The sequence below is a fragment of the Aulonocara stuartgranti genome, assembly GCF_965226115.1.
Source record: "Aulonocara stuartgranti genome assembly, chromosome: 7".
Classification (NCBI taxonomy): Eukaryota; Metazoa; Chordata; class Actinopteri; order Cichliformes; family Cichlidae; genus Aulonocara; species Aulonocara stuartgranti.
Window position 1 is genome coordinate 42572393 of NC_138945.1, and position 72089 is coordinate 42644481.

The following is a 72089-nucleotide window of genomic DNA, read 5'->3' on the forward strand; positions in this document are numbered from 1 at the left end:
TTTCACAATGAGCTCACCCGAAACCCTGGCTGACTGGGACCCACACCCGTTTTCACACCTTGGCTCATGTAATTAGGTAGAGGATCATCAGGGGGTCCTTTGTCCCTCTTTGGGGGGACACTCCCACTGGGCTTAAATCTGGGACTCTCCACCATTTGACTCTTAGAACTGAAGAAGCTTCTCGGATGAGAGGTGAAACGTCTTCAAGCAACTTAAAGAAGTCCAGATGCTTTTCTCTCCAAGCTCCTTAGACTATGATGACCTGGATGACTGAGAACCTTCACAGACATATGGTGTACTACCAGTTAATGCAGTACACCATAGTGTTTGCATCTATCCAAAAGATCGACATAGCCAATGTGACATCAGTCACTGGTTGTTGCACGACTGGCCACTGGCGAAGTTTAGACTTCGATTACTAGGCTCACTTTTCCTCCAGCACCAGGTTTTTCTCTTTGTAGAACTGGTAGTTGCTGAGAAATTGCAGTCAGGACCGCAGTGGTGACTGACACTGCCCTGTCAAAAGCAAAACTATGATAAGATCAGGTATGACCTCACTGTGACCTTAGGAGCAATGCAACGGCTTAACAAAGAAATCGATAGTGACTTTATTAGAGATGGCAGATGGGAATTTCTCAACACTCAATTGTGATGGTTCAATGCTGTGAATAGATTCATGATAATGCGCTAGCTTAAAAAAACATGGACGTTCTTAACAAACATCTGTATGCTGTTTAAATTGAACAATGCCCCTTTGAAATTATTATACATTACTGTGGATCTGTACTGTAACACATTTTCTTTTTTCAACAGTCGACAGCACACAAAGGAACTTGTCTTATCAAAATAGTTTATTTAGAGGCTTTTCTCACAAAAGCAAGACATACGTTGTCTCTAAATGTTCCCATTCCACCTCAGACTCCTCCAACAAAAAATGTGACAGAAAACATTGTTTTATCACTTAAGAGCTAAGAAAACAAAACGTTGGAATTTTTTAAAAAGCAGTACTTCACATCAATGTGGTTTATAATGATATGCTTGAAAGGTTCTGAGCTGTGAAAATGACCACTATCCTAAAACACAGCAAGGAGGCGAGGCATTGGTTAAAGAGGGAGCTGGGCCGAGTATGGATGCTTGTGAACTTGGAGATTTGTACAAAGAAACGCTCTGAGGTCCTGTGGGCTGTTGGTACCCTGTAGAGCTGAGCCAACAGTCACACCACTGCACATACAGGAAAAAGGAGAAAAAAATGCAAGAACAAGACAGTAAAAGAGATAGAAACGGCTCAGTGTTCATAGATCTATTATTCACCACACCATGAGGAAAATGCTTCCATTCTAGTGAGGGAACAAAGTGAGCAGCAGGTAAACACAGTACCCCTTTACTATCCTGTCTCTGCATTATGAAGTCTAAACATATTGCACTCCATTCCTGAGACGTCCCTTTCCTTGCCAAATGCCCAGATGACCTCTTCTATTTGTGAGGTAATATGTGGCTGAGACATTAAAAGGATTTTAACGGGAGCAAACTCGGGAACATGGAAGTGATCAATGTTCGAAAAATGAAGCAGAGCCCATCAAGCCCAAGGTGGTTTTTGTGGCAATTACTTCCTGTTCACTCACACAACAGCCTTTATAACCAAACCATACAACATTTTTACATGTCCATTGGAGATTTGAGAAAAAACAAAACAAAAAACAGTCCACCCTGTGACCCTCATGGTTGCCCAGGCAGACTTTGCATGTGGATGAACAGGTTAGGGCTGTGCTGCCATTTATTTGGCAGGAATCTTTGCTCGTTTACGGGCGATGGCATCTTCCACAGCCTTCAGCTGTTTCAGAAGCTCCTCGCGCCGGGACAGCGTGTTGCTGGGTTTGCTAGAACCCGATCCGGCACCCGATGCTGGACTCGGTGTGACCAGCTTGGCCGATGGAGCTGCTGGGCTTTTCCCAGATGATTTGGGAGGTGGAGACAGAGGACGTTTTCTAAGAAGACAGACAGAGTTAAGCGTTATAATTACCAGCCAAGTGCAAATGAGAATACATGACTAAAAACAGGAAAAGAATGTCTGAGAGCCATTCCCTGCATTCACTACTTCCACTGCTGAATCAGCCTTTGTTTAACAACACTTAAGTTAGATGACAGCACACATCATATCTTCTGTTTTAAACGGGATGTTATGTTGATTCATCAACTATTATAAACCCATTCAGTGTTTATCTACATCTGGGTCTGTTTTAACTGTTAAACTCTTTAATCCTAGTTGTTAAAGCTAGTTATCCACTAACTTTAGTTATAACTAGATCCCTGCGAGTTTCAATAAGTTCAATATAAAACTTTGTCAGCTTTAAAGTAATTACATACAATTCTTAATATCACATATTTAATAGGTTAAATATAGAATCAACCAACCAAAATCAGCCATCTATGAATTAATCTTTTAACATTACAATGATTCAAATACTTTTTAGTCTTTAGACTGCTAACCAAAGTAAAGCAGTTTAAGCAGTAATTGTGAGCTAAAAAAAAGGAAAACGCAAACAAAAAAAAAACCTCTATTTGCATATCAGTCAATGACAAGCAGAAACAATTCTCAGTTTTCAGAAACTAGAAGCAGTTTTGTGGAAGCTTTTTTTCCATTTCTGGTTAACTGTGCAGATTGAAAACAGCACCTGCTGAGCATCTAATGAACTGTTGACACTGTCCCTGAACCATTTTAAAAATCTTTTGATCAAAAGCCTTTTGGTAAATTAGACTACTGAACAATGTTGATATTGTTTATGATACTGGCCTTTCAGTTAATTAAACAATTACTACTATTCAGGTATACAAAAGTTTAACAATGCCTATAGCATAGTACAGTATTTGATGCTTATTCACCACATAGTAAAAATGATTACCTTTTGCATTTGGGACTGTTGGTCAGACAAAACAAGGAAATGGAAATTGTCCCTTTGATCTCTCGATTTTCACAAGTCTGTTCAGAGTTTCACTAAGGCAATTCCCTGGCCCCAACATAACCCTCTCTGTTATTTCTAACTCATGTGTGTCTGCTGACATGCCTCAATTTTGCTCATCAGCTACTGCAGGCTAAAATAGTTAACTAGTGTATATGACCCAGGTTAACCTTGCTGTGTAGCTGGTAAAGTAAACATTACTATCTCTTCATGTTGGAAAAAAACAAACAAACTTGCCACTGTCTCTTCTTTTTGAACTTTCCTATTTCCAAAACCAGGAAACAACTTAACGGGAACATTTATACTGGATGTCCAAAGTGGTATGACATGAATCCATACATTATTCATAATGGAAGTCACAATGAGAGTTTCATGGTGGACAAAACAAATTGTTATTTCAATTCTCTCATTGGTTCTGCCTCTGTGTTCAGTACAGTTCAGTACAAAACAGGATGCTTGATAACACAACGGAATTATTTCATAGAGGGGATTTTGCACAAGAGACAATGCATTCTACAACACGTGCAGGGAAGGTTAACTATCTGTGGCCTGTTCCTCATTTTGGCTTATGAAGTTTGCCAGACCACATGACATGACAGACATGTGTTTGGCCTGAGTCACCATGATCACTGCTGCCTATACAGAGGCTGTACAACATAGAGAAAGGTGATTTAAGAAATTCCACAGTTCTAGCTGAATGTCTTTGTCTTCAGTGAAGGTTTAAAAACCACAGGCCTTCAGCAACAATAAGCCACCAACCTGTCTCCCTGTGGGGGCATGGGTCGCCCTCTGGGTCGATCTATTCGAGGAGAAAGTGGGAGTCGGCCAGGTATCCTCTTATCGCGGCCTAAAAAACACCAGATTAAGAGATAATGAGGCAGACGGACTAAACTACATTTAAGCTTTTCATATGAAAACAGTAGGGGTGCAACGATACACAAAATTGATGGTTCGGTTCGATACTTTGGTGTCACGGTTCGATATTTTTTCAATACAAAAAAAAATGTTCACGCCTTTTTAATTTGTCATTTATTAAAATTATAAATATATATTTTAACTCAAAAGTACAGTTTTTAAATTTAATGTTGCTGAAACAACAAAGTAATAAAAAAAATAAATCTGTCTGATGGAGAAATCACTCATCTTTGGAAAAGAGTTTATTACAGAGAAATGTCCCTTTCCAAAATAAAAGCTATACTATACGCTTCTTCTGGGCTGTATTCTCAGCAGCATATTAAACATATCAGGTCCCCATAAGGAGAATCATGTGCTAACGGCTGTCTAAATGACTCGGGTAAAGTTTGTAGCATGCATGCTTGTTGTTTTTGTCTGCTTCCACTTGTCTTTGCACTAGGGTGATGTCAGAGTAAATGTGCAGTCATATTCGTTGTGTTCTCACTAGTGCTGTCAGCGTTAATCTGAAATGACGTTAACGCCACAACACGGCAAATCTCCGTTAACGTGTTACCGCGAATCACCCCGTGCGTGGGGCTGGACGGCGTCAACACGTTAACGAGCTAACTGCGCTAACACACTAGTTCCCACCCATGTAATTGAGCATTGCGTGGCACATCCAACATACTGTTTTACTTTAGTCCATGAGCTTACCTTCAGGGTCATACGTCACATGAAGACCAAAACAGTTCCAAAGGCCAGATCTGAATGAGGGTGGGGGAGGTTCAATTTGCCATGTTGCAACGAGCTTAGCTACTGTCTTGCTAGCTTGTGCTGCGCTCAGTGGATCTGCGCTCGACAATGCAGCCTAGGCGGAGTAGTCGAACGCAGATCCACTGAGCGCTCAACACAGACAGCATCGACAGAAGAAAAGTTGCTAAAATAAATAAAAAATGTTGTATTGTTCATACATATGCGTACCGAACCGAAAGCACTGTATCGAACGGTTCAATATCGATACGAGTATCGTTGCACCCCTAGAAAACAGGTGCAATTTTCTGGAGCTAATAATGACTGGGCATTCGGGGGGATGTGCAACGATGTGTCTTGTCCTGACTGTTAGATGGTGAACCAGCCCGGCATTCCAAAAGCACCTTCATGCCCATTACTTCTAATGGAGGTCCCTTTTGAGTGTATGGACCTCATTGGGCCATTTCACCAGAGCGCACAAATCATGGACTTTAAAATCTTATTCGGTTGCTCCACCAACCCGTCAGTCTGAGGGTGATAGACGCTGGTCCAAAGAGATTTAATGCCCAATAATTCGTATTGTTCTTTTAGTGTGAGAGACATGAACAGTGTGCCCTGGTCAGTCAGTATGTCGGGGAGATGACCTGAAAACTGAGCTTGCACTACACTCTTTAAAGAAATGGTGCGCAGCGGCACTGCTTCGGGATATCACATTGCACCAAAACTAATACAACGCTAATACAAAGATTTTAAAGTCCATGATTCGTAATTTCATTCATGAAGGATGAACGCAATTGGAATCGCTGGTTAGACCCTCTGTTGTTTACAGGTTCCCCAGTTAATGTTTGGAGTTTTATACCAAATTGAAGAAAACTGGAAGGAAGGAATGAAATTCAGTATGTTCTGGACCTGAGAGCAAAGCTAGACACACTGAGTAGGTTTTCCTGGGAGAATTTGCTCCAGGCGCAGGAATGTTGGCAGCTCCTGTACAACAGAGGGGCTAGGCTCAGGCAAATTTCCCTGGGAGACAAAGTGCTTCTATTTAGTCAGTCATGTTTCTCACCTTTGTCTGGAGACATAGCCATTCTTTTGTTGAGGGGGGAACCTGGCCTGTCTTTGTCTCCAGGCAGGTACCGCTTCCTGTTGCCTTTGTCTCCCTGCTGCTGAAATTGAACAATTCAAACATTCAGGAAAAATTACAGAAACGCAAGAAATGGGTCCATACTGGAATGGAAATCAAGCTCAAGTAAAGAGTCAAGTTGTCTATTGTTTCATGCAAAAATGCAAATAAACTTGCTGAGATGACACTTGCTGGGAGCATAGATACTCTCTATCAGATACAAGAGGAGTGATTGAAGTTGATCAAATTTTTAGGTTAGTTCCTTATTAAGAATGAAATTTGTTTAAAATATTTTCATTAATTTATTCTAATTTTAGGATTTAAACCACAGGCCCAAAAGTGCCACTACTTACATTACGGTTGGAGAAAAATCAGTGTGTTCAAAATGTAAATTTTAGGGTAAATGTGGAGCTCTTCAGTGTGCAGGCTGCAGATCTTTGGCTTTTAAAGAGTTGTTTCAATTCTTCTGATGAGTTTCAGCCAGGATTTAATTCATCATAGCACAGAAACAGCACTAGTGAAGGTTACTAATCTTATGGCCTCTGACAATGGACCGGTCTGTGCTTGGTTTCACAGTACCACCTGACACCACTGAACATTATACTTTGGAGACTGTAACAGACAGTGAATTAATTCAATATTTATTTATTTTTGCGTATTTGTTAGAAACATTTTTTATTTTATTTTCCTTGAACTGCATACTGTGAAGATGAACGTACTTTCTTCTGTTTGGTTACAATTGGCAATGAGGTGCATTCAGTGTGTCTCTGTTAGTTTGAGTTTCCATGTAAAACGTGATAAAACAGGAATTTATGTATGTACACTCGTATTTGCTGCGTTAATCTTGGTAACAATGTTTTGTTTTTTTTAAACCATGTCTCACGTGATGGTGTAAATCATTTTATTTTCACTGAGTATGTGAGACAGGCTAAAAGAACATGATTGTTTTATGCTTAGGAAACTTGAGATTTCTAAATACAGTTGCTTTCATTTTTTTTGTCCTCACAATAACAATGCTGAGTGATCCTGTTGGTGAGCTTGGAATAACTGATCTGTAAACAAAGAACTTCTCCTTGTGGTAACTAATGGCAGTAACAGAGACTATAATACACCATTTGGTTTAATGGTAATGCATTCCACCAGCTTGAATCATCATTTTTTAGATAGATTCCAGTCTGTAAGCATACTGCTTTTTCTTAAACTCAAAAGCTAAGTGACAAGTTGGTCAAGATTCTTTTCACGCTGTACATACTTTCCTTATACATTTTTAATTAAAAATATTGTATACATTCCATTTATGATGGAGATGACACCCAGTTATGTTTATCAAGCCAGATGCCACACTGATAAAGGTTATAGTTGGGCCTGGATCAGGCGACCCTAAACCATCTATTAGTTATGCTGCAAAAGGTTTGTGTTGTTGGTGAATCTCCATGATTCACAGAGTCATGATGTCTATTGTGTTGATGCTAGTATGGATTGTCAGAGTGCGTCAATAGAGGCTAATTTTCACTTGTATAGATGTCAGAAAGTACATTTTCTTTAAGGACTTATTATTTTGAACATTAAAGGTTCACAAAAAGCCATTAGAAACAAAAAAGGTGAGGTTTTCTGATTGAGATAACCAGACTCCTTTAAATGTAAGAAAGCAGAATATTAACCTTGTTAAGCAGGGTGAGCTTGATGTCTCTGTGGGAACTTGAACTGCCATAGTTTCCAGGGGGGCCCATGGTGCCAGGTGGAGGATGTACTGGGTGCCCCCCCCTGTTACCAGGCCCTGCTCTGGGCAAGGGATTTCCTTCTCTGGGTGGGGGACCAGACTGGTCAATCTTTCTTCGATCTTCTCTGAAGGGTTCATCCTTTTTCGATGGTCTTTCTTTAATGATGAAAAAAGAAATATGAGAATGTCATGTGTGCAGACCCAATGTCTGATTGAAACACATGAGGACTTACACGTAAGCTCCCAGTTTATCAAACCCCACTGAGCAGTCCTTCCCATTAAATCTAACCTCTCTTCTGCCTCTCCTGCAATGTCTTTCTTATCTTTCTCCATCTCTGAGTGATTAGTGGAAGCTAGCTAGCTTTCTTTTCTCTCTCTGTGAAATATAGCAGCTAGACCTTTAGCTAGCAGTACACTGTGCGACAAACTGCACACAAACAGTTTGTGTGTTTGCTGATGTTTGTTGAGCTAATTGCTGCTCTTCAGTAGCACTAGCTAGATGCTGAAGTACCACAACCGCAATTTACGGAAAGAGCTGTCTCTATTATCTGAGGTGGCAGACGTCTTTTAACTCATTCACTGCAATTGACGTCTATAGCCGTCAATTGCAGTGAATGAGTCAATGGGTTTAACTCATTCACTGCCAATGGCTGGCAGTGAATGAGTTAATATCTGTCAGACAATGCTCAGGATTTTCCTACAACCTGTTGTGGCTAGTGCTATATCCTCTATGCCAGGGGTTGGCAACCCTGGGCATGTGTGCCACAGCTGGCATGCAAAGGGTTAACTGATGGCACGACCATAGCTGGACTGGCCATCAGGCATACCGGGCATTTACCCGGGGGGCCCATCGTGATTTTTTGTTTTTACGGGCCGATGTTTTTTGTTTTTTTTGTAACGTACAAACAATGAAAGATAACTCAGTTGTTTGGTGGTGGCTATGGTGGAGCTTTCACAGAGGCCAGCAGGTGGATGAGGGAAAGGGGAGGCAGGAGGAGAGCCCTGAGGCAGCCGCCGGTCCGAGTATCAGGTGAACTAAACTTCAGGTAAGAAGTTATGACCTGCAGTCTGTGTCAGATATAAACCAAGTTTAGCTGGAGTTTATTTTTGTTGTGCTGACTTTTTACAGTCAGTTACAATAACTCATATCGCGTACTAGCTAGCATGACAGAGTTTCTATACAGCTGGGTGGGTGCTATGATGTTACTGATGTTGAACTTTATTTTAGTCACAAGGTTAGTTATTAGAGTTGCCAACCTTTCTGTAAAAAACGGAATCGTCCTGTATTCAGAGAAAATATTACGCGTTTCGTATTGAGGTGAGAAGGAACACAGTTTGTCCCGGACTTCAAGACACAAAGCTGGAGTTATTCTGTGTCTTTGCTGCACAGCTGCCTCGTCTTCTCTCATCCTCTCCCCCTCTCTCTCCTGTTGCTACTTCAATCATGACACTGATCAGTGATCAGCTGATCGGCTTTTCTGTCTTGTTTTTTTTAATCACCCACTTTGCGCTAGAAAGAGGAAACTGCCGGATGTCGCGCTAAACAACAGCAGCACGTTTAAGCTTGATCAGTTGTTGTTAGAATTTATTTAATATTAATTTCTAGTATCAGCTGATGTTTGCTGGAGCCACAGCTGTAAAAGCTGCTGGTCATGATACCGGTTTGGTTATCTGGTGAGAGGGAAACATGAAGATGAAACCAGGAGATGTCCTTACTGAATCATCAGAGCTGTGATGGAGAAACAGGTTTACCTTTTAGGTGACATGAATGAGTTGAAGGGAAGTTATGAACTGTTTCTGAGAGACAAATAACACCAGGATCTGTTTCTAAGTAGCTGACAGCTGGTAACTGTGCAGGGGCGGGTCTAGCAAAGTTTTGCCAGGTAGGGCATTAACAGGGAAAGGGGGGCACAAAGAAATACGTTTCTTTCTTATTCTCATTTAAAATGTCTAGCTTTTAATAAATGATGATCAGAATCTTACAACCAAAGTTTTCGTGATGATGATGTAAAATGTATAGAAATCACACATATACCAACAAGACTACATCACTGTCACAACAGTGTTTGTTTTCATTCAAAGGCTTTATGGCTTTTCCTATAATACCTGGTGGGCCGGTCTCTAGTCAAAATGCCCGGGCCGATTTTTTGTCCCAGTCCTGGGAACGACACGCAGTGAATTAATCTGAGAGGGTGCATTAAAAAAAATAAATGGCGGTGCACATCGCAAATTAGCTCGCATAGACACATTAGTTGTGCTGCTTCTTAATGATGGTATCTTAGCTAACAACCCCAACTACCAGATTCAACTTGTAATTGGCTAAAAATAACTTAGCCTACCGGTGAGAGGGACGTTGCTAGCTGGCAGTTTTTTCAAGCGATGTTGAAATTTCCACATTCCGACACTTCAAATGCTTCAGGAGCTGTTTGCTCAGCGCAGCATCAGCACCACGGAAATACACGGATACAGCCAAAGACTTGAGACAGAATTCACAATGCGTTTTCAGGACTTTCAGGTGTATGGACCAATGTTTTCTTTTCTGATCAAACCAGAAAGCTTTAATGAGCAGCTGGATTTGACTCGCATTAACTGGCTGGACACAGAGGACATCAAAATGCAGCTGATTGAACTGAAAAGCTCGACTCTGTGGGTCAAGATTTGCAGAACTACGAACACAGCTGGAATCTACAGCTGTGCATGTTCATGGAGCTGCATTTTCACCTGCTGTGCATCACTACCTAACAAGTTTAACTGTCTTCAGAACATTGCAGAGGCCCTATTGACAGTATTTGGCTCTACATGTCTGTGTGAGCAGATTTTCTCTCACATGACTGTCCTCAGGTAGCCGTCTGAATGGTGGACACTCAGTGACCTATTTCTCTGAGTGGGAGACCAGAGATCACATTAACATGTGTATCCCTGTATTAACAAACATGCCATATTGGCCCAGTTTATTTTTCTTATCATTATTGTGAGGAGACCATAAATAGCATTTGCACTTTCTGTTGTATTTGCTGTTATGGAGTTCTTGTTATGGATAAAAATTGTCTTTTTGTGTTTCAAAATAGCTGATAACTATTCGATGATAGCTGCCAACATCTGCAAACAAATACATTTGTATAAAGTTGTTCTATATAGTGTGTAACTGTTAATATAGAGCATTATTAAATTTATTACTAATGCAATCATATTGACTTCTGAGGAAATTGTAGATGGCACTCATCATCAGAAAGGTTGCCGACCCCTGCTCTATGCTGTTGCAATGCTGGGAAAGCAGGTTGAGGGGTCACAGATGCCAACAGACTCATTAAACTGATCCACAAGGCCACTAGCATTGTGCGGATGGAGCTAGGGTTTCACAAGATGATGTCATAGAGGTGGATGTTGTACAAGATAAGGACAATGCTAGACAAAGAGACTAAGATGACCTAAATGTGCATCACAGCGTCATAGGAAATAATTTCTGCCTGTAGAAATACACGCCCATAATAGGTGAGTGTACTTCCTTTTTACCTTGACTGTGTTCAACTAAATCTTTTGTCTCCTTTCAACCATAGTGTTTGTTCTGGCCTCATCTCTCTGTGCTCTCCTTCTTTCCCTCACCCCCCAACTGGTTTCAGCAAATGGCTGCCCCTCCCCGAGCTTGTGTTCTGCTTGGGGATTGTGTCACTGGGGTTTTTCTGCCATTACAGGTCTTTGCATCAGACTGTTGTGAGGAACTGTCAGCTACATAAAAGTGAACTGAATTCATTAATTCCAGTTGTATTTAGTAGTAAACCATTTTTTAACGTTAAGACCAACCGTTTCAGATTTAATTTCGAGCTGTTAGATTAAATAAAATTATACTTAACAAACCTTGCTTAAAATTAGACGTATGAATATGGGCTACGTAAAACTGAGAAAGGTCAAACTTTGGGAAGAAATTGGGGTTGAAAAGAATCAATCTGTTATGTCCAGCAACACTACATTTATGTTTGCATGATAGGCTGTTGGGTCCTGTGTTCCAGTTGAATGGGTGTTAGGTGGCTTGTACTAACCCCTATTCTTGTCTCTTCCATGTGGGGACCGATCGCGTGGAGGCCCTCGCTCCTTGCGAGGGTGATTTGGTGTGGGTGAGCGTGAGCTGGCAGAGGATACTGGGCTGGCCAGGTCGGCATACATGTCATCTGAGTCTGCACTGCGTACAGAGCTGCTGCTGGATGACGCTGATGACACAGACGACACGCTGCTCACACTAAGTGATCTGCAACAAGAATTGACAGGTTGCCCCGTGAATACACAAAACACCATACCCAAACACAAAATACAAAGCTTGAACAACAACTGTCATACCTGGATTTTCTGTAGGATTTTCCAAGAGAGGCAGAGCATGAAAGCAAGAGAAGAGAAAATATAAATTACTGAAATATAAATTACTGATATTAGGTTGCATTGCGAGTAAATACAGATCAATAAGGGCCAAGGCAACAGATAAATAAGATATGATAGTAATAATAGTACTCAACTCTTAACTGGCAAAATGCAGTACTCAGGACAATGACTGTGAATAAGTACCTGGATTTCCTGGATCCAGAGTGTGATCTTGAGAGGGTGTTGGATGAGGATCTAGATCTGGAGCTGGAACCAGTATAACTGCTACCACTTTCACTAATACTCCCACTCATAGTTCTCCTGCAGCACATACAGAGACAGAGCTAAGAATGCAAAAAGGTTTTGTTTTTTTCTAAATAAACGAAAACCAGAGTAAGACAGGAATTTATTCAGTAGCTTTCACACAAGCAGATCATCACCAAAAAAAGAAACCTGAAGGAGAGTACATGCTAGTACATCTAATTTATTATTGACAAATGTTCTCTTGTTAATGTTCATTCTGGGAGACTTATCAAGTCACCACCCTCATTATCATCAAATAAATCATTGCTCATTGATGTATTTTTCTAACTAACATGCTGGATAATCATATTTGCAAATGATGTCAGTGTAGCTGCTGTCAATCGAAGCTCCCAAAATGAAGACCAAAAGTAATTTTTCAATGAGATTTTAAGGATTTCTGTGAGCAAGTTTTAACATTTTTGTGCGCAGAGTTAGGATGGAATGGCACAATGTACAGTGCGAGCTGAAATGATCAGAACTGATTATAATGCAGAAGTCTAAGCCCATTTTAAAGGAAAATAGCTTTTAGTGTGACTGTTTTTAATGTTGCTAATAAGGGTTATAGAAAGCAGACTAATCCTCTAGAACAGGGATGTCAAACTCATTTTACACCATGGGCCACTTACAACTCAGTTTGATCTCAACTGGGCTGGACCAGTGAAAACTTTTATGAAGAAGTTGAACTACACATATAATCCCTGAGATATCTAATATACGAAAAAGTGCAATTTCAACAGTACATCTCAGTTTTTCAACATGATAAAGAAATGCTGTTTTTTAAGATAAATGAAAGAAACCTGTCAGTGACTCTTTGGACTTAGATTGTAATAAATAAATGTGTAAAATTCCAGTGAAGGTTCTGGTAGTTTATTCTTGTAATGATAAAACAAAGGTTCTGTTAATTCACATAGAATTTCCTTGTGTTAATATTATTATTACTTTACAACAAACAAAAATGTATGAATGACCATTAACAAGGTCTTTATCAGTAGGAAAAGCTGTAAAACCTGTGAAAATGGAGTCAAGGTTATAATTGGCCATTTTTGACATTTATATTTCACCTTTAAAAACTGTTGCCTCGCCTTGTTTGCTGTCACTCTTTTCAGCACAACCTCATAGCTGACTTTTTAGGGGTTTTTTTCTTCTTCTTTCATTTTGACATACTGTTTTAGCACAATGGACATAACATCAACAAAAATGTATCAGTTGGAACATGAGTTCTTTCTGAGCTAAATAGGTGGACACAATTATCTTGCTACTATCTCCCTACTAAAAGTCAACACTGGACAATGTTTGGCTCTTAAACAGCAAATCTTATTCCTCTGCATCACTTTTTCCCTCGTCAAATAAAACCAAAATGCTGTAAAATGCAGTGCAAGTACGGCTGCAGTTACTGATTACGTTTTGTGAGCGTATTCTACTGATTATTCCATTGATTAATTGGATAAGAAATACTTCCTAAATAATAGTAATAACAATAAATAGTATTCATATAAATAATATATTCAATATTATTTAATATTCGATAATGAGCAATAATAGATATTCACCAGAGAAAAGTCATAGGTCTTTCAAAATGAACTGGTCATTGCTTTGTATTTTAGAAATTGAGTGAGCATTTTAGAAATTAAAAGATTTTAAAGACAAAGGCAAAAAAAAAGAAAAAGAAAAGCGCACATGCAATTTAAACTAACGCATTAAAAAAATTGCCTATGCTCTGTCTTTAATTGGAGGTAAAAAGAGTTTTGACAGTATCACATCTCCTAGATGAGGTGGATTTGGTGTATGCTTGGCACCACTTTACTTGTGTGGGTAAGGAGGCGACCACACGCCACATGACCGGAGAGCAGCAGCCGAGTCCTTCCCATACAGTAGGATACAATATGAGACCACCTTTAGCTTTTCTGTTCCATAAATACACTACTTAAAGCGTAGTCACTTACAAGTGATACAAGCAAAAATGAAGTGGTGGAGTCATAGCAAATGCTGTATGGTACAGTCTGTACAAGACGTCTTTGTGACAATTTTGGTAATTAGATTCTAGTAATGCCTTTTTAGTCCTGTACTGAGAACCAGTTAGTGAATATCTGTGAGTATAGCCCCTTTTCCATTAGTACGGATTGACTCGCCACAGTTTTCGGGGGTTTCCATTAGGTTATAGTACCAGGTTCTAAAATGGTGCGTGCTCGGCAGGGTTTCAAAGCGATCCAACAAAGTAAAACGTGACGTCGTCCTCCAATGTAGAGCACCCCTTGCTGCACTCCACAGCATACACCATGTTGATTACTTTATGTTTGGGAATTTTGTCCTTAGAATGAAGTGGTTTTTGTCTGAAGGTGTGGCTGGGTCTAAAGTACACTGGGACGTCGTGCTTGGAGAGGATTCTCCCGAGTTTCACTGATTAACCTGTTACATATAAGGGATGACAATGTTATTCTGTTTGTCATTCTTTTTCTCCCATTTGCCAATTTGATGAAAGCACAAGTGGGATAACCACATTTTTTAAAGACCTTTCTTCACATCTCTGTGTTCCTTTTTTTCCCCTTCTGCATTAGAGCAAATGTTTTCTGCCCGGTGTTGTAGGGACCTGATTACTCCAAGTTTGAGTTCCAGCAGGTGGTGGGAGTCAAAGAGTGGGCACTATTCTGTGTGTGTGTGTGTGTGTGTGTGTGTGTGCGCGTGTGTGTGTGTGTGTGGGGGGGGGGCGCGCGCGCGCTTTGTGTAAACTTCAATGTTGAGGCTTCCAATCTCCTCAATGTGCACAGCACAGTCCAGAAATGTCAAACTATTATCCTTTGTATCTTCCCTGGTGAACTTTATATTTCTATCCAATGAGTTGATGTGAGCAGCGAGGGTTTCTGCTTCTTGGGTTTTGATTATGACCCAGGTGTCATCCATGTGTCTGTACCGGTGACTAGCCTTATTCTGTATTTTACTCAGCCAACTTGATAGTCAAGCTTGCTAGCCTTAGCCAATACTGTAGAACGACACTAAATATAAAACGAAAAAGGTAAATAATAAAAATAAAAGATAAGATAATTCAGAACCCCTGAAACTAATCTTTTATATACAGTTTAATCTAAATTTAAACATCTAGGTGACCAGTCACGCCCATCTATACTCTTTTTAATACTGCAAGTTTAAGTTTAAACCATCGTGTTGAAGAGGCAGACAAAAAATTACACCCCTAGTTACATCATATATATATCGGTTCATCAGAGTGAAGTTAAAGGAAGGGAAGTAAACATAATAACAAGCGCCTGAACTGGTTTTCCTGGATTATTTCCACATGTAACTCAATCAGCCCACAAACTTGCACACACACACACACACACACACACACACACACACACACACACACACACACACACACACACACACGAAAACAGCCTTGCACACACAGACTGTTCTTCCCTGCCCTTTTACTCTTCTTCCGCTTTGGCTGATGTTGCTCTCTCACACACTCTCATAAACAAACACAAACATAAGCGTACAAAAGAGAGGTTTTTCCTCAAACTATGTACCCACTCACTCGCCCACGTGTGAGCTCTATGGTCTTCCCCCAAAGTGGAATACATCTGCATTATCACTTACATTACAAAAATATGCAAATAAGAACACAGTTCTCCTTACTGCAAATGAAACTTTTAAACAACGCCGTTCACTGTTTGTGCACTTCCTTGAAAACGTGAGCAAAATAGACATGGTGGGCCAACATGCTGCCATCCACCTACACACACATGGAGAACATCCAAAATGTTTTATGCTCACTTGAGAATTTGGCAGGAGCCACACATTTAAGTAAGTAACAGAATGACAAATCTAAGTACCATAAGAGTTCTGGAAGGGCCTGAGGATTAATAACTAAGACTAAGAACTAAGAGTTCTTTTTTGTTGAACTGTTGCAGTCAGACTTCACTTAACATACAATTTCTTCTTCTTTTGACTGACATCTTTAGGGGCTGTCACAGTACATCATCTGCTTCTGTCTCTCTCTTTGTTCTGTGTGAAATAAAGAATAATATGGGCTACTCTTGTTTATGTTTGTGCTTTTGCTGGTCATTTCCTTTTGCACCCCCAAAAAAGAAAAAAGAGAGTAAAACAACAGACTTCAGAAAAAAAAAATTGAAATACCTGGAACAGAGTATTAGCTCTTTGGTTTTTGTTTTTTCTTTGCCTTTCTTCCTTGTCATAGTGAACTCTGTCACATTTTTTCCTGTTCAAGCCAACTTTTCATCTAATCATCATTTAACCTAACACAACTGAGACTGCTCTGTTAGCTTCATGAAGGACATGTTATGTGTGTCACAACTGAACCATCCTTTCCCAATTCCCAAAGAAAAGTATAGCAACACAGATTCCAAGCTGTGTTTAAATTTTAACATCAACAGATTAATGCAGTCCTCTTATTTTATGCTGATTCATTGACATTGCATTGCCTCATAAATGTCTTGTATCTAGTTAAATGTCAAACCAAATTAGGTGTGCAGACAACTTTTCCTGATTCTTGAAATAGCTTAAATTCCTTTTTCAATGTCATCTTTTTTATTTATTTATTCATTCATTCTAAATAAGAAGCAAAATCCACAACAGGCCCTCCATGGGTTTGTATCCAGGAGCCTCTTGCTACAAAACAACACTAGTAACTTCTCCTAAAGCCAATAATCTTGTAATAGATCATGTCAAATGTATAAGTGTATAACCATTTTTGTGAATTTCTGTGTCCTGTAAAACAAAACAAGCTTTAAGATGAGATGCTTACCTTCGAGGAGGATGCTGCTGTCGCTCCTTCCGCCTGCCTTCCCTCAAGTTGACAGGTTTTCCAGGTTCCCTGGGTGGCAGGGGTTTGACTGCTCCACCAGCTCCTGCACCTCCAGCATCTCGTGGATTGTTAGGAGGCTTTCCTCCATCTGGCAAGGGTTTGGATGGTCTGGACTGCAGTCCCGAAGGCATAGAAGGGCTGGAAGCTTTTTTCATGGGAGGCCTGTCCCTGCGAGGAGGGGGCATGGCATCCTGCTTCAGTGGTATGCTAGGGAAGGAAAAGGGATCTTATAGGTATACAGACAGTAATGGCAGGCATGTGATAGTAGCTAGTAGTGGTGCAACGGATGAAAAATCTCACGGTTCGGATTGGATAACAGTTTTAAGTCACAGATCGGATCAATTTCGGATCAGCAAAAATAGAAAAAAAAGACAAAAATTCGACTTGCCATTTATTTATTTAAGTATTTTTTGCTTATTAAAAAACATTCAACTGAAGACTCATTCCACGCACTTATATAAAAACAAATTAAGGTGCAATATGGACATTATGGACCATGCTGGGCAGCCTCTGCATCCTCTGCACACAGCCATAAAGTCTGTTTAGGGAAAGGTTGCTTCTCCCAAAGTCAAGAACCAGCAGACTTAAAAAGTCCTTTGTCCCACAGGCCATCAAACTGTCTAACTCCTCGCTGGAGGGGAGAGGGAGGGGAAACGGGGACAAAGGAGGGGGGAAAAAGTAGCTGTAGTGCCTTTTCACTGTGCAATAGTTTTTGTTAATATCCAACGGTGTAATAGACTCACAATACTTGAAATGTGCCGTTCCCTTGTATTCTTATTCCTATTTATTGTATTTATGCCTTTTGTGTTCTCTGTATTTATATATGTGTATATATGGTATATTTCTGCTCACATTCTGCAACTTCTGTTGGTGCTGTGCTACTGGAAACTGAATTTCCCAGAGGAAACCACCCGAGGGATAAATAAAGTTTCATTTAATTTAATGTAATCTATAGGGCAGTACAGGGCTTGTACCTACCACTCCGCTGTGATATAACGAGCGGTCACGGTCACGTGGCTTTCCGTTGCCCTGGAGGTCCACCCATTTGTAGTTAGAGCAACAGAAGATGCCTGGGACAGTGCAGCCATAACTTTAAACTTCTCCTGCTCATACCTGCTTGGAACGATCTTGTCGCTGAAGTGGACGCGCAACGAGATATCATAGTGTGGCTCAAGCACGTTCATCACAGTTTAAACCCCTTGTTTTGCACAACGGAATACGGCCTCCCGTCTGCAGCTAAACACCCCAATAGCCCAGTCGGATTGGGCAGCAAAGGGCTGCTTAAATGCCGCAAACTCCTGTACTCCGCTACTTGGACCGCTGACCATAACTACCGCTTGACAGACTGACCACGCGCACCACACACATACTTTTTTTTTTCTTTTTCGAATCTTCGGATCACGTGCGTGCCGAACCGTGGACTGGGATCGGTTCGGAATTCGGATCAATCGTGATCCGTTGCACCACTAGTAGCTAGCATGCAACTATCCAACTATGGGTGGCTGTAGCTCAGGTGGCAGAGCAGGTCAGCCACTAATCAGAAGGTCGGTGGTTCGATCCCAGGCTGCATCCTGGCTGCATGCCAAATATCCTTGGGCAAGATACTAACCCCGTGTTTGCCTACTGGTGGTGGTCAGAGGGCCCGGTGGCGCCTGTGTCCGGCAGCCTCGCCTCTGTCAGCGCGCCCCAGGGCAGCTGTGGCTACAATGTAGCTTGCTATCGCCAGTGTGTGAATGTGTGTGTGAATGGGTGAATGACTGAATGTAGTGTAAAGCGCTTTGGGGTCCTATGGACTAGAAAAGCGCTATACAAATGCAGGCCATTTACCATTTACCAGGCCATCCAATCGAATCGAATCCAACTTTCTGTATAATCCACTTTAAAACAGCCAGCACAGGACCAAAGCTCTGTACAGTAAATAAGTTGAGAACAGTAGATAAAATGAAACAAAAAAACCCCAAAACTAAATAAAACAACTAAAAGAAAAATAAACTAAGAAAAACAACATCTCACAAGGTGTCAAAGGCCAGGGTGAAGAGACGGATTTTCAGAAGTGATTTTAAAAACAGGCAGAGAAGAGGCCTGTATAGAGGCAGTTTGGGAACTGCTACAGCAAAAGCAGAGTCTCTGAGTTTACGCTCAGTCCTGGGTACATTCAGGAACAGTTAATCAGCTAACCTGAGAGAGCGCGTGGGTGTATAAGTCAGTAGCAGCTCAGAGAGATAAGATGGGGCTAGGCCATGGAGGGCTTTAAAATAACTTTAAAATGAATCCTAAAAGGAATGGGCAGCCAGTGAAGTGAAGCTAAAATAGGGGAAATGTGCTCAGACTTTAAAGTGCCAGTTAAAAGACGAGCTGCAGCATTTTGCACCCTCCGTAGATGAGTAATGGATGAAGCACTGACCCCTATATAAAGTCTGTTACAGTAATCCAGCTGACTGGTAACAAAGTTGTGAATAACTGTCTCAAAGTGCTGCCGTGAAAGATTTGGTTTTATTTTAGCCAATTGCCTGAGCTGAAAGACGCACGATTTTATGACTGCCTTAATCTAACTGTTAAGCTTAAAGTTCAGAGTCCACTTTGACCCCGAGCTTTGTGACAGTTGGCTCATTATACTGGGCCAAGGAATCTAAAGACACATTGAAGGTCTCAGTGGGGCTACCAAAAAGCATAATCTTAGTGTTTTTGTCATTGAATTTTAAAGTTACAAGACACCCAAGCTTTAATGTCATCAAGACACTGAAGTCATGGCTGTATAGAATGTGTGCCTTTTTTCTTTACATAGATCTGACAGGCATCAGCATAAAAGTGAAAAGCAACGCTGTATTTGCTCAGTATAAAACCAAGACGGAGCACATACAAAGAAAAGAGGAGGGGGCCTAGAACTGAGCCCTGTGGGTCACCACAGAAGAGAGAAGCAGAGGAGGACACATGGTTACAGAGACTGACACAAAAAGTCTGCTCCAACAGTAGGACCTGAACCACTCCAGTGCTGTGCCTCTAATGCCCACTGCATTGCACAGCATAGGAATGCAACCTTGCAGCTACCGATCAACAAGAAGCCCTTCAAGTGCAAACCTCCGCCAAAGCAGCTCACTCTCTGCTCAGGATTTACATTGAAACTTTTAAAAATTTTAATATTTACCCTTTGGCTACAACAGGCTGAAGGTCTGCTTTGTTCTTAGCGTTCCTCAGTGCTGCTGGACTTGGTGAGGGAGATGTGGAGAAAGACTGAGACCTATAAATTAGATCAGATCAGATCACTCAAATGCACAAAACAATGCGATTCATAGTCAGTTGCTTGTTTTCAATTTTAGAAATTCTCGAGTGGCTTGACATATCTTAGCAGAATGTGTCAAAAAATGGTGTTGGAGAGCAGAAACACATTAAAAACACAAACACACTATAAGATTTATGTACCTAGAGTGGCTGCCGCTGAAGGAGCTGCGTTGGGACGAGTGGCTGGAGTAGGAGCTGAATGAGGAGGAACGGCTGCGGGAACGGGACGATCCGGAGCCTGTATAGGATGAAGAGCGGGACGAGGACCTGAAACGCACATGGAATAAACCCAATTAAAATTCTGAATGGGCTACTGAAGAATTATCAAGCAATTCCTTTCTACCTTCTACACTAAAACAAAAAGTAACCAGAACAGGACGAAGGTTGTTTTTGGCTCTCAGTGCACTCCATTTGTGTAACTTCCCCCCTGAGGGTACTGAGGGGTGAAAGTATGAGACGCAAATGACCATTCCTGCAGTTAATGGGTCGCTTCTCTGCAGCTGTGACCTCACTGAGGAGAGTGAACACAAGGAAAGCGGCGGGGCCAGACGGCATCACCGGCCGTCTGCTGCGCTGCTGTGCTGACCAGCTAGCAGGTGTGTTCACTTACATCTTCAACGAGTCCCTGGCGAAGTCTGTGGTCCCCACATGCTTCAAAAGATCCACCATCATCCCTGTGCCCAAGAACAGCAAACCCTCATCCCTGAACGATTACCGGCCAGTTGCACTGACCTCGGTAGTAATGAAGGTGTTTGAGAGGCTGCTGAAGAACATCATCTCCTCCTCCATCCCAGACACCACAGATCCGCTGCAGTTCGCCTACAGATCCAACAGATCCACAGAGGATGCCATCGCCCACGTCCTACACACCACTCTCAGCCACGTGGACAAAAAACAGGGTAACTATGTGCGAATGCTGTTTGTTGATTACAGTTCAGCGTTTAACACAATAGTGCCCTGCAGACTGTTCACAAAGCTGAGGGATCTGGGACTTAACAGCCGTCTGTGTGCATGGGTGTTGGACTTCCTCACCGGCAGAACTCAGGTGGTGAGGGTGGGCAGGTGCTTCTCCAACAGCATCACCATCAACACAGGAGCACCTCAGGGATGTGTCCTCTCGCCACTGCTCTACTCCCTCTACACTTCAGACTGTGTGGCCACCCATGGCTCCAACACCATTGTGAAGTTTGCTGACGACACAGTGGTGTTGGGTGCCATCTCCAACAACGATGAGGTGGCCTACATGGATGAAGTGAAGAATCTGGCATCGTGGTGCCAGGACAACCACCTCCAGCTGAACGTCAGCAAGACCAAGGAGCTGGTGGTGGACTTCAGAAGGGGTCAGCACAGAGACTACAAGCCCATTATCATCAATGGAGCTCCAGTGGAGAGGGTGCAGTCCTTCAAGTATCTTGGTGTCCACATCTCCTCAGACCTGACATGGGCTGCCCACATTCAGGTCCAGACCAAAAAGGCTAGGCAGCGCCTGTATCACCTACGACAACTGAGGAAGTTCAGGGTCTCTCCAAAGATCCTCAGGATTTTCTATACAGGCGCTGTGGAGAGCATCCTCACACAGAACATGACATCGTGGTTCGGGAACAGCTGTGTGAAGGACCAAAAAGCTCTCCAGAGAGTGATCCGTACAGCAGAACGCTGCTGCAGGATTGCTCTCCCCCCGCTTCAGGACACCTACACCAGGAGATGCCGGACTAGAGCAGCGCAGATACTGAAGGACCCGTCCCATCCTGGCAACAAACTGTTCCAACTTCTGCAATCTGGTAGAAGGTTCCGCATCTTCCGGGCAAGGACAGAGAGACTCAAGAGGAGCTTCTATCCCCAAGCCATCCGTGCCCTAAACACACACACCCGCCCTCTCACATCATCTATAATTGACTGAGACAGGACTCTCTTCCAGACACTCTAAACCAAGGCACAATGTACATTTCAATTCCTTTAATTTTAAATATGTTTATATTGTCTATCCTGTAAAATAGTCAGATGTCTATTCATATTAATGTACAGAATTCACCTGCTTGCTGCTACTACTGCACATTCACCCAGTGTATATACTATATGTATATATATATAATGTTCTTCCTCTACACCCCCCCCCCAATTTTTGCACATGTCGAGGAGCGTGTCAGGCTACATTTCACTGTGTGTTATACTTGTATAACTATGCATGTGACAAATAAAGAACCTTGAACTAGGGCTGGGCCATATTATACCGTTCACGGTAATACCGGTATAATGTTAGGCAACGATAGGAAAATGAAATATCGCGATAGAATATGAGTAAAACGCGCATGCGCAGTGCCTTTGTTTTCATACGCACATGGCCGATTGTTGAGTGAAACAGATGAACCAGAATTGGTTTGTAAAAATGGTGCAACTTCAGTGATGTGGAACTGGTTTGGTGTTTGTCCGTCAGATACACGACAAAGCACATTTTTTTGCAGAACATGCAAGCGGCCGTCGGACTAAGATGCCCTTAAATCTGGGAGTAATCTGGGTCCTAAACTCCGTATCTTTCAGGTGAAACAACACTGCAGCATCACTAAGAGTTAAAAACTGTCTAAATTCTTTCATCTTTAATAAAACGATCAGCATTGCTGCTTTACCAGGTGTAACTATGAAGTTTAACTTCCAGGCATCCATGAAAACAAAATGTATTACATTTAACGGAGTTAGAAGCTAGCAGGAAGCTAGCGGAAGTTAGCTCGCTAGTTTCGCTAGTTAGTTCTGACTGTTCTCTCAGTCAGAACATGCATGATATTGCATGTTCTGACTGAGAGATTTCTGAAAAAAATCAAACGTACAGCTCTGCTATCACTTCCAACATAAATGAAGACAGGAAACTAAACAGCAGTGACGTTTGTAGGGTTACTGAAGTTGGGCTAGCTGGTATATAATTATGTGCTACGTGATCGCTAGCGACACAGCTATGTTAGCATAACATAAACAGTGAAGCTGGAGGACAAACACTAACACTTTTCCACTTATAAAAGTTAACGCTAAGGTTCCTCATGGTTAGAGACAAATGCAATCGCATGGCAGGATGCTGTAAAAGGACCAATCTTCAGTCAGGAGAACAACTGAGATAATCCATCCACAATACGAGGTTAGTCATTAATATACTGCAACAACATGGGAATAGAGCCGCTGCCAGAGAATTCAACATTAATGAATCAAAGGTACAGAAGTGGAGGAAGCAAGAAGAATGAGTTTAATAAAGTTTGATTTATCTGACTGCTTTGTTTCGATTAATGTGCCTTATAATCCCGCGCACCTTATGGTCCGAAAAATGCGTACTGCACACTGCAGTTTAATGTTGCAAAGCACCTCTTTTTAACTTCAGTGGATATTATACATGGTTATGCTCAGGATATGTCAGCCCATTTCTACTGGAAATGCCTTTTGGTTAAACTTTCAGCAAGGAATTTGCATTTGCACTGTTACATTTTTATAAAGCTTTAATGTACATAAAAACCAGCTTCTTGTTTAAGTGAAAATAAATGGAAGGTTGTCTTTTTGCGCTAGTAATGTTGTGGAGTTGTATTTTGTCTCGCATCAATTATATCGTCAGTTATATCGTTATCGCAAATTTTCAAATATATATCGTGATAAATATTTTTGGCCATATCGCCCTGCTCTACCTTGAACCCTGACATCTCAGTCGTGGGGCTCTCCGGCCTTGGAGGAGCCCGACAACTCTCGCTGCAGGAGTACCTCTCGGGGCAGTATCATCCAGGGTGACACTGACCACAGATGCATCCCTGTCAGGTTGGGGTGCAACTATGATGGGCAGAGCAGTGAATGGCATTTGGTCACAGAGACTGGCTCTGAATCACATAAATGTGCTGGAGCTCCGCGCGGTGCTCCTAGCCTTACGGCATTTTCTGCCATATCTCAGGGGACGACATGTTTTTGTGAAAACAGACAACTCCACTGTAGTTGCTTATATCAACCGCCAGGGCGGTACCTGTTCCCGGCAGCTACACAGGTTAGCCAGGGAAATAATTGTGTGGAGCAGCACACGGCTCCTCTCCCTTCGAGCAACTCACGTGTCAGGAATTCTGAATGGGGGGGCGGACCTCCTGTCCAGAGGGAATCCACTGTTCGGAGAATGGAAGCTTCACCCACAGGTGGTGGAGCAGATTTGGCAGAGATATGGCCGGACTGCCGTAGATCTCTTCGCCTCGCAAGAAAACACTCAGTGCCCTCTGTTTTTCTCGCTGTCAGACGTAGATGCGTCACTGGGCATGGATGTGCTGGCCCATCCATGGCCAAACACACTGCTGTATGCTTCTCCTCCCTTCAGCCTGATCTTCCCAACACTGATCAGAGTGAGTGATCAGGGGCTGTCACTGATTTTAATAGCTCCACGGTGGCCATTCAAACAGGTGCATGGGGAGATATACGATCCCCATCCAGACCAGGAGGCTCTCTGGGCCTGGCCTGTGAAAGGTGGAATTTGAAGGCAGCAGGCATGCCTCCGAAGGTTATTGAAACCATTCCGAATGCCAGAGCCTCCTCCACTCGTTCCATTTAAAACAGTAAATGGCGGGTTTTTGAAGAGTGGTGCCATGAAAAGCAGATAATCCCTTTCCAGCGTTCAGTGGTGGAGCTGTTGTGTTTTCTTCAGGACTTGCTGGACAAAAGGAGAGCTTTTTCTACCATAAAGGTCTATTTGGCAGCTATTTCAGCCTGCCACGTGGGGTTTGGTGATAAACCTGCTGGTCAGCACCCTCTTATATGTTGCTTCATGAGGGAGGCACGTCAAACGCTCCAAGTCACTAGACCACTGGTCCCTTTATGGGATCTGTCAGTCGTTTTAGATGCCCTCTTTAGATGCCCTCTTCCACCACCCCTTTGAGCCTATCGGGGCAGTGGGGTTGAAGTTTCTCTCTCTTAAAACCGCTCTGCTGTTGGCTGTAACCACAGCCAAGCGAGTTAGTGAATTAAAGGCTCTGTCTATTCACCCCTCTTGTCTACAGCTGACCCCGTGACTCACTAAAGCGTGTCTAAGGCCTAACCCAGCCTTTGTCCCTAAGGTGTTGGAAACTGGATAACACCTTTCATTATTAGGCTCCATGTTAAGCCTAATATGGAGAAGTCCCTACCTTGAGGAGTTGGACACAGAGATTGAAGAGCCTGATGGTCGATGACGCCGGCGGCCCCGTGGGGGCGAGCCCGGTGCTGGACGTCTCCTGGGGGATTTGGACCGTCGCCATGGGTCCTTCCACTCATCTGGTCGTCTCATGATTGGAACAACCTCCTTCTTTGATGGGGGCTCAATCGGCCTGCTGACAAAATTGAAAAGTTGAAATCCAATTGAATTTTTTATATATATACACCTTATATAACTATAATCTTAATGAAAAAGAAAAGTTTTAAGCCAAATCTTGCAAGTAGGGACTGTGTCTGTCTCCAAAATCCAAAATGAAGGTCTTTCTACAGAAGAGCTGCCCTGAAAGCTAAGGGCTCTGTCTTAGGAACTACAAGTAAGCCTGCAGTCTGACAGTGAAGTGCTCTGGTTGGGGTGAGGTATTTAAAATAAGATGCGGCCTGATTATTCAAAACCTTGTATGTGAGGAGAAGAATTTTAAAAAAGATTCTGGAATTAACAGAAAACCAACGAATAAAAGCAAGTATGCGAGAAATAGGATCTCTCTTTCTAGTCCCTGCAGCATTTTGGATCAACTAAAGGCTTTCAAAGAGCCGAAAATTAATAAATTACAATAGTTGAGCATGGAAGTAATACATGCATGAAGGCATTCAGGGGGTCACGTGACCAAGACGACAGCTTAATAGAGAAGCTCTGGGAACCATGGTCTACATTTTTAAAAACAACCCTTACAAACTGTCAATCTCTCTGTATAAGGACACAGTATGTCAAAAACCTACAGCAGCTAGGCATCCCACAAAGGGAAATGCCAGTGTTCAAAACAGGTTCTGTGTTCAGTGTGTGCGAGTGCTTGAATGTATAATGTATGTGTAAATTTGTGGTTTTTGTTTGTTTTGTTGGGGGGTTTTTTGTGCACAATCTAAAAGACACCAGGATAATATAATAACAACATATAGCGAGGACCAAACAGGAAAGTTTCATTGTTAATATAATGAGCTGGAATGTCAGCGCAAAGAGAAAACTAAATGAAACAAGTATTCAATAGAATACAAGACTTTAAATCTAAGATGATCTTAAATGCGATAAATGCATCTGACCACATCAGACATAAAATTGCTGACTAAATGTTTATTTCACATTTGTCTTAACAGTTAGGCAAGAGGGGTTGCCATCCCTATACACTAGTCAATGTAACTCCGCATGGGAGTTACATTGTCATTCAAGTTAATATCCTCTCACAAAAATAAATTATATGTCTATCTGTGTGTAGCCCATTGATGACAACCCGTTTTTTTGAGAGAATATTTTTAACTGTCTGCTTTAGAAGGAATCTACACTGTAGGAAGGGACTTTAACTTTACTCAGTAATGGACAGATCCACCCGGACTGACAAAACATGCAAAAAGAAAGAAAGAAAGTGCCATTCATGCGCTATTTTTTTTTTAAATATCCAAAGAGTTACAATCCCAAGTCAAAAAATGCTTCTATATTAGATGTAGTATTGTGATTAGTGATCATGCTGCAATCTCTATGCAAGTTCAATGAGATGGAGACTGCAAACAATTTTGTTAACGGATCAAATTTTTGGTGAATTTGTAGAAAGATGCATAGACAAATACTATGAAAGAAATGAATCTGAAAACAAAGCAAGTATTATGTGGAAGGCTTTTAAAGCCCATTCTTATCCTTAGTCAGCTGTCAATGTTGCCCACTCTGGTTCCTGGAAGACAATAAACATTGGTTGCTGTTTCTTTCTATCTACTTTATTTTTATTTTTTGAGAGAAACCATTCATAAAAGCCAGACTAAACAAATCCTTTTTTCGCTTCTTATCTGCTAACCTGTTGTGCATCAGACATGTAATAATGGCTGAATAAAGCGTAAAATATACCCTGTTACTGTTTTGACAAGTCATTAATGTGACCTGCACATTATTGTGTGTATGCTGTATTTATTCAAAGCATGAGATGTAGAGGTTTAATCTAAACGTTCCAATTAGTAGGGAACATGCTCTAACTCCTCAGTCACAGCTCTTATGAAAACATTTAGTCAAGAAATTGATATGGACATGAGAATTATATTAGGAATTAAAAAGCTAATAATTATAAAAAAAATAGTGAAAAGAATAACATGTCATAATTTCAATATTTATCATCTCCCATTATGTTCTTGTTAAAACGCACATTTGTGTTTTTGTTTAGCTTATCTGTGTACGCAATTGAGTTAAAAATTGTATACATAACGTCTTATTTTATAGTGTAACCTTCATGTGTTTTATCTAAAGCACACTCTGTGGATTTACATGCTAATTATATTGACAGGATTCTTTCACTGTCTTTTTAAAGATTCACTAGCTTAGCTTGTAGCCAACTCGCAAGCAGCATGGCCTCTTCACCTGTCCTTGCTGCACTTTCCTGCTCAGTGTGCCAAATATCCTGAGCAGCCAGAAAAACTGGAGAGCTGGGTGACGGTAGGGATGAAGTACCGTCCTAAACAGAAGCCTACAGTACACCACCAACCTCTTCATGTGTCTGAGGGAAATTGAAAACAGCTGGCTAAGGGGCAAATGTAAAATCTGTAAAATTATAATTCACATTGACAATAATGACACCCGGTAATTTGAATCGGACACCAAAATTGATATTGAATGGCTGAGTAACTATATCAGTTAAAGTCTAACGAGCTTGGAAAGAAAAAGCGTCTGGACGTCTGTTTCTTGAAGATGCCTCACCTCTCATCCAAGAAGCTTCTTCAGTTCTAAGAGCAACTGGTGGAGAGTCCCAGATTTTTAAGCCCTATTGAGAGTGTCCTGGACCCCCTATTGATCCTCTGCCTAATTCCACTTAGCCAAGGTCCGAAAACGGATGCCTTGATGATGACATTTTATTACAGCAATTCGAGGATGCTGAAGGTATTACAGGTACTGCACTGCTGTGGTTTGTATCATATCTATCTAATAGACTCCAATGGGTTCATGTAAATAGAGAGTCCTCTTCACAAACTAAGGTTAATTATTGAGTTCCACAGGGTTCTGTGGTAGGAACAATTCTATTTACATTATACATGCTTCCCATAAGCCCCTTTTCGGTTTTCCCTGATGATGATGAAAAAGAAACATTTTGATCCAACACCTTCAAAGCCCTTTGGACCTCCATGTCATCCAGAGAAGAAAAGCTGAAGGGTTAAACCGCAGATTCAGTTTAAATGGCTGCAGAGAGAGCATGCTGCTCATTAAGCGTTATAAATCTAAAAGAAAAATTCAAATAGATACCCTGAAGAAAGAAAATGTTCATTACAGCAGTTAATACAGCTAACATTAAAATGTTCGTGGCAGTTTAACATTTCGATAACTGTTCAATACTGACATGTGAAGTTATTTCAGTGGAAACACAAAGACACCGCAGATGATACTTATTTGCAACAGTATCAGTAGCTAGTCAAGTTAATTTTTAATATTAATTAGTGTCTGAGAATTTAGTTTTTCACGGCCCTAGTTTAGCAGAGAGTTATCTGTTTCACGTTCACTTTTTAATTATCATTTTAAATTGTTTTACTCTGACTCTGAAATATTTATTATTACCAGATTTATTAACTGATTTGTTGACTAAGCATTGGGAATGATAACTGGTACACTTATACTTACTGCAACTTAAATTTATTAACTAATTTTTTTTCTTCTCTTCAGTTTTACTACTGTAATTTGAATACTGTGATAAAGCAACAGTTAGGATATGAGCATGCTTTCCTACATTAGTCACTGAGGTCATAAAACAAGCTCTGCTAGAGTGAGATAAAAAGCTGCTAAATGCGTTCAGACATTCAGGTGCAATGAGCTAACTTCCTCCTCATAAATGACCGAAAGAAAGTGGAAAAATGTCACTGGTACATCATAAAGTATTTTTAAAAATGTACAAAAGGTCACGCTTGATGAATGACGGATGAACAATGTCCTAGAATAACAATTTTGTCCTTGTATTTTTAGAACTAGTACTTATTACCTAAGAACATTGTCAAAGCTGATTGATTAAGTTGAAAGAGCAGAACTAAAAATCAAAATCGGCTTATTAACAGCAAAGAGCACAACTCAAAATCATTTCCCAAAACAGACCTGGGAATTTTTTCCCTTCTTTAGATTAAAACGGGTATGATGCAAACAACACTTCAATCATCACTCGATGGAGCTCAAAAATTTCTCCATTATGACATAAAGATGATCATTTTTCCACCAAACAAAACAGAGGAACCCAGTGTTTTCACACAACAATATTGATGTATGATATTAGTATTTATTATTCCCTAGCTTACATATCCCTATTTCCCACATTGTTTTGGACAAAGGTATTAAAAAGGTAAAATGACTAACTGTTATCGTTTGTGTAGCCCATTTTACTATTATGTCAGAATCAGAAAAATATTTGCCAATAAACCAAACTTTGTATCAAATGAAAATTTTTACTCTAAAAAATTTATATCAATCCATAAGTAAATAAGTCAAGTATCAACTGTCAAAATATGTCATTTAATTTTGTTTTATATTATGTGTCTCTTAAATAGAGTTAAACACCTCTAATATATTTATATTTACATATATAAGTTTTCATGCGTCGATAAAAAAGATCTTCCATGATGACATCCCTTGACTAGCACAAGACAGCTACAATATTTAAATACATAAGGGATTTTCCCTATGTTAGTTTAGTTTTGTTTAAACACTGCGAAGGTTCCAGTGATCTTCTTCAAGTGTGTATCGTGTAAATATTTGTTGGAGGAAATGAATACTAGTGGATATTCCCACTAAAGGGTAAACAGTATGTTGGCATATAGAACTCCTTAAAAATGCTCACAGGAAACCTTTTGTGATTTATTATTATACTATATGTGTACCCTGCAAACAGTTTGAAGCAGTTACCTAAAATTACATAGGATAAAAAAAAAAAAATAATGACTGCAGGTTCTTTGCACTTGCAAGTAAACAAAAGGTACACATCGCCTAGGGAACGAGAAATTCCACTGTGATGTGATGCAAGAGCAATGAAGTCATGTTACGAGATTACAACTCACAAATCTAAAAATAGAACTACAACAAAACACAAGTTATTTTTATCTCAAAATTCTTATCGACTTAATGTTTCCCGTGAGAAAGGATCAAAAAAAGGAAGTTGGGCAATTAAAGCCAGGAAGCCCATGGTGTACACCAAAGGTTATGGGATATTTCCAGAACTTTATAAGTGTAATTAATCAGATCTAAAAAGTCTTCTGGAAAGCACAAGCCAGATTAGATTTCCAGTTTCATTAATTAATTTGATTCTACGGCTATTTACTTACATATTACTTATTGCTTATTACTACTCCCAAATTTCCCTTTGTGGGACAATTAAAGGATTATTCTAATTACTTGTACATCTGTGATCTTTTTAAATTTGTACTTGTAATTTGTACTACTCTTTTGTAATTTTCATGTTTGCATGTTAAAAAGGCAGAAGGCAATAATCTCACTGAAAGTCATGGCATTAAGAATGGGAGTTGTAGAACACGTTTTTGTCTATTGTTTTTACAAGAATGGTTTGCCTTTATCCGGTTTATCCAGATGAGTAACCTCAGACTTAAGAATTAAGATGGTTAACAAAAAGAGAAGGCAACTAGACATGCCTTTTTATTAAAACAGTTGCTGTTACAGAATAGATAGTACAAATATGCTTGGCAAAAGAGCTAAAAGGCTAGTTCTGTGGTTTTATTTATGGTATGGTTTGTCTGTTAACTTATTATTAACTGTCTTTATATGCGAGGAATAGTTTTGCGTTAAATCTATGGTCTGGCAACCCTAAGTTGAATTAGTGAAGGAGATACAAGAAAAGAAAGAAGGAAATAAAAGTCCCATGATTTACTCGTTTTCTCAACCATGATAAAGTGAAAGCAGCTCTTTGAACATGTTGATGTTGTTGAGATTCCAGGACACAGAAAGGTCATCATTATTGCTTTTGAGGCTTATGAGGAGACTTCCATAATTTCAAAACTAGAGACTATGAGTGGGGAAAAACAACACACACACACACACACACACACACACACACACACACACACACACACAAAATAGTAATTTCATAATAACAAAGTAGTCTTTGTAATTTTTCTTCCTTCTGTCACCTCTGCCTTAGCTGATGTAACAAAAACAAACAAACAAATAAAACAAAAACAAAACAAAAAAACCCAAGATGAACTGGGAGTTGCTAGTACAATAATTTTCCATTGGTAACATCTCTCCACTGTGACTTACAAATAAAAATAATCTTACCAATCATTCTTTAATGAGTCATTACGATGATCATTGTGAGGAGTCCCCTTACTAAATGTTTTGGATGTTTTAATGTGCTGTGTGCACATTGTTGATATTATTACAGTGTCATGTTTACTTTAACAACGCACAACATTGTATACTTTTAGACAATATTTCCAGGGAAACACCAACAGTGCTACGAAATCATGTACTCATTAATTAAAAGTGTCCCAAATGAGGAGCAGAAAAGAAAAAAAAGACAACATAAACTACTACTACTAATAATAATAATATTGGGATATTAAAGAGATGTAGAAAAAAGATCAAGTTGCAGTTGAAATATATGAATTCATTATTAAAATAAACTTTCTATGGAACATTATTTTTTGTATTATTATACATTTCAATTTCAATGTGCCACGCAGGGTTTGACTGACAGATGGTTTTCTGGGGAACTTAATGGTCATAGTAATCGCTAACACAATGCTTACTAAATATATTAGTATAACTATCATCTAATACAAGGTTTATGGCACAGCTGCACTAAATTAACAGTATTAACAATTCCCCAAATAATTCTTTATGTTTCTCTAATAGTCAATTCACCAGTATGTGCCCTTTAATCAAAATTTTTATTTTAATGCTAAAATAAAGTAATTTTTAATTGAAACATTTAACAAATTAAAAATATATAAATAAACAAAATAGTCAAGCACATTGTAATGTTATGCTGTAATAATGAAATTATTGTATTTTGATTAAGATTGCAAATGACGCACACACACACTGACACACTCACTCACTCTCCTCCCACCTCTGTGTAACTATGTTGGTCCGCAATCATTTTCACATTGCTAAACAAGAGAACAAATATAAGGTTTCGCTGTGACCATGGCCAAACACTCCAGTTTAAATGTGGGGGGCAGAGCCTTGTCACATGTGAGAAGTTTGGTCCAAGTTGGACAAGTTACATGTGAATAAGAGCAATATAAAATTTCATGGTGAATAATCGAAGTTCGCCATGGCGTTACATGCACTCAAAAGTTCTGCAATTTAATATGGCCTAGGTCATAACTTTAGACTGACCAAATGTAAAGTTGATGAAATAAAATCCCTAAGAAAAGTTCACAAACGTGTAACGAAATTGCCAAAATGGCACAGTAAAATTAAAACGGCCCACTTCCTGTTGGGGTTGGGTCACAGGTCCCATGGGCTTTTTTCTGCATTGTGGGATGTTACATTTGTGTACCAAATTTCAATCATGTAGCTCAATCTATGTGCTGGCAATACTTTCATAGGTGGCGCCATAGAGCCATTTTGCAACACCCATGCTGGAAAACAATAAAATGCATACATTTCAACCAGTTTGCCTGAAATATGTTACTCACTTCGGAGGAAGGCTGATTGGAGAGCGTGGTTTCAGTTTGTCCTCATCTTTCTTCTCCCTGGTGTCTCGAGGAGGACGCATCCTTGGCCTTTCCTTCTCATCTCGCTTCATCCGGTCCCGCTCCCATTCTTCTTTCCGCCGCATCCTCTCCTTCTCGCGCTCCCTTTCTCTCTCCCGCTCCCTTTCTCGCTGGCGCCTCTCCCTCTCGCGATGGTCTCGTTCCCTCTCTCGATCACGGTTCCGCTCCCGAGGGTCGCGATCGCGTTCACGCTCCTGCTGAGATGGGAGTTTTAAAAAACAAAAAGTGGTCCTTAACAATGCATATGTTCTGATAGAACACACACACACATTCAAATATAATTATTCTACATTATTTTTGTTGTACTTCATCTTTCTTATCGTGTCTCTGAAGAATATACAATTAATGTTTTGCAGTAATTGCATACCATTTCCAATTATAGTGTAAAGTAACAGTATGATAACAGATCACACTTGACAGTATGAATGATTCCTTTTTACTATAGGGAGGCTACTGACCTCACTGTGGCCCTTCAAACAAAAAAAGTTTGAGATTACTTTAGTCGCAGCAAAGCTGTGACCAAAGAGACGTTTGCATGATCCGATACAAAATTCAGGCCATTGCCAATGGTAACATTTTGCGCAGCCCTCCATGGAAAGAAATGTCTAATAAGGCAGCAAAAAACAAAACGGTCTATGAAAGAGATATACTTTGACACACTCTTAGCTGGCCTCATAGGCCACATAACAAACTAGGAAGGACCACCAATGGCACAGCAACCACACCTGAGGTAAACTGTTATGTTACAGTGCTCCAGAAGACCAAACTACAAGTGTCTGGCTCTGCTTGTATCGTGGGGTGGATACTCACACTGTAGTGATAAGGAAGAGGAGCTTCAGTGTACTGCACTCTAAAATTTTCATATTGACCACCTCGCCACAGGGCTTCCATTTCATAGTCATAGTATGGGTCAGCATATGGATCTCTGCAGGAGGAAGAAAGAAAGTTAAAAAACTTTACAGAATTTAATATGCCAAACTTTTATGAATGATTTTGCTTCCATGAGCAATAATTTCATCTGCTACTACTTCTTTCCACTGGTCCCTTTTGGGGGTAGCAGATCAGCTACGTTGAGCTCACCCTATCCTAATTCAATTCAATTTTAATAACATAGCACCAAGAGGATGCTATACATTTTGGTCTATACATTGATTCCATGATTTCTTTTTTAACTCCAATTGCTTATTTGTACTATGCTTTCATTTCAGACTGAAATCAAACTGCATAATTTTCAATAAAAAACACTGGAAAAAATTGGGGTGTCCTAAAACTTTTGACCGATAGTTCACTCTCAGACTGGTGACTTGTAGTTCCTATTTTTTTTTAAACTGGAATGGGAGGCAGAGCCTTCAGCTTTCAGGGCCCCTGTTCTGTGAAACTAGGTCCCATTTGGGTTAAAGACACCCTCCCTACTGTCAAGAACTTCCTTATGTATAAAGCTTATAGTTGGGGCTGAATCAGGTGACCCTGAATCCTCTTTTAGTAATGCTGCAATAGTCTTAGGCTGCTGGGGGATTCCCATGATACACTAAGTATTCCTCCTTCATTCACCCTTTTACTCACATTGTATTTCATCATCATCATCACCTTTATTTATAAAGCACTTTAAAACAACCACAGCTAATACAAAGCGCTGTACATTGGAACTATATAATAAAATTACATAAGATATAAATAAAAGCCAAATAAAGGAAAAAGTAAAATAATTAATTAAATAACTATTTAATTATAAGAGGAACTCAGTCTCACTGAGGTTAAAAGCCAAAGAATAAAAGTGGGTTTTAAGACGTGATTTAAAAGTGGACAGTGAAGGGCCCTCTCTAACGTGCAAGGGCAAACTATTCCATTTAGGACCCACGATAGGAAAGCTTCTGTCCCCTTTGAGCTTGAGCTGGTCAGCTGACCTGAGAGACCGACAGGGTGTGTGGGGATGAAGAAGCTCAGACAGGTTAGGTGGGGCAAGATTGTGAACAAACATAAGAATTTTAAAATGAACTCTAAAAGACACAGGCAGCCAGTGCAGAGAGGGGTTATATGCTCTCTTTTACGAGTTCCTGTTAGGAGTAATGCAGCAGCATTTTGAACCAGCTGCAGACGTGAGAGCAACGACTGATCGCTCCCCACATAAAGTGAGTTACAGTAGTCCAGACGGGAAGAAATAAAAGCATGGATCACTGTTTCAATGTGCTGCCTAGAAAGAAAAGATTTCACTCTTGCCAGTTGCCTTACATGATAAAAACTGGACTTTTTATACACAACCCTGCATTTAATGAACAGCCCTGGAACTTTCTTCCTGCTAAAAGTGAGTTTTTCCTTCTCACTGTCACCAAAGGCTTGCCTTTTCTCTACTATTGTAGGGCCTTGACATTGCAAAATAAAGCGCACTAAGGTGACTGTTGTTGTGATTTGACGCTATTGACGTGAATACTGTTTCTACCCAAGTATTCAAAGAAGGCATGACCTACTGTGACAAATTCATTAAAACCATTACAAATCTGCTCAGTTGACTAGTGATAATATAGATTCTGAAACATATTCAAACTGAAACTGGTTTGAAAGCTCTGTGTTATGAGTTTTATTAAACTTACCCATATATGGGATCTCTGAAGTCCATTTCACTAAAAAGGAGAAGCAGATCAGCATCAACAGAAAATATTATGATGTGTGTACTAGGAAATAATGGTGTTTATAGTTAACGGTAAACTGGTACGAGTTTTGCTGTCTTGACAGCTACACTATATTACCAAAAGCGTTCCCTCGTCTGTCTTCAGACATATGAACTTGAGCAGCATCCCATTCCTAATTCACAGGGTTTAATATCATGTAGCCCCTCCTTTTGCATCTACAACAGCTTTAGCTCTTCTGGGAAGGCTTTCACAAGGTTTAGTAATGTGTTTATTCTTTCAGAAGTGAATTTGTGAGGTCAGAGACTGATGGTGGATGAGAAGGTCTGGCTCACAGTATCTGCTCCAATTCATTCCAATAAGGTTGAATTAGAGCGGATAGGTTCAAGTCAGGACTCTGTGCAGGACAGTCAATTTCTTCCATGCCAAACTCACCTATCTAGGTCTTTATGGACCTTGCTTTGTGCACTAGTGTGCAGTCATGTTGGAATAGGATGGGACCTTCCCTTTGGGAGCATGAATTTATCAAATTGACTACCACTTCGTAGCTGACTTGCTTTTCTTTCCAATCACCTCCACTTTGTTATCATACCACTTGTAGTTCACTGTGGAATATTCAGTAGCAATGAAATTTCACAATTGGACTTGTTGCACAAGTAGCATCCTATTACGGTACCATGTGTGAATTCACTGAGTTAAGATGAACCATTGTTTCACAAATGTTTGTAGAAGCAGCCTGCATGACTGGGTGCTTGTTTTTATATACCTCTGGCCATGAAATTGATTGGAACACCTGAATTCAACAATTTGGATGGTTGAATAAATACCTTTGGCAATATAGAGTATATTATGAGCACAAGATAAGAAAAAACAGCCAGTAGTCAGGGTTTCAGGATAACTTTAGGAACTTTCTGAAAAAAAAAAAATGAGTATAATCAAATACACCAATATCTAAAATCCCTGTTGGGATGGGACTTGTGGCCTATGGAGGTGGGCTCAGGTGTAATCAGAGCAACACTTGACTTTCTGTTTATCACCTGTTTTTCTATCGACATCAACAAGCCTAACATTCCAGCTAAACTTCAGGGGGGTTCTATTTGAGACTTATGCTTTGTGTGAATGTTACTGTCATGTGGGCTACTTTTAGGTGTTGACAGAAACTACATGAAGTGAAGTAAGTCATACTCTCTGATAACACGGTAGCTGCGTTCTCTGAAGAAATCATTTTCTTTGTCAAACTCTCTCTCATCCTCTCCAATCGTCACATTAAACCGTTTCTCCTCAAAGTCAGGCTCCTGCTCCTTACGAATGGTGGCCTTCTTCAGCACCTGTGAGATCCAAACACATACAGAACAATCTGAAATACTGACAATCTGTGACTGATGTCATCAATTAGCCCACATTAACACACAAAGTTTTATCATGACAGGAATATCGGTGAGACTACGTTCCAAGTTCAGTATGTCTAATACTATGAATGGCTTGCTGAAACTGGTCAGTTCAGAAGTTAGGTACCCCCTTGTAAGTAAAATAATTACTGTCAAAAGTGTCTGTGAAGGTTCTCAGTCATCCAGGTCATTGTAGTCAAAGGAGCTTGCAAAGAAAAGTATCTGGACTTCTTTAAGTTGCTTGAAGACATTTCACCTCTCATCCGAGAACCTTCTTCAGTTCTAAGGTCAAATGGTGGAGAGTCCCAGATTTAAACCTAGTGGGAGTTTCCCCCCACAGAGGGACAAAAGGACCCCTGATGATCCTCTAATCGCCTGAGCCAAGGTGTGAAACTGGGTGTGGGTCACAATCAGCCAGGGTTTCGGGTGAGCTCATTGAGAAACCTGGCCCCACCCTATCATGTGATTTCCTGAGGTCAGATGGCCCAGGATGTGAGTGGGCGTTAAGGCGTCTGGGGAGGGAACTCAAAACTGGATTATAGATGGCAGACAGTTGGTGTCGTAAACCACCGCCTCTGTTCAAAGATGGTCGCTCACAGTGGACATAGATGGCTTTTTTCACTCCTCTTTCAAACCATCTGTCCAAAATGTGAACATTGGCATCCTCGAAAGAGTGTCCTTTATCCTTAAGATGCAGATGGACAGCTGAGTCTTGTCCTGTGGAGGATTGCCCAGACCTCTACATTGGAGAGACCAAACAGCCACTTCACAAGCGCATGGCACAACATAGAAGAGCCACCTCCACAGGACAAGACTGCCAATGTTCACATTTTGGATAGAGAGGACAGATGGTTTGAAAGAGGAGTGAAAGAAGCGTGAGCGACCATCTTTGAACAGAGGCGGTGGTTTACGACACCAACTGTCTGCCATCTATAATCCAGTTTTGAGATCCCTTCCCAGACGCCTTAACGCCCACTCACATCCTGGGCGATTACAGGATCATCAGGGGGTCCTTTTGTCCCTCTGTGGGGGGAAACCCACTAGGTTTCAATCTGGGACTCTCCACCATTTGACCTTAGAACTGAAGAAGCTTCTCGGATGAGAGGTGAAACATCTTCAAGCAACTTAAAGAAGTCCAGAGGCTTTTCTTTGCAAGCTCCTTTGACTACTGTCAAAAATCTGTTGATGTTCTTCCAGAAACAAAAAGAGCTTGTTTCAACAGGACTGTTTATATAGTGCACCTATTTTTGTCCAAAATGATGTTAACATCTATGCAAACTAATTTCCAATACTTGACCCCGCAAGTGATTTTCCCTTTTAACTTCACTCTCTCATGCTCAGCGGGATACGTGGTAAAAAACCTTACATTTCATTTACAGTAATGTTGTCATAAACTTGATTATTATTCATTATTAATTGCACCCATCTTGTTAATTTCACTCTACATGAAAATGTGAAATCATTAGCAGTAAAGACTCTCACTATGCAAGAATTTTATTCACACATTTAAGTTCAGTGTGAGTGTCTTCACTTTCACGCTTGTAACTCAAAACTGGCACCTGAGCAGATTATCATTTTATTTTTTTTTGCTTAAGCTTCAACTTTTAACAAACACCTTGTTGGCAAAATGCAAGACATCAAAACACATTTGGTTAACAAATTAGGCTTTATAAATGTTTACCAGGCTAAAGGGTAAGGCTTTCCAAGCTGCCTACAGGAAAATACAATAAATTCTATTTGTAAGCATTTGCTTGGAATGCCGTTAAACAGACTATAATGGCAGGTAGTTAACACACACACACACGCACACACACCGCAGTGTGATTGGCTTTCCATTTGGCGGAAGCTCAATTTAGTTTTCAGTGACAAGCAGTGGAACTGTTTACCTCTTTAGCATGGCGCAGTCCTCTCTCCCAGGCACTCTCCACAGGAGGTTCCACTGGAGGTGGTGGTGGAGGCAGTTCCTCCACAGCAGGAGCAGCCTGAAACAGCGAAGAATAATTAATTTATCTTACTTGCAGAGAGATACAGAAGAAGCCTGATGAGATTCTCAGCAGAATTCAAGCTAGCGCAGAATTCACAACATTGATTCACGTCCTACAATACAAAAAAAAACAAAAAAAGCATGATAGATGGGTCTTAGCAGTACTAAGTACAGTCACTGTAACAGAGGCACACATACCCAAGGATTATTGGGTATGAGTGGGTGTGGTCCTCCAGGAGGTGCCCCATTAGGTGAGAAGAGATCTGGCTTACTGATGAGGGAATAGTTTCCTTTGTCATTGACTCCAGGGTGGATAAAGCGACAATTCATTCCCCAGGTACAATTTCCTGAAGAAGGCACAACAATATTTATTATTTATTACTGTAACTTTGCTTGGGGTTTACAGAAATTTTTTTAAGTATTATATGTCAACATTGATACTCTTGAATTCAGGCACCAATATGAGAGAAAGATTCTTGAAGAAGTACTTCCGATAGTATTCCATTTTCTTAATCTGACCAGTATTCTGTTATTTATGTTAGGAAGCATGTTGTGGGAAGGGCTACTGTTCAGTTCAAAAGATAAATTACAAATCTTTATTATCATCTTGCAGCAAATTAAGGTGATACTCAATCTATGTGAAACTTTAAAAATTTGCAGTAAAAGATATAATGGATCAACAGTTTCACTTAAAAGTTTCTTGTTTTCAAAGTTTCTTATTAAGTGTCTAAAAGCAGAGGGGAAAACTTAAAGCTGAATAAAGTTTAAAGTTCAATAGCTCCCTCTACTGTAGATAAACTGAAATAATCAGACAGATATTCTTAACCCTTTAAGACCTACCATAGAACCAAGTCCGCCAGAGCTTATATTATATTTTTACATGCTGTGGAGCCATTTTTGGGAGCATTTCAAGTTGCTATACATCAATACAACCATTATAGCCCAGATTTTAATAATATGTATTCATTAAGTGCATAGTAATTACATAAATTGCAAAAAAGTGCAATAAACTACAAAAAAATTGAAAATCGTTTTTGATTTTTTAACATATATTTGTAGTTAGAGAAATTTAAGAGGCTTATCCCTCAAAACTGTAAATACAAAAAAGTTGCACAAAATAGTTTCCCACCACAGGAAATTTATTTTGAGTGTCTTCATAGTTTTATTTTTGAAATACACCAATTTTTATACACTGCAGGAAAAACGAAAATAAATATTATACTGCAAATTTGCAAAAAAGCAGCATATGCATCAAAATAAACTATTTCCAGCAGTGCAATATGAGTCCTAAGCATCCCAGAAACGACACAGAAAGTCATAAAGTCAAAGATAACTTTTAAAAAGAGCAGTATAGGCCCTGATCGCAAAAAAGACTACATTTCCGCGAAAATGACGTCACTTCCGGTTTCGGCCAGGTAATGGCGGAAATGCAAAAGTTCGCGCTGACGTCTATTCCAACGTAGGAAGTGTTTTGAACAGCTGATCGGACCGGCAAAGCGTGTTTCTGGAATATTATGTTTTTGTTCCTGCAAGCGCTTTTTATGCAGTTTTTGCAAAGCTTTATGTGGAAGGAAACCGTGACCTAGGACAAGCTGATGGCACAATATGTAAGTACAACTCCTCCGGTTTCATATGCAAAAAAAATTTTTGCGCTAGCTTACGTGGTTGCAGTGCTACCGGGATTTAAAAATAGTTACGCATAACAGAGCGTTCCCGCTCCGATCGGCTCTAGAGGGTTAATACATTAAAAAGGCTTAAAAAGTTTGTGGGAGTTGACAATTTCTCACAGCTGGTACTGTCACATGGCAACAGCCATCATTCTTTTGGAGACTGTCACTGTCACTAAAGATGTCACTTTAAAAACTCATCTGTGTAGACTATGCCAGAGGAAAAACAGAGTTTAGGGTGTTTTCTTGAAGTTTAAAACAATGATTTACTATGATCAGATGTAGGAATACTTTGTTACGGTTCTTAACTAGAATTTTCTGGTATGTGTACTTCAAGTACTGTATTTTCGCGACTATAAGGCGCACATAAAAGTCTTGGATTTTCTTCAAAAAGTGCGGCGCGCCCTATAGAGATTGAAAATGTGACGTCACTCGGGGGTAAAACCGCAAAGAATTCTGGGAACTCGTGGCAAGAGGTACTAGCGCACGCAGGCTTTCAATTGAAATCAGTCACACAGCGATAAAAAGAAACAAAAAATGCCAAGAAGCTGTTGTATTATTAACTGCAATAGCCGGTCGCATGACAGCTACGGGAAGCCGACGGGTAAAGAGATCGGTTGTTATCGGATTACGTCGTTGAAGAGAAATTGTTCGAGCCATGTTTCCGAAGTAACAAAGAGGCGACTGGATTGCAGCCATTCAAAGATCAAATATAACGTCCCAGAACACTCCAGCTCAGGTTAGTCTGCTCCAAGCATTCCCACAAAGGTCAGTCTGCTGTTGTAGTTAATGCGTCATTTTTCTTAACATAACTGGTGATACAGGTTACAAGCAAGTCTGGCGCTGAACAGAAATGGTCGCGCTATGCTCCTTTATTTATTGTGCATAAATAGTGAATTGTCCTGACACAATATTGTGTTTCGCTTCTGTTATTACCATGGTACATTGACAAAAACATACTTTTATTCACAGGATAAAACAGTTGTTTTGTATCACTAATTGCCCAGTACGATTACAGCATACAATATTATTGTCACTGCTACATTTCTGTGATACGTACCAGAAATTATTTCCACTACTAATTAATTACCATTGAGCTCAAAGGTCCTATTAATAAACGGTTAACGAATGTGTATTTATGACGACGATTTGTCAGACTGGTAAACTTATGATACGTACGATGGTCTTTACTTTCTACACGATGCATTTCAAGGTCCTGTACCCATCCGTCGGTAAACTGTACCTGGGCTTGTTGCAGTGACCTGAAGTTACTAAACTTCATGAGTGTATGCACTCACTCCAAGAACCGTATAATTATAAACATGAGCGTGGTGAAAGTTGGGCAGCACGCTAACGTATTTTGTCACTCTGTTTGCTCGTAAGGGTCTAACCCTTTCACTGGTTTGATTTTTTTCCTCGTATCTTTTCTTTGACTTTTCATCAAGTCTGTCTTTGTTCGGACCGGCATTGTTCTCCTTCATTTTGTACATACCTTTTTGGGGGGCAAAGAAAAAGCAAGAATTTATTGGAACCGAAGAATGAACGTTTTGCGGTGCTGCAAATGCTTGCATTTGATGCAGGTACTTGGATTGTTTTGCCACGAGTTCCCGGCATGCAATGCGCGAAAGTCACGTGGTCTGTCAATCTCTATAGTGCAGTGCGCCCTGTGTGTGTTGTAAGGAGCACGTAGTAGAGAACACCATGAGAACGCTGAAGGGTGGGCGTTGATTGTATATACCGGTACAATCGCACATACCTGTATAAAAGGACAGGTATGTGCATTATGTGGAACATCGTTGTTTTAACAACCCTGAAAATGGCAAAGAGACACGCTTATGAAGCACAGTTTAAACTGAAGGCCATCAGCTACGCAGAGGAACATGGAAATCGAGCAGCCGCGAAAGAATTTAAGATTAATGAATCGATGGTTCGCAAGTGGAGGAAGCTGGAAAACAAGCTCCGACAAGTCAAGAAGATGCAGGTGAGTTTCCGCGGACATAAGGCAAGGTGGCCCGAGTTGGAGAAAAGACTCGAGCAGTGGATCATCGAGCAAAGAGCGAGCGGGAGAAGCGTTTCGACGGTTACCATTCGACTAAAAGCAGTTTTGCTAGCAGAAGAAATGAAAATTGAACATTTCCAAGGAGGTCCGTCTTGGTGCTTTCGTTTTATGAAACGGTGCCATTTTTCCATCCGGACCAGGACTACGGTAGTGCAGCAACTTCCAGCGGATTATAAGGAAAAGCTGGCCATCTTCCGCTCCTACTGCAGCAAACGCATCGCCGACAAACACATCCAGCCCAGCCACATCACTAACATGGACGAGGTCCCGCTCATTTTCGACATCCCAGTGAGTCACACTGTGGAGAAGAAGGGGACCAGCACGGTAGTGATATGCACAACGGGGTATGAAAAGTCTTCTTTTACTGTTGTGCTTGGCTGCCATGCTAATGGACAGAAACTGCCGCCTATGGTGATTTTTAAGCGAAAGACTTTGCCTAAAGAGAAGTTTCCAGCAGGAATCATCATTAAGGCAAATGAAAAGGGCTGGATGGATGAGGAAATGATGAAAGAGTGGCTGAGGGAGGTGTATGTAAGGAGACCAAGTGGTTTTTTTCCACGCATCACTATCGCTGTTGATCTGTGACTCTATGCGTGCCCATCTCACAGCCGATGTGAAAAAACAAGTGAAGCAAATTAACTGTGAGCTTGCTGTCATTCCGGGAGGCCTGACAAAGGAACTCCAACCGCTGGACATCGGTGTGAACCGGCCGTTCAAAGTAAGGCTGCGAATGGCGTGGGAGCGATGGATGACCGATGGAGACCACAGGTTCACTAAGAGTGGAAGGCAGCGCCGGGCGAGTTACGCCACAATTTGCGAATGGATTGTAGATGCTTGGGCTAACATCTCTGCTGGCACTGTTGTTCGAGCTTTCGCAAAAGCCGGCATCATTTCCGAGGAGCCGCACGGCACAGAAAGTGACTCTGACGGTGAAGAAAGTGAACCTGGAATGTTTGATGGAGATTTAGCGCAGCTGTTCAATTCAGACACAGAGGATGAGGACTTTGATGGGTTTGATTTATGATGATTACCGGTAATAAAAATGTGAGTAACCAATCTGAGTCTGAATGAAGGGAAGAGCAAAACATTAAAAGAAAATTCTGATAAATCCAGGATATATCCTGCCTTGAGTTGATCCCCGGTTAGGCCCTCCTGACTCGATTTCCTGAATGCTGCAGTTTTATCGTGGGGGATGTTGATTCCTGTGCATGAGAGTTTCTATAGATAGGTGTAAATATGGGCTGTCTGGATACACGAATGTGATGAGGTTGAGAGCCATACAGGGGTAAAGGGGTGGGGGGATGGTGGGAGGGGTTCACATGATGTGTTTTCTGTCTTGCTCACTTTTTTTTCCTTTTTTTTTTTGAGTTCTTTGTTTTGTTTTGTTTTTGTTTGCTTTTAAAAAAAATTCTGTAATTATCAATTATCAATGTTGTTATGCTGTTATTATTATTATTATTATTATTATTATTATTATGCTGCTTGTATTTTCTGTGTTTGGTTTTCGGATGTCTGAGGTTATCCTTGAAAGGCATAGATACAAGTTGTGAGTTTTCAGTTTGTTTTTTTTGCTTTGTTTGTTTGTTGTTATTTGTTTTCCAATTTAAAAATGAAAATAAAGCTTGGGGGAAAAAATCCAGGATATATCACACACGATGACATGAAAGATTCAAAAAGATATAGTTTATACATAATTTATAGAGCTATAATCAGGGGTCAAAGTGGGTTGCAATGGCGTTTGTGGTCACGCAGCTTCAGCAAGTCTGCTAGCTAAAAGGTACAGTTGCTGTATTTATGGAGAGAAAGTGTGTGAAATAACTTCTCACCCTGGTAAAGAGATGGGGTTTTTTTTAGTTTAGTGCTGGAAAAACACGTGATCTTAAGAAAGCTCATGAAATATTTTCACATGATGAATTCAGTTGTATAAATCCACAAAGAACAATGAACATCAGAGCAGCAGTAAGCACTAAGAAAATTTCTTTCAACTCACAAAAGAAATTATGATGAGTTGCGGCAGAGTCACCCTTTACAATGTCGGCAATAGCAAATAGCAGTTTTTGAGAAGCTAATAATATTTCATTGTTACATCAATATAGCACAAAGTAGAGATAGCTTAGCAGAAAAATAGTTAGTGTAAATGTCCTCCAAATAACCATTTTACTTTCTTACTTTGAGTAGATTTAACTGAACTTTTTCACTTTTACTTAAGTTAAAAAAAAAAAAAAAAAAAAAAAGTATAGTATAGTATAGTATAGTAGTAGTATAGTATTATTTTTTAGAAATAGGATATGGCATTGCTCAGAGAAAGGATTACAAAATGTACATCTTGACCATAGCTACTAGGGGTGCAACGTTAGTCGTATCGATATTGAACCGTTCGATACAGTGCTTTCGGTTCGGTACGCATGTGTATCGAACAATACAAAATTTTTTATTTATTTTATCAACTTTCCTTCTGACGATGCTGTCTGTGTTGAGCGCTCAGTGGATCTGCGCTCGACAGTGCAGCCTAGGCGGAGCAGTCGAGTGCAGATTCACTGAGCGCAGGCCAAGCTAGCGAGACAGAAGTTAAGCTCGTTGCAACATGGCAAATTGAACCTCCCCCACCCTCATTCAGATGTGGCGTTTGGAACTATTTTGGTTTTCATGTGACGTATGACCCTGATGGTAAGCGCGTCATGGATAAAATGCTCAATTACATTGATGGGAACTAGTGCGTTAGCGCAGTTTGCTCGCTAACGTGTTGGCTGTCCAGCCCCACGCACGGGGCGATCCGCGGTAACTCGTTAACGGAGATTTGCCGTGTTGTGGCGTTAACGTAATTTCAACGAGATTAACCTGAAAGCACTAGTGGGAACACAACGAATATGGCTGCACATTTACTCTGACATCACCCTAGTGCAAAGACAAGTAGAAGCAGACAAAAACAACAAGCATGCTACAAACTTTACCCGAGTCATTTAGACAGTCGTTAGCACATGATTCTCCTTATGGGGACCTGATATGTTTAATATGCTGCTGAGAATATAGCCCAGACGAAGCGTATAGTATTGCTTTTATTTTGGAAAGAGACATTTCTCTGTAATAAACTCTCTTTTCCAAAGATGAGTGATTTCTCGATCAGATATTTAATTTTTATTACTTTGTTGTTTCAGCAACATTGAATTTAAAAACTGTACTTTTGAGTTAAAATATATATTTATAATTTTAATAAATGACAAATTAAAAAGGCATGAACATTTTTTTTTGTATTGAAAAAGTATCGAACCGAACCGAACCGAACCGTGAATTTTGTGTATCGTTGCACCCCAAATACCTACATATGAAGGTTTTTCACAGGTCATTAAATAGGAACAGTCACTGAGTGAATCCGTGTACCGTATTTTCCGCACTATAAGGCGCACTTAAAATCCTTTCTCCTTTTCTCAAAAATCGACAGTGCGCCTTATGTATGAATTCTGGTTGTGCTTACTGACCTCAAACAGATTTTATATGGTACACGGCGCTCAAAAATCTGTCAAGAAAATGTTTTATTACGACTTTTGTAAGCTACGAAGCCGCACCACTTGATTGATCAGGAGTCTCGCGGAGTAATCTGGATCCAAAACTCTGTCCGCTTCAGGTCCCAAAGTCAAACGAACACTGCGGCATCACTGAGACTTAAAAACTGTCTAAATTCTTTCATCTTTAATAAAATGATCGGGTTGCTGCTTTACTATGTGTAACAATTAAGTTTAACATCCGGGCATCCATGAAAACAGAATTTATTAAATTTAACAGAGTTAGAAGTTAGCAGGAAGTCAGTGCACTAGTTTCCACCTAAACATGATATAGCATGTTCTGACTGAGAGATTTCTGAAAAAATTAAAACGCACGGCTCTGCTGTCACTTCCAACATAAACGAAGACAGAAAACTAAACAGCAGTGATGTTTGTAGGGTTACTGGAGATGGACTAGCTAGTACATAATGATTTGCTATGTGATGGATAGCCACACATCTATGTTAGCATAACATAAACACATAGACTAACTTTTTTCCACTCCATAAAAGTTAACATCAGGTTTCCTTATTGTTAGGGACAAATTCAATCGCATGGCAGGATGCTGTAAACGTACCAAACTTCAGTCAGGAGAACAACTGAGATAATCCATCCACAATGTGAAGTTAGTAATTAATATACTGAAACAACATGAGAATAGAGCAGCTGCGAGAGAATTCAACATTAATGAATGAATGGTAAGGAAGTGGAGGAAGCAAGAAGAATCAGTTGAGTAAATTTTGAATTATCTGACTGTTTTGTTTCGCTTAATGCACCTTATAATCCTGTGCGCCTTATGTATGAAAACAGACGCGTTCATCGACAGTGCACCATATGAGGTGAGGTGACGCAAAAATTTCCCCGTTGTGGGATCAATAAAGTCTTATCTTATCTTATATAATCCAGTGCACATATGGTCCAAAAAATACGGTACACCAAAAATCAGGACAAATGTTGAATAATCTATACCCGGGGTGTCCAACTCCAGGCCTCGAGGGCCAGTGTCCTGCAGGTTTTAGATGTGTCCTTGATCCAACGAAGCTGATTTAAATGGCTAAATTACCTCCTCAACATGTCTTGACGTTTTCCATAGGCCTGGTAATGACTGAATCATTGTAATGGTAATAATCATTTGAGTGAGGTGTGTTGATCCAGGGTGATGTCTAAAACCTGGAGGACACTGGCCTTTGAGGCCTGGATTTGGACCAATGATAAATGCTTTATCATTTGATATAACTGATCATTACATGGATGAAGAAAACTGTTCAGACATTATGTAAGTTGTGTTCAATTAAAGCACACTGATAAGCTAGGTTCTAATTAAAATACTTTTTTAAAATACATGCCAACAAGGTATACAACAAGAGACTATTTAGTCTAGTTAGTCCAAATATTTTTCCTCATTTAGTCAACTAAGAAATTAGTCTCCAGGAACATCTCTAATGGGAAAAGAAAAGTATGAGGAAGAAGAGAAAGAGCCCATACCACATTACCTTATCACGGTGGACGCAGCCTTATGGTACGGGTATGTATGGGCTACTGTTCAATTCTATTTATAAAGTGTCAAATCACAAAAACAGTTGACTCAAGGTTCATTATATCGTAAGGTAAAGGACTTTACAATAATATAGAGAAAACCGCAACAAATGGCCCCTTATGAGCGAGCAGTTGGCAACAGTGGGAAAGAAAAAAAACTCCCTTTTAATAGGAAGAAACATCAGACAGAACTACAATGCAACTGGCTGGGGTTGATGGGAGGAAGATTTAAAAAAAAAAAAAAAAAACTATGGAAGAGAGTCAGAGATTATGATAATGATCAGTGTATAAACACATCACAAATGAAAAAGGTGAGTGACAAAGAAATACTTACAGGGAGTGCAGAATTATTAGGCAAGTTGTATTTTTGAGGAATAATGTTATTATTGAACAACAACCATGTTCTCAATGAACCCAAAAAACTCATTAATATCAAAGCTGAATGTTTTTGGAAGTAGTTTTTAGTTTGTTTTTAGTTTTAGCTATTTTAGGGGGATATCTGTGTGTGCAGGTGACTATTACTGTGCATAATTATTAGGCAACTTAACAAAAAACAAATATATACCCATTTCAATTATTTATTTTTACCAGTGAAACCAATATAACATCTCCACATTCACAAATATACATTTCTGACATTCAAAAACAAAACAAAAACAAATCAGCGACCAATATAGCCACCTTTCTTTGCAAGGACACTCAAAAGCCTGCCATCCATGGATTCTGTCAGTGTTTTGATCTGTTCACCATCAACATTGCGTGCAGCAGCAACCACAGCCTCCCAGACACTGTTCAGAGAGGTGTACTGTTTTCCCTCCTTGTAAATCTCACATTTGATGATGGCCCACAGGTTCTCAATGGGGTTCAGATCAGGTGAACAAGGTGGCCATGTCATTAGTTTTTCTTCTTTTATACCCTTTCTTGCCAGCCACGCTGTGGAGTACTTGGACGCGTGTGATGGAGCATTGTCCTGCATGAAAATCATGTTTTTCTTGAAGGATGCAGACTTCTTCCTGTACCACTGCTTGAAGAAGGTGTCTTCCAGAAACTGGCAGTAGGACTGGGAGTTGAGCTTGACTCCATCCTCAACCCGAAAAGGCCCCACAAGCTCATCTTTGATGATACCAGCCCAAACCAGTACTCCACCTCCACCTTGCTGGCGTCTGAGTCGGACTGGAGCTCTCTGCCCTTTACCAATCCAGCCACGGGCCCATCCATCTGGCCCATCAAGACTCACTCTCATTTCATCAGTCCATAAAACCTTAGAAAAACCAGTCTTGAGATATTTCTTGGCCCAGTCTTGACGTTTCAGCTTGTGTGTCTTGTTCAGTGGTGGTCGTCTTTCAGCCTTTCTTACCTTGGCCATGTCTCTGAGTATTGCACAAATCATACAGGTAGGGCTGGATCAGATGACCCTGAATCCACCTTTAGTTATGCTGCTGCTGCTGGGGGCTTCCCATGATGCATTGAGCTTTTCTCCTTTTCTCACCCCTTTTCACATAACGTGTTTAGACTCTGTATTTTCACTTTTTTCCACAGCATGTCTTTAGTCTCATCTTCCTCCCGTCACCCCCAACCTATCGCGGCAGATGGCTGCACCTCCCTGAGCCTGGTTTTTCAGTGGTTTCTTCTTGTTAAAACAGAGTTTTTCCTTTCCACTGCTACTAAAGTACTCAGTCATAGAGTCTGATTAAAGTGGTGGGTGGGCTCTCTAACATTTTGAAAGAAGCCAATTTAGCCTAGCGTTAGCCTCAACGTGCTTTGAGTCACAGTGGCTATATACAGTGCCTTGAAAAAATATTTGCCCTTTTGAAATTTCTTAGATTTTTTTTTTCTTTGCATATTCTTCACACAGAAATGTTTCCGATCAAACAAATTTTGATATTAGAAAATTATTCCAAATAAATACAATCCAAGTAAATAGAAAAAATTTAATTATTAAAACATTATTTATTAGAGGAAAAAAAGCTATCAAATACAGTGGTCCCTCGTTTATCGTGGGACTTACATTCTAAAAATAAGCCGCGATAGGTGAAATCTGTGAAGTAGCCAACTTTATTTTTTACAATTATTATAGATGTTTTAAGGCTATCAAACCCCTCACTACACACTTTAATAATAATAATAATAATAATAATAATAATGGATACTTTATTGATCCCCATGGGGAAATTACTTGTTTTTCTCTGCATTTGACCCATTCACTCAGTGAAGCAGTGGGCAGCCCACTAAGCAGGCGCCCGGGGAGCAGTGTGTAGGGACGGTACCTTGCTCAGGGGTACCTCAGGGTAGCCGTTAAGTGGATTCGAACCGCCGACCTTCCGATCATGGGGTGACCACTTTACCTACTGAGCTATCCCTGCCCTATATCCCTTTATACAGTTTTCTCAGACAGGCATGAACATTTTCTCGCTTTTCTCTCTTGTTTAAACACTCTCAAAGTTCAAACCTTCGTAGAAAAATAAGTCCAGTATTATAGAATGAAACCAAAGACGCCTGCGGTTGCCTTTGACGATGCAAAATGTTTTGTCGACATTGTTGTGTTTGTTGGGGAGAAAACTTACTAACATACACAGTACAGCACTTCAGAGTCACACTGCTAGCGATCGAAGATTTATGTAAACAAGATTGATTGACAATGGTCTACAGCCAATCAGGACGCAGAACACAATGTGCTGTAAAAATATTTTTAAAAAGCATGCAAAATTGCACCCAAAAAAAATCCGCAAACCAGCAAAAGGTGAACTGCGTTATAGCAGGGGACCACTGTATAACACTGTATATGCCCCATGTGAAAAAGTAAAAAGGATGAAGGTAAATACTTTACTACGACACTTCATCTGCTGTTCACCACCTACCTTTAATGAAAAACCTGCAGATGGGACGTGGTCGGATCTTCCTGTCTGAAGGATCTTTGACCTCCCCCTCCTCCAGATCATCATCCTGCATACACATACACAAGCCAAATCATGACACTTCACAACACATCACTGTATCCAGACTATTGTTGTGAAGTGTGTGCTATTTGTATTTCAAGTGCAAAGTAGAAATTATTTTAAATGTCTAATGAGGAACAATCATTGGGGATGGGTTAAAAAAAAAGATTTCCTAATTCAAATCAATTTTAATTTGAATAATCCGATATCGATCAAATCCTGCAATCATTTTTTTAAATTAATGTATTTTTCCAGAAATATCAGAATCTCAGCTAAAAGCTCACAAAACTATTTCAACAACCACCAAAGAGACAAAATAGAAAAAATTAAAGAGCAGATAGACAGATTCTACACAAAGATGTAAACACACGGCTTGTTCACTCGATGGCACGGGTGCTGAAAGCCAACATCTCATCACAGAATCCAAAAATGCAGGTTTCGTCACTGCGAACTCTGAATTTTGCAGCATATTTTCAAGAGGGTTATGTGCTATAAAAGATCAGGCCAGTAAAAACTCCTTTATATTTTTCTGGGTTTTAGCCTCAGTTACTTTGACACAAAGGCATCTGCTGTGATGCTTACACCTCTGATGAAGCCTCACGAGTGTCTGCATTGTTTTTATACCTAGATGGTTTACACCAAGTTTGTAATTGCAGAGAAATAGTCCGTTCACTTTGGGCATGTCATTTTCCAGCAGGAACCTCAGAAAAACCCCTGAGGCTTTACGGATTAAATAATAAGTCCAAGACTGTAACTGCTTTAGGATCCGTTTTCCTAATTTGGAAATAAATATATTTTATTTACAAGGTTTAGAGGGTTCTTTCAAAAGTACATATCCAAGATAAATTATCCTAATTATAATATTTCTGACTGAGTCAAAAACGGAATTGAATCGAACCGGGGCCTTGTGAATCAGAATTGAATCAGTTAAAAAAATCAGTGAAAATACCCAGCCCTAACAATCACTAGTGTGTGACATTCTGCTGATCCAGGCAGTTATAAGATAAAGACTTTTAGTGCCCATTCTGCCTCTCCACTAGAGGCAGAACATGACATCACTTGGCTGGTTGGTACTAACAGACTTGTTAGCCCAGTCTGTTGACAGGAAAAAGAGGACACCAAGACTAAAAAGCCGTCTAATGGTAGCCGCTTTTGCACTTCTCTTTGCTGCAGCAATCAGTTTTATGTTTAAAAAAACCCCCACAAGTACATTCTGTCCACTTTTACGCTCTGTCTTTTAGGCAGTAAGTGCCTCCTCGTTGTTGGCTAGCTAAAATGAAACAGGAAAATCCACCTGTTAGCTGTAACGTTGGGGTTTGTAGAATACGTTCTGAATCAGGTACACTGACAAGTTGCATTTCAACACACTGATTTTTTTTTTCTTTTCTTGTCAGGTCAGGTGTACAGGCCGAGGAGCGCAATCACCTGATGTCTTCATGATGTGTCCTTCGGATGCTCATTGGGCAACATGTCTGACAATCCCCATTATATGAAACGCTGCCTTCAATTTGGAGACAGTACTAGGGCTCACTCCAAACAATGTTAGAACTTGTTTTTTTGAAACATCAAAGCCAATTTTCCATCAGTACCTACTCAGATCAACTCATAACGACTCAACTGGTTTTCCATTATATTTCAGTACTATCTTTTGTGCATGCTCGTCATCATAGCAACAGTGCCAAGCATCCTGTGACGTAATTAACATGCGACACGAATGCTACAACAAAGATGGACGCTGAGAAAACAATATACTTGGTGCTTGGTCTGTGTTTTGTTTTTGTTTTTTTGTCAGACTCGGGGAACATGACGTTGTTTTTGTTTAGCCATTTCCCTTGTTGCCGGGTTTCAAAAATAGTGGTTTTGACTTTCGTGAATGAGAAGCTCTCATGACTCATTGAGTGATGCTACTGACCAACCAATAGGTGGCATGCAATCTAATGACGTCACATTTTAGTACTTGCTCAGATCGCTTGGAACCCCGGCTGAGTAAATAGCAAAAAACTGGTAACTGGTAGCCCTAGTAGTACCTGGTACCAGTTACTAGGGCTGCTCGATTATGGCAAAATGATAATCACGATTATTTTCACTGAAATTGAGATCTCGATTATTTGACAATATTTATTTAACAATAACAATGTATTGAATAATGACTTTAAAGATTGTCAAAAAATAATATAAAATAGTGTGCAAATACTGATAACAGTGCAAATGTTTGCAATATAAAAAATAAATGAAAAATGTAAACATCTATGTTTAGTAAACTTTGCAGTGTTGCTCTGTGGTGCAGCTACGACACCGTAGCAAAGTTTACACACTATGTCTACTTGATCCACGTCTGACTCTGCGGACCCATAATGTTTCCACACCACTGAAGTTTTTTTTTTACCTCTCTTTTCAACCAGCGGCAGTCACTCTCCTCTCCAGATAACTTCTGCTTAGCTTTCCGAGCTTCCCTCGGGTCCTCTTAATCAGCGGTCCCCAACAGCCGGGCCTCGGACCGGTACCGGTCCGTGAGTCGTTTGGTACCGGGCCGCGAGAGTTGAGGCTCAGGTGTGAAATGTATAGTTTTCAGGGTTTTTATCGGTTTTCAGTGTTATTTTGTTATCGTTTTTATCGTTTACTTGGTTTTCCTGGGTCTTTTCACGTGTGTTATGAATAAATCTTCTTTTTTTTCGGTACCGGTACTAGTTTTATTTTGTTGTATGTATCCACGACACCTTAAAGGCCGGTCCATGAAAATATTGTCGGGCATAAACCGGTCCGTGGCGCAAAAAAGGTTGGAGACCGCTGCTCTTAATTGTTGTGACACGTGTTCGAAATGCAGAGAGGTGCGCTCGATTTGCCACACGGAGCAGCGCGAGAGTAAAGTACGAGGGAGGGGCTAATAATTGGCTCAGTCATTTTTAATGATCGTTGAAAGCCCAGATCGTAATCGTGATTAAAATTCGATTAATTGAGCAGCCCTACCAGTTACTATGACCTAATTCTAAAATGACCGAATTAAGAATTCACACCCTTAAAACCCTTGTGTTTACATTCTGTAGTGCGCACAACAAGACATGCCTAGGCATGTCAGAGAACAAGAACCCAAAACCCCCGCAAAAAAAGAACTAAACCAAAACACTTAAGTTGAAAGCAAACCCTTTTTCACCACTTAAGGCAGAAGCAGGCTACAAATACACATAGGACTATGGTGGAGCAAATGGGTTGTCCAGAAGTTGTTATGGCTGCCTATACTGTGGTGTGTAAAAGTGTTTTGCCCACTTGCTGATTTCCTATTGTTGTATATGTCAGTCACACTTAAATGTTCAGATTATCAAAAAATGTAAACATTAGCTAAAGATAACAAAAGTAAACATGAAATTCGGTTTCTACATGAAGGTTTTTATTATTAAGGGGGAAAAATTCCAAACCTACATGGCCCTGTGTGAAAAAGTGATTGCTGCTAAATCCATTGCAATAATTGGGAATAAGTATCTTGGAGGGCTGTGGAGGAATTTTGACCCACTCATCTTTGCAGAATTGTTGTAATTCAGCCAAATTGGAGGATTTTTTAACAGGAACCACCTTTTTAAAGGTCATGCCACAGGAATTTCAATAAGATTCAATTCAGGACATTGATTGCCTGTTCCATAGTCTTCATTTTGTTTCTCTTAAGCCATTCAAAGGTGAACTTGCTGGTGTGTTTTAGATCATTGTATTGATGCAAAAGACAATTGTGCTTCATCTTGAGGTCATAAACACATGGCCAAACACTGTCCTCCAAGAGCAGAATTAGCAGTATCTTCCCAAAAGCCTTGGGGATCATAGAGATATTTCCTGGCAAATCTTATTCACCCCCCCCCCCCACGCACCTTCATTTAGAAATTTAATTTTGTGTTTACTTGTGTTATCAGTGTGTAACATTTACATTTGTTTGATGATCTGAAACGTTTAAGTGTGACAAACATAGAAATCAGGAAGAGAGTCAGAAAGGGGGAAAAATACTTTTTCACACTAGTCTATAAAACATTCAAAACTGAAAACATATTTCTAGTTTTAGTTATTTGACCGTATCTGTGCAGAGGTTTTAAAGGCCCAAGATGCTTTTGTTTTGTACAGCTCAAGTTGTTAAGCTGTTATTTTATACTTACTAAATACTAACACTACTAAATTTAAAAATTGTATCAATAACAATATTATTTCTGCTTAGCATCGTAAATATTGTTATCACAAACATTCTTGAAATATTGTGATGTAATTATGAGGCTATATCACCCAATCCCAATGAAATACTTGTGTAAAACCCCTTGAATTAAAATTGAAAATCTGTACTTCAACCACATTTTGATTTGATTAAAAATCTAATGTGATAGTGTACAGCGGCAAAACTTTCCAGAACTACTTGATTTAAAAAAATAAATAAAAAACAAAACAGAATTGCATTAACGCATCAGTGGTGGGCCGAATATCAGTATATGTATTATATTGCAAAGGGACTTGTATTGTGTGCTTTCTCATCCACAGCTCTATTCAGGTTTTACAAGAATGTATAAGTCAACTATTAATCAAATACTAACTCTATTTGGACGTTTTTTGGTTTTCCCTCTTTTGCTCTTCACACAGACCGTTTACTCGCATGCTAAAACGTGACTCGTGAGAAGAATATGGACTTCAAACACAAAAAGAAAGAAGAAACCTTTGAGTTCTGAAAATGTTAAGCCTACAAGGCTTCATATTCTTATTTCCCTATTATGAGAGTGTAACACACACTCAACACACTCAGCAGTAGCATAAAGAGCATCCAGCCAAATTAGGTCCAGTCCACTTGGATTTTTTTTTCTCTTCAGATTTAACACCACTCTTTATGTTTAAGGCTATTTGTTCTAAAGGTTTATCAATAAAACAAAAACACAGTAGCAGTGCTTCCTGACTAAAGGCTTATTTTCAAACACAAGGGATTTTTACAATTTACCTGCACTCAGCAAATCAGGCAGCACTACTACCAATAGAACTACAATAACTTACATCAATCTCTCCTTCATCAATTTCTCCATCATCCTCATCCTTCTTCTTGTCTCTGAAGGATTCCTGGCGTATCCTCTCCGGCCCTTTCGACCCATCTGTCCTCCTGGATTCGCTGTGTTTAGGAGATGGTGGAAGGATTGATTTTTTCTCCTTTTTACTGCTTTTGTCCTCGCTTTCCTCCTCATCTTCATCTCCCTCTACTTTTGTGTCTTCCTCATCGTCCTCCTCGTGTGTAGGGATGCCAGGCTCCTCTGGGACCTCCTCATCATAATCAAGCTCATGTTCGTCCAGTTCCCGGGAAACTGACACAGAGTCATCCTTCACTTCCCTTAGCGCAGCAGCTCTCCTTGTCTCTTCATCTCTTATTCTTCCATCCTCTTCATCTTTGTTTTTGTAATCCTCCTCTTGATCTTCCACTTCAGCTACCTCACATTCTGCAGAGGCAGCTTTTATGTAGTCATCATATCCTTCCTTCCAGTCTTCTCCATCTTTTCCAGCACTAAGGCTCTTGACATGTTCTGGCTCAGAGTCTGGGGATAATGGAGTGCTAACAACTCTCTCCTCATCCTCCTTTCTTTCCCTCTCCTCCGCCACCTGAGGACTGTCTTCATTCCCCTCCATAAGCACAATGCTCTCATCATCCTGTCCCAACTCTCCCATTTCTCCAAAAGGTTCCTCATCCTCTGGCTCCGACACAAAGTCAGGCACCACCTCATCCTCCTCTTCCTCTAATTCCACATGTTTTCCATGGCTTTCCAGCATTTCTATGTCCCCTTCTTCATTGAGGATCTCGCTGTCTGAAATGACCCTGTCCTCCTCTTCATTAGGAGACTCCAGCAACTCACTGTCAGAAAGACCCTTCTCCTCCTCCTCAGGAGACTGAGGGGACTGGGTAGGGCTTTCAGGAGTATCCATGTGAATCCACTCTGGTGCAAAACAAAAACAAAAAAAGCAATCTGCCAAAAAAAGAAAGAAAAGACAACTGTATGTCACCAGTAATCTGATAGCAATTAAATACTGTTTAATGTAATGCTACGTGCCTTTTGTTAATCGATTTAAAAACAGTCAATTAAAAACAGTCACAATTAACCAATAAAATGTCTATAATCACAAATTAAATTTAAAATGATGCACCACAAAAATATGTTAATTCCGCTACCCACTGAAAGAAAAATGGTACAGTTAACTTTTATAGTAACATATAACTGTCATACACCATAACGTTAAATACTTGTTTTTGTTCATTTGGTGATAGCTGACACAAAGAACGGAAAAGAACCGATTTCTATTAACTTTGATAACACCGTTCCTGAGATTAAGACGTAGCTATATGTTGATCACAGCAGTATATGTTTTATATGAAATTAGTTTCCGGCGCTGCTAATTCACCAGCAAAGTAAACGTTAGCTATAACAAGCTAACTAACAACCACCATTTAGTTTTAGGTGTATATAAGTCTCCATATAGCTCCATGGTACAACTACATGTGTATACATAATTAGATAACATGCTCAAGTTTATAAAGACTACAGGTTTCCCTGTAGCATAATGTCACTGGTAACACTTACAATGGCTGGGTCGCGCTAGTTCGCAACAAGGCCCATAACTTGGCGGTGCGAAGACAAAGCTAATAACGAGTAAAGTGTCCCCAACCTATGGATAGTTTTCTTCAGCGATTATAAACGCTTGGCTTAACCGTACAAATAAGTGGACACTACCGGTTTAGTACGAAGCGTTCGCACCAGTACACTTGGCCGTCTTACGGTTAACAATGTAGCCTCCCCTGAAGCTAAGCTAAAAGAGCAAGTACACTGAGCTAGGAGCTAACAACACATTTTTAATCACCTTGCCGACACGAAGCTCTATAAAGACCACGCCTCTACCTTTTCAGCTGCACTCTCTCGCGGATATAACTTTTTACAGTCTGCAATAAATATTAGACGGTTTTATTTTTAGCCGCTGTAGCGATGAAAATAAAACACCCTGCACGGCACAGCGAGAGCGGCCATTACCTCAACGTCATCAAAATACGACAACCGTGTGGTTGGAACCGCGCTGAAAGCTAATCAGGGCAGATCTGAGATCAGTATGGTCCAACGTTGACAGGAGAATATCTGTAATATTTTAACAATGTTGTTAGACATACATGATTTTTAACCAGTTACTTAGAAATAATGGAAGACATTTTTGGGGAGCAGTTACGTCGTTCCATGTAAGTATTATTTTTGATTAATGTTTTCTCTTCAATTCACTTGGTGAACTCTCATCTCTGTTGACAATAACTGTAATATGGATACAATGTTTTACCACTAATTCTTTTTGAATTAACTATTTGAGTTAACTCGTCTAATTTCATTTATTTCAGTTCTCCATATCCAAAGACTTTTTTAAACCTTTGTTTAGTTCACTAAAGAACAACAAAGTAATCATCAGAATCAGAATCAGAATCGTGTTTATTGGCCAAGTATATGTGCAGACACATACAGGGAATTTGGTTCCGGTAGATGGTGGCTCTCAAACACAGCAATGTAAATCACACACACACACACACACACACACACACACACACACACACACACACACACACACACACACACACAAGTGTCTATATATACACATTACACATACATACACAAAGCTATGTAAACCAACTATAAATAACGAATCTAACCTTATATACATAAAATACAGAAATGAATGAGGTGGAATGAATACTACAAAATGTACATAAGGTGCAGCTGCAGTCTGGCAGTGGGAGCAGTGTGACAGGTCAACTGTTAAGAAGGGAGATGGCGAGGGGAAAGAAACTGTTCCTGTGTCGGGTGGTCCTGGTCTGCAGGCTTCTGTACCGTCTGCCAGAGGGCAGCAGATCAAAAAGTCTGTGTCCAGGGTGTGAGGGGTCTGTGATGATTTTCCCTGCCCGTTTCCTGGTTCTTGAGAGGTACAGATCCTGGATGGAGGGCAGGGGCGTGCCGATGATCCTTTCTGCTGCCCGTACAGTCCGCTGCAGTCTGCTCCTGTCCTGTTTAGTGGCTGCACCATACCAGACTGTGATGGAGGAACACAGGACAGACTCAATGACCGCAGTGTAGAACTGGATTAGCAGCTCCTGTGGAAGACTGTACTTCCCCAGTTGTCTCAGGAAGTACATCCTCTGCTGGGTCTTTTTGAGGATGGAGTTGATGTTGGTCTCCCACTTCAGGTCCTGGGAGATGGTTGTACCCAGGAACTTGAAGATCTTCACAGTCGACACAGGGCTATCTGATATGGTGAGGGGGAGCAGAGTTGAGGGATGTCTCCTGAAGTCCACTGTCATCTCTACAGTCTTAAGAGTGTTCAGCTCCAGATCGTGCTGACTGCACCAGAGTACCAGCCGCTCAACTTCCTGCCGGTATGCAGACTCATCACCATCTTGAATGAGGCCAATGACAGTGGTGTCATCTGCAAACTTTAGGAGTTTGACAGCAGAGTTCTTGGAGGTGCAGTCGTTAGTGTAGAGGGAGAACAGTAGTGGTGAGAGGACACATCCTTGAGGGGCACCAATACTGAGGGACCGGGTTTCAGAGGTGATCTCCCCCAGCCTCACTTGTTGCTTTCTGTCTGTCAGGAAGCTGGTGATCCACTGACAGGTAGCTGGTGACACGCTGAGCTGGGAGAGTTTGGAGGAAAGAAGTTCAGGCACGATGGTGTTAAAAGCTGAACTAAAGTCCACAAACAGGACCCTGGCATAAGTTCCTGGGCGGTCAAGGTGTTGCAGGATGTAATGCAGCCCCATGTTCACTGCATCATCCACCGACCTGTTTGCCCGGTAGGCAAACTGCAGAGGGTCCAGCTGGTGGCCTGTAATGTCTTTCAGATGGGCTAACACCAGTCGTTCGAAGGATTTCATGACCACAGACGTGTCATATCAGTATTATGACCAGTGACTATATAAAAGTAGATTTTCGTCAATGATGTTGATTGTTGCAGTTAATAAACTTTTTAACATAATTCTTGATCATTGTTATTTATTTATTTATTTCTTTTTTGCCTTGAAAACAGTAGCTCACATTAAGCTCACAGCAAGTTGAGTGGCTGAGTGAAAAACTTAATGCTTAATACTGGTGGCAGCCAGTGCTATCCCTCAGCCCCCTAGTAGATGCACTTGTGGCATAAATTTGAAAATCTTAAATAAGTCTTAAATGAGTTGCTGTTTTCAATAGGCAAACCAATATAAACTGTCTAAACAAGAAAGGCCACTTTGTTTGAGCTAACTAATCGTTTGTAGATTATAAAAAAATTATTTGCTTTTAGTTTGATTAAACTTAAAATGTCTGTTTATTTCCAGAAACGTCTAACTTGAAAAATTCTTTCCCATAATGAAACCAATCCTTATTTCTTCATATTTTGTTAGTAATATAGAAAATGAGCACAGTAATGTGTAAACATGAATACGGTGTAACTAGGCGGCACCAGAGTTACTACGGGAGAGGCTCAGAGTACAGCAGGAGTCTCCACCACATCACCTGCGAACAGGGCCTTTTTCAGTAGCTTGCCAAAGGGATCAATAACAAAAGTGGTCAAGAAAATAACAAATATAATTTGTAGATTGGTGAAACTGGCCAAGCTTTCCATCCAATTAAAATTAAATATACCCCTACCCCTCTTGAGATAAAACAATTATTTGTCAACTAGCTGTCAATCAAAAGTTTGTGCCGTCAGCAATTGAAGCGGTTAGACGCCGTATGGAGGTAGCAGGCAGACGAGGTGCCAGGCTATTAGCAACAATGATAGCAGCAGAGTTTGGTTATGCTAGTAAGAGGGAAAAAAATATGTTCTTGAGGAGTGGGAAACAACTTGTTTTTTTTTCCACAAATGTGTGCGTATGTGTGTTTGACCTGTGGCACGAACCTTGGTGTCTCTAAAAAATGCAACACGGAGCAGCATTTCACCAAAGTTCACAGCAACCTTTCCCAGGACTTTGTAGTGGGAAGCAACCTCTGCAAAAAAAAGGTAAAAGAATTGAAAACTATCCTCCAAAAACAACCATCTAAACAGACAAAGAACGCTAGCGCATCAACCGAGGCATCATTTAAAGTGGTGCACATCCTCACCAAGCACAAAAAACCCTTCATCAATGTTGAGATCATTAAAGAGGCAATGGCAGAATCATTGAGAAAATAAGACTGAGATTCTTTCTGCTATCGCTAATGTTCAGCTTGGCTTGAACACAGTCAGCAGATGCAGAGAGAAAGCTAGATTTGGACCTGCACAGGTGCTCCTGGTATTTACTTCAGTCTGATGAGTCTGTGGACTACAGTAATATGGCACAGCTAGCTGTGCACACATGGTGATGACTTTTCTACAAAGGAGGAATTTTTGACGTTGCTGCCACTGAAAACCAAGGAAGTTGGCATTTACAATGCAATGAAGCGGTACTTGTTGGGGGGGGGGGAAATCCATTGAAAAACTGGTTTCTATAACAACTGATGGAGTAGCAGAGGTGACAGGACCTCACTCCAGATTTATTGCACATGGCAAAGTGCACCCAAACTTTGCTAAATGTTCGAACTATCACTGCATCATTCATCAGCAGGCATGACGTCACATCCGGATGGCCCGGATTGCAGCCGTTCGAAGACCAGATATAACGTTTCAGAACAAATACTCCAGCTCATATGTTAGTCTGCTCCAAGCATTTCCACTAAGGTAAGTCTTCTGTTGTAGTTATTACGTAATTTATCATAACATAATTGTTGATGTAGGTTACAAATAAGTATTATATTGACTTGAATAGAGATCAATGACTGTTTTCCACAGTCATTGATAGAGATTGACAGACCACGTGAATTTCGCGCGTTGCATTGTGGGTACTAGAGGCAACAAAATCAAAGCACTGCATCAAGCGCTAGTATTTCCAGCTTTGGTAATCATTAATTCTGCGGTTTTAATCCCTACTTGCATTTTATTTGCCCCCAAAACAGTTATGTACAAAACGACGGAGAACACGGCAGGTCCGTACGAAGACAGACTTGACGAAAAGGCAAAAAAAGAGGACAAAGAAAAAAATCAAAGGAGTAAAAGGGTGAGACCCATTTGTGCAAAAGTCACATGGAAGTCCGGTGTTGAGCAGACATAAGCTTTTTTTTTTTCTTATTGGGTGAGATCGAGGCTTTCATGACAATGAGAGGAGAGGATAACATACTACTAAGAGATGCTGAGTGGGTGATCTGGCCAAAAATCCGGATCAAGAAATTAAAAAGCTGAACCAGCAGTTGCAAGGTAGACACAAAAAAGTGTGTGAAATGATCGGTGCTGTGAAGGCATTCACAGCAGGTGCAGCAGCCACTATTTTGTGGTCCATCCCTTGAGGAACTACTCTCTTGTTTATACTCCTCCTGTTTTGCCTGTGTTGTTTTGCCACAGTTACTTCTTGCCCGCGTGTCTTGCTACTTTACCTGCAGCATTTGTTTATTTCTACTAGCTTGTTTAGTGATTTGCTCCAAAGGCCACAGAAGGTGCCAAATGGGAATTCCTTTATGTTGTGTTTGAGCTAGGATTACCTGTTATAACAACAGTCACTGGCACAGCCGACAGTTCACCAGTTGAGTGTGTATATGTGGGCGACCGTGGCTCAGGGGGTTGGGAATCGCATCTGTAACCGGAAGGTCGCCGGTTCAATCCCTGGGCTCTCTGTCCTGGTCGTTGTGTCCTTGGGCAAGACACTTTACCCTACCGCCTACTGGTGTTGGCCAGAGGGGCCGATGGCGCGATATGGCAGCCTCGCTTCTGTCAGTCTGCCCCAGGGCAGCTGTGGCTACAACCGTAGCTGCCTCCACCAGTGTGTGAATGAATAGTGGCATTGTAAAGCGCTTTGGGTGCCTTGAAAAGCGCTATATAAATCCAATCCATTATTATTATATGACTATTTGGCTTGTGTATTTTAGCGTGTGTGTGTGTGTAAGACATTTTAACACTGTATGCCTGGAGTGGATTTTAGTAGTTTTTCTTGTATGAGTCTGATGTCAATTCTGCCATGGTCTGCCATTCTGGACTATGGTCAATGAGCCACAGGTGTCCTCCTTACAAACCCAGTGTGTTCCCCGGAGGCTTCCATTAGGGGGTGCACTATCACAGCTTCCCAGTCTTTTTATTTTTATTGCCCACTGCCAGTTTCTGTCTCATCTTTTCATTCTTCGTCTCTTTTGTTCTCTCCATGTGTTTGAGGCGCTGTATTTACCTTTTCCAGTGGTAGTCATCCTTGGTGCCTGTCAGTAGTGGGAAGTAAAAAGTACTTTACTACTGTACTTGAGTAGAATTTTCAGGTATTTGTACTTTGTTTTACTATTTATTTTTCTGACAACTTTTACATTACTCCACTACCTACATTTTTACACAAATGTAAAAATGTACAGCAGGCAAAGAGGGAGCTGCAGGGAGGGTTTAGTGGTGTGCTGTCAGAGAGGCAGACCAAAATGGCTGATCTCCATCGTATAATCATAGGATGAAGAGACCACACAAGAGAGCTGTGTGGTGTGTTGAGCTGGAAGAAGCAGCTGGAAAGCTGTGTGAACTAAAAGTGAAAAGCATTTGTAAATAGCTATTCATGTGCATTGGGTACATTGATTACAATATTTTTACCTAACAACATATAGACATTAAAAAATTTTAAAATTTGGAGACATCAATAAATGACAGCAGCTGATCTGTTTTTCTTCCTCACACAGGACGACTGACTGCATTACCGAAATTATTATACCTACCACTAGAGGGAGCCAGAGCATCAAGTCAAATCAAGGGGCTTTAATGTCATTTTAACGATATACAGTACACAGTGAAATGAGACAGAGTTCCTCCAAGACCATGGAGAAACATATAACAGAAAATACACGCAGGACTACATAAAGTGCAAGTGTGCAAAAATCAATGCAACACCAGAGAGAACGATACAGACACAACAACACACAAAAATTTCAGGTCGATCGAACCTCTGTTTTCATTTTTAAATGAGTGATGAAAAAGTAAAAACAGCTTCTTCATTGGGCATTAGCTTCAGTTGTGAACCAGTCCAGAACATTCTCCTTGTTCTCTTCAACCCATTTAATGTTAGCGATGGTTCTCTCAATGGATTGATCCAGTGCTAAGGTCCCAGAGCCAAAACCAACATTGGAATTGTCAGCCTTGAACTGCTTCAGCTGATGCAACAGACACAATGTAAATCAGGGGAGTAGTTTTAAAGAAATACATATACTGAAAATACATGGCTTTGTTCATATCACTCATCTCTTTTGTTATATTACAATTATGTTTTTTTCAACATTTTAATAATGAGACATGTTGTTTGTCATTCATAAAATGCTACAAACACCCAAACCTTTTGTTATTGTTATTGGATGAATGTTCTTCTTGCACACAGTCACTGCAACTTTTTATAAACTGACCAAATATTGCAGCTTGGTTATGGCACAAGACTGCACTGCTTGCATGTTGATGTTAAAGTTGTCATAGTCCTGAGTCTCAGGCCAAGTATTTTTGAGTTTTGTTCTGGACTTCTGATTCTCTCTTTGGACATTTGAGATAAATCATATTCAGGGTTTTGTGTACTGATTTCCTATTACTTGTTTATCTGTTTTTATTCATATTTCTTGGTTTCTTGTTTGATTATGTTAGTTCCTTTTGGTGCCCTGTCTGTCACCTCTGTGTCCTGTCCTCAGTGTCCATCCATCCAATCATTCGTTTCGTTTTATATTGTTTGTTTTATCTTTTATGACTTGTTATCTTACGTGCAGTACTTTGTGATTCTGTATAAAGAGGTGCTATATAAATAACATTTTATTTATTTATTTTTGTTTTCAAGGTTGCGGGGGGAGCTGGAGCCTATCCCAGTTATCTTAGGGCGAGAGGCAGGGTACACCCTGAACAGGTTGCCAGTCTGTCGCAGGGCTAACACACAGACAGAGACAACCAATTGCAGTCCCATTCACTCACCCATTCACACCTATGGGCAATTTAGTGTTTCCAATTAACCTGTCCCCACTAACTCAGTGTCTCCTGTGGTAATCACAGTGGTTGTCTCCATGTTTGTATCCCTTTGTGTCTCCCCAGTCACTCATGTCTCTGTGTAGCTCCGGTCTCTTTGTCAAGTTCATGCGTCTTAATCTGGGTCTCAGTGTGTGTTACTTCCTGTTTTATTTTCTTAGACCTCTCTCTTGTGTGTATCATGTTCAGTTTTGGATCCCTTGTCTTGTTAGTTCTATTCTTCACAGCTGTGCTCCCTGGTGTGTCCACTCTGTGTATATATTCTCTGTATCTGTGTCCTTTGTTGTGTCAACCTCTGTCAGTCTGTTTCTATGAGTCAGTCCAGACTGATTGAAGATTACCAATAGTCAAGGCTTCACATTGGCTCTCTCTGGTCAGATCTTTTATTGCAATTTTAACTTTGTGTAACATTTAACTTTGACTTTTTTAGCTGTTGTCTGCCTTGCAACAGTCTGAGCATGGAAATAATCATTACCAAGAATAGAAATAAAAACATGAATGAGTGTGTGTTGTTCGTTTATTCATCTAATCTGTTTTTGGTTATGGTGTGATAATAGAAGTCTATCAATGCCCCCAAAAGTGGATTCTGGTCATCTGGACATAGTGTGTTCAGTGGGAGAAAGGTTTCCTCACTCATCCAAGTGACTTCTTCAGTCTCAGCTGACTGCAGGACTGTAATCAGCCATCTTACTTTCTGTATGCTCATACTGACATACACTCTTATTTTACTTACCTGCATTATTGAGCATGCATAAAGACGTTTTAACCCACTTTGGCAAGGACTGCCTAAAGCTTGTACGTCAGTATGAGCAAATGGCATGTAAGATGGCTGATTTCAGGAACCACCTGAGATTCAATCTCAGATGTTGATAAAAGAGGATTACTCCTGAAAGTCTGCAAATGAGCTCTTCTTCTGTCTCAGCAATGACAAGCCCCCAGCATCCAACATCAGCATGGAGGAGAGGAAGGTACTCACATCATTTAGTAATGACAACAATATTATCATCCTTCCGGCAGACAAGGGTAGGTGCAAAACCAGAAAGAGTAGCATGAGAAAATTTTGTCACTGGTCAGTGATGAAAATACTTATGAGCCCCTTATGAGGTTTGATTCTCATCATCCACTAGAGCAGACCTTCCCAAAGTGTAGGGCCCGCCCCCTAGGGCGGGGCTCCCACACAAACACAAAGCAGGGGATGAAGCATCGCTGAATATGTTTCCAAACCAACTTCATTCTGAGCCAAAGACTAGAAAATATGGTGAAGCATATCTTCCCTTTGGCTTCACCTGTGTAAAGTGTGCATGTTAGTCCCCATAGGGAAATAGTTCCTCTGCATTTAACCCATTCACCCAGTGAAGCAGTGGGCAGCCGCCAGTGCAGCGCCCGGGGAGCAGTGTGTAGGGACGGTACCTTGCTCAGGGGTACCTCAGGGTAGCCGTTCAGTGGAGTCGAACCCCCGACCTTCCGATCATGGGGCCACCACTCTACCTACTGAGCTATCCCTGCCCTGATAAGTGCCGAGGTAGGTCTCCCCTGCAAAATTGGTTTTCCCTTCGTCGGGAGCAGCACTGGGGGACAAACAGTATCCCACATTCTTGATTTTTAGTTCATTACTTGTTGTAATGACTAACTACTCCTGACATTTTGGAGATGTTAGCTCTTTGTACAGTAAAGTTACAGCTGGATACAAATAATATCAGGCTGATCCTGCCACGATTTGTTCCCCCTTAAAATCACGGACAAACAGTATCCCATAGCTGTTTATGTTTTTAAACCAATTTCCACAGAGAGGCATTTTTTGAAAAATGTATTGATAGCAATGTTGAATATTATTACACAGGAAAAAACACAACTACATGTAAAATAATCACACCGTGACGCCTCTGCCTTTCTAAATGGAGGGACAGTAACTGCGTGTTTATATGTAAGCGTGTAAAACCTGAAGATAGAGACAAAATACCGTCACTGTTAATCTGACTATCTGCCATTCTGCAGTTCATCTCATGTAAACAATAACTTGGCGCACAGCGTGACGTGAAAAAAGGCACATACCTCTGACGTTGCATGACGAACTCTGTATTCCTTGTCCACACGTAAACGCAAAAAATGAGTTTTAAAAAAGTCTCAGTTTTCGGTGATTCGAAACACCGTTTACATGTGGATGAAAGGTCAGAACGCATAGAAAGAGCTGCGTTTTTTTTTTTTTAAATACCCGTGTAGGTGTGGACATAACATAAAAGAGTTAGTAGTTTATTTTCTTACTACCTGTAACTTATTGCAGATTACTTGTATTTACTTAATTGTTTACTAAATGTTTGAGGTGTGAAATAAATTGCAATGGAGCAAAATATGGGTGTGTGTGGTTAAAGGGAGGACGCAAACATTTTTCTTGTAAAACAAATGGGGGCCTAGCAAAAAAAGTTTGGGAACCACTGCACTAGAGCATAAACTGGGTGTCATCAGGACTCTGTAACATAGAGCAAACACCAACCCCGCAGACACAGTGGCCAGGGAAGCAGAAGAACATCACATCAAGAAGGCCCTGAGTAAATGTGGTTATCCCAGCTGGACTTTTATCAAAGCTGGGAAGGCGCCTAAAGAAAGCTCCAGCTGATCCAGGAGAGAAGGACAACCGCTGCCTAAGCGAAAACCCGTAGTGATTTCTTATGTCTCAGGAGTATCGCAACAGTTGAAATGCATTTTTTAAACACTGCGTCTCGTTGGCTTTTAAACCCCAAAATATGCTGCGCCAAAAATTCGTCCATCCCAAGGATCGGGTCCCCCAACACAAACAGAGTAATGTAGTGTACTGTACACTGTTAGGGGCCAGGAGGATTGCCAGTATCTATACATCGGGGAAACCAAACAACATCTGGCGAAGCGGATGGCACAACACAGAAGAGCTACCTCATCAGGCCAGGACTCTGCAGTCTATTCACACCTACAGGCCAGTGGACACTCTTTCAATGATGACGATGTACACATCCTGGACAGGGAGGAACGCTGGTTTGAGCGCGGAGTCAAGGAGGCCATTTACGTGAAAAGTGAAACACCATCTCTGAATCGCGGAGGGGATCTAAGGGTCCATCTTTCACCATCTTACAATGCTGTGATTGAAGGCATCCCCAACTCTCTGTGAATGGTACTCATGTCCATTGATCATTGGTCTTTGGTCAATGGCCCATTGTTTCCTCAGTGGTGCTAGTTTCAGTCATCAAATGACATCTTCTATAACCGAAAATCCTCGCTCCATCTCTTTCTGGAATATTAGCAAAATTAACCCTGATACCCTTTCTACTGCCTTCTCTGGGTGTTTGCATTTTAATAACCTGCTCAGCCTAGAGGATTTGGTTTTCTATTATAACCACAGTCTCAATAATATTTTAAACTCTGTTGCTCCACTAAAAACCAGATCTGTATCATTTTCCCCCTCAGCACCCTGGTTTGCATCTGAACTCAGGCGTCTGAAAGCAAAAGGTCGACAGCTTGAATGTCTCTATAAGAAAACTGCATTATAAGGACTGTATTAGTTAGTCGTCTCCGTCCTTTTCTCTCCCCACATGCCACTGCCTTTCTTGTTCATAGCCTGGTCACTTCCCGGATCGATTACTGCAACTCTCTTCTTTTTGGTCAAAAATTGATCCATAAGCTTCAACGTGTCCAGGACTCTGCTGCCCGTATTATCATCAGGACCCCTTCCGTGCACCACCTCACCCCTGCTCTGCAGCAGCTTCATTGGCTTCCGGTTAAATACCGCATCAATTTCAAGATACTTTTTTACACATTCAAGGCTATCCATCATCTCTCGCCTTCATACCTCTCTGACCTGGTTCAGATCACCATTCCTTCTCTGTGTCTCAGATCCTCCTCCTCTCTTTCTCTGTCCATCCCTTCTCCCCGGCTAGCCACCATGGGGCACAGGGCTTTCTGTTGCTCTGCCCCCTATCTTTTGAACTCCCTTCCTCCTGAGATAAGAATCATCTCTTCCCTCCCTCATTTTAAGTCCAGACTCAAAACTCGCCTGTTCACAATGACCTATTCCACATAAAACTTTCCATCCTGGAATTATTATTATTATTATTATTATTATTATTATTATTATTATTCATAATAATAATAATAATAATAATAATAATAATAATAATAATAATAATAATAATATTATTATTATTATTAGTATTATTATTATTAGTATTATTATTATTATTATCATCAATGGGTTAATAAATGTGGATATTTCAGAGTTTAACATCATATAAGCTAAGTAGCAGAGTTTCTTAGTTCCAACTATCACATATCTATCTGATTTATGAGTGGAGACTGGTGTCTGCTGTATTTTGAAATTTGTCTTCACTCACTGGTCCACGTGTCCATCAGGAACTTTGCTCCTGTTGTTTGTAATTTGTTTGTAGTATTCAAACAGAGGGGAGACTTTTTTTCTGAGATATTACTGAAAGCAACAAAGACAACTCAGAAAATGTGACAACCTATTTGTGTTTTGTTTCTTATACTTCATGATACTATTAATTAATATCTGCTAGGTAAGTATTTAAACCCACAGCCTACCAACACCAAAATACACGGACTACTGACCAGGATGCCTGGGGACCCCGATAATCCAGAAAAATAGATTGATAGGATTATTGCAGTTATAATAAATCTGCATTAAAATAAAATACAAGTTTCATTCTTTGATGCAACTTGCAGATTTTATCCAAAGTATACTATTACATAACAGCTTGTTATCTGATTCTGAACCATCTGATTCTGGTATTCAATTCAATAATTTCAAGAAAATATTGTTTGTATTGATCTTTAGATGATTAAACCATACTGAGGTCATATTGATCCCATATAAAAAAAAAAGCTGAAATAAACAAAATGGTAAATGGACTGGTTCTAATAAAGTGGTTTCTTACTCTACCTCAGCACTCAAAGCACTTTATACAACTTAACTCATTCATAAAAGCACTTTTTCTATGCCTTTTCTATGTAAGTGCTTTCTATCTAATATTCACATACTCGAATGAATGCAGTGGAGAGCAACTTGGGGTTAGTACCTTGCCCAGGAATATTTGGCATGCAAACTGGCAAGGGATCAAACCACCAACCCAACTAGATGACCTGCTCTACTTTATTTAGAGCCTGTTGATGGCTAACTAATCAGACAGTTGTGTCAGACAAGCAGAAATGGCTGTAGTGATAGATGTAGCTATTCCAAATGATAGCAACATCAGGAAAAAAGAACACGAGAAGCTCAAGAAATAGCACGGGCTGAGAGAATGTGGAAGGCAAAAGCAACAGTGGTCTCCATGGTGATGGACTGAGGGAAGTGTCCCTCACATATATCAAACATTCCCTTTAGAAAAGACAATTATTCATGTCTTCTCCATTTGCGGGTAATGGCTCTCCCAGTGATTCACTGGAGTCCCAAAGCCTTAGAAACGGTTTTGTAACTCTTTCTAGAGTAACAAAATCGGATGCAAATGACATCTGACTTTGTTCTTGAGTCTTTTAGAATCACCTGTTGCTTTTTGCTAAAGTGAAAAGCGTTCGTAAATAACCACTCACGTGCAATGCAAGGGTGTGTGCACTGAGTATTTTTATTACAAGATCTTTACCCAACTCCATATAGACAGTTAAATGTTTTGTTTTTTTAATTTGGAGACATCAGTAAATGATAGCGGCTAAGTGTGGTCAAGTCCTAAAGCATTGCCTAAGAGTTTTGCATAGACCCGTTTTTCTTCCTCACACAAAGCGACTGATTGCACTACCAAAATTACAATACCTACCTTTAGAGAGAGCCAGAGCATCAAATACAGTCAAATCAAATGGCTTGTCACTGTCACTTCAACCATACAGTACACCAGGGGTGTCAAACTCAGTTGGAGGGGGGGCCAAAATTCAAGGCACACTTTAGGTCACGGGCCAAACAAGATAAACATTTTTGAACACACTAAAACAAGGTTTTTTAAACATAAATATGAATAAAAACAGACAGGAATATTATTCCAGAATAAATACAATTAAAAAAATAAACTTTAACTTTAAATATTTTGCTCTCCATAAAAATATATCTTTTCAAAATTATGCAAGTTAGAAATATAAACATGCTGCCAAAAACCCCAGAAAAAATAAATGAAAGCATACACAAGGTTCGAGCCGCATGTAGATGGAGCCAAGTGCCCCAACTTTGTTCAACATTAGTTGGCAACAGGGAAAGTGAGGCAAGTTGCGCTGGTGCATTTGTGACAGCTTCACTTGAAATGCCTTCACCGCATCATACATGCCATGTCCATGAACTGACAGGTTTCCTTGCTGAGCTCAAAAATTATATTGAGAACTTTTCCCCAACTCAGCCAACAGACCTCTGTATGATAAGGAATGTCGGCAAACTCTGAATCTATTTCCCACATAAAAGACTGAAATTGAAGGTGATTTAAAACTTTTAGCTCAGATAAAATGTATGGTCTGCGTTATGGTGATCATTACATGCTCGATTTTTAAGACTTTACCACACTGCGTTTCCTGATGTGTGATGCAGTGATCTGCTGTTAATTCACCTGCATCTTTACTAGATCCTACATCCTACACAACACCAGCGCTCCATCTGTTGTCCCAGGGCAGTTTCATGTCGGTTACACTTTGAAATACGTTTTCAAAAATGTCTTTTCCTGTCGTTGTCCTGCGCATCGATTTAATTTCCAATATTTCCTCTCCACGGATGAAGATGGTCAGCTGTGCAATGTCCATCATGTCTGTACTTTCATCCATAGCAACAATTTAATGTATTTCTCCTCAAACTCACATTTGCCAAAATCTCCGTTTTGTCTGGACACAAGACGTCGCACACCTTCATCGTGCAGCTCTTCAGAAACGCTCCCTCGGTAAATAGCCGGGCTGATTTGGTTATCTCCTCTGCTACAATAAAACTTGCTTTCACAACCAGTAGCGGTTTTAGATACGGGCGACACGGGGGGTTGCCCGGGGCGGCATCGTGGAGGGGGGCGGCATCACGGGCATCGGCAAAAAAAAAAAAAAAAAAAATGCTTGTACTCATGCTGGCCCGACGTCAGCCAGCGCATATTGGGAATGGCATAGGCACCGATCGGCTTTCTATCGCCCATTTGCTGGGAGTAAGGGCGCCCTTCGTTTGCCAGGTGCGCCTGCTGCTTGCGGCGCAGAGAGGAGAGGGCGGGGCGGCGGGGGATTCTCTGACCGGCTGGAGCAGCATCTAATAACCAACTCGCAAAGTAACACAAAATA

The 72089-nt window shown here is 40.5% G+C and overlaps 1 protein-coding gene across 1 annotated transcript; it reads right to left on the minus strand.

Annotated features, from left to right (window-relative positions):
* Positions 1-833: 833 nt before the first annotated feature.
* zc3h18 (zinc finger CCCH-type containing 18) lies at positions 834-57811 on the minus strand. Its single transcript, XM_082539527.1, has 19 exons — positions 57374-57811; positions 55806-56761; positions 50721-50805; positions 39260-39408; positions 38964-39059; positions 36875-37017; positions 35654-35683; positions 33876-33990; positions 32988-33259; positions 25322-25501; positions 20337-20462; positions 20062-20154; positions 16857-17123; positions 11996-12112; positions 11479-11684; positions 7383-7597; positions 5665-5764; positions 3717-3804; positions 834-1985 (listed from the first exon to the last, which is right to left on the minus strand). The coding sequence occupies exons 2-19, from the start codon at positions 56718-56720 to the stop codon at positions 1775-1777; spliced, it is 3408 nt and encodes a 1135-aa protein (XP_082395653.1). The 5' UTR covers positions 56721-56761; positions 57374-57811; the 3' UTR covers positions 834-1774.
* Between the last annotated feature and the right edge of the window lie 14278 nt (positions 57812-72089).

Coding starts and splice junctions, on each gene's coding strand:
- zc3h18 (XM_082539527.1), bottom strand. CDS start 56,720: ATGGATACTCCTGAAAGCCCTACCCAGTCCCCTCAGTCTCCTGAGGAG. Junction 35,684..36,874: donor AGCTACCGTGTTATCAGAGA/GTATGACTTACT, acceptor TCTCCTTTTTAG/TGAAATGGACTTCAGAGATC. Junction 17,124..20,061: donor CAGCCTGTTGTAGCCAAAGG/GTAAATATTAAA, acceptor TTCCTTCCCTAG/CATACCACTGAAGCAGGATG.